Below are 72089 nucleotides of genomic sequence, written 5' to 3' on the forward strand. Positions count from 1 at the left end.
AACGTGTGACCATGAGGGTGGGTTCCTATAGCTAAAGGAATAGAATCTAGTGTGGCCTCTCAAACAGTAGCATAGAGGTCAGCAGCCATAAAGTACATTGTACATCTCCCCTAAGGATGGCTCTAACTAGAGCTAAAAAATTATAGTCCAGAGAGAGGAATGTCTGGATATATCATTCTGGGAAATCTGGATAAGCGTCTGCCTCCACAGACAAAAAGGTCACCAGGTCATTATCCAATATTCACTCCCAGCCTTCTGGGGAAGAAAAACATTTTATCTTCTCCATTGAGGAGAGGCCACTGGTGGTTTTTACTATTTCCCCAGTTCCCTAGTGCTCTAATGTGTGCAAGGATCTGTGCCTCCCAACATAAAAAACTGTTTCCCAGAGCATGGTCTACTGTCCTTGAATTTCCCCTTTCAGCTTTCATTACAAGCTATCCACTAATATTTGCAAAACAATCTTGATCATAGCATCATTTTTCTGACCAGTAATTTACTTTCACTGCACGTATTTTTTTAAAAAGTTTAGAGCTAAATACATACTTTGGGGGAGGGCAGGGGGACTTGTGGTAGCCTATACAGAGACTTCCATCATAGTGAGGCCTTATTCCATTTTGACCAGTCAGAGGAGTCTGAGGCTTGCTTTGCCTCACAAGGCTCATAATAGGGTATTTGGCCAAAGGCATGGTTACCAGGTGTTTCTATACTTCAAGGCTAATACAAATGCTTGCCATAAGTATAGTTACCAGGTGTTTGAAAATTAAGGAAGGGTCTACATTTGTTTGATTTATGCCTTGACCTTGAAAGGGGGAGATCTTTTGCCTCTCCCCTTGCTGATGTTATAAAAGGCCCATTACAAATAAACTCGAGGAGTCTGTGGTATTGCCTAGAGCCCTCCCAAAGCTACCTTTTTGTCTCTGTCTTTTTCTTCATCTGGCTGGTCTTTTTTTTTTCCTATGCTACCATTTCAATTCCTCACTCCCTGCGTCTTCAAGGACCCTTCAGCTAGGTTCAGGGCTGGACCCGCAAACAACAATACCCAAAAAGTCTTCTGCTAATAAAATTTTTCCATTATGTCTGTAAAAGGACAAACATTATTACAGAATGTGCAAGCTTCTTTTAATACGTTGTTTGGGACTGATTTGACTCTAGTTACTGTTTGACCTACTGATTCTCCACTAAATAAGAAAATAACTCCAAAGTCGATAAAGCTTCCTGATCATAGTTCCCTGGGAAACATGGATTACAACCTTGATCTCTTATTGATTCCAGCAACTTTACGATGAAATGTGCTTAAATACGGGGGGTTTTGGTGGGGCCTTTTTCCAGTGAGTGACATAGTAAGCTCGGTCTGAGAGCTCTCAGCATACTTAACAGCTGCTACCTTTTATTGCATCTCTACATAAACATGTCTGTCTATAACACGGTTAAGAGGAGAAATAAGAAACACAAATTATGAGTCTACTGTATGTCTTGTTTCCCAGGCTCAATATAAGATTTATCACGGTCGTTACCAATCATATCCTTTTCAAAATATTTAAATGTTTCCCCTGTCTTTTTCAGGTATGTTCACCTTTTGCTAACAGGCTCCCATGCAAAGCGAGGTGACGTGTATTGAATTCCGCACCTATTTTCTCAAGGCTTCAAAGACAAATGAGTTCTGGAAAATTTTAAGAAAAGTGTTCACCTTGTCTGGACAGCTCACTCTGAAATGATTGGATATTGGAAGTGCTAGAATTTGGAGGCCAAACAAACAAAGTTTTCCAATTTGGAAGATATGTCATGAATCACACAGCTTTCTCGTCTTGTCATACAGACACTCATTTTAGGTAGTCTGTGAAGCTTGGTTCTTCGGGTCTTTTCATGGACTATTCGTAACACACATGTAAAGAAAACAATGCTGAAAGCAATACAGTATAAAGCAGGATAAGATACTAATGCGTCCTTGTTCCATCAACCACTTGCTTAAGGACTCTGAGGTTAACATTTTCTGTGGAAAAAACTGTCTCATATTAAGGCCCTAATTTGTGAACTGACTTTTAATTCTCAAAGTTTTAGATGGTTCATGTTGGAAAAAAATACTTTTAAAATTAAAATCTGTACTTGACAAAAGTCCAAGTAGTGGAGAGTAGTAAAATGAAAGTACCTTATTAATAGATATGAACTGGATATCAGCATTTTAGTTTATTATTTTAATAATTTTCACATTTAGAGCCTTTTGAGAGGGCATTCGGACATCACTTTTAAGAAGTCTAAGATTTAATGATTTTGTTATATTTAGCAATCACTTTTGTTTAAGTTCTTCACAATTTCAAAAATTCACTGTCTTTTCCATAATGGAGTTGAAAGACAGAGGAACTGAAGAAAGGTCTTCTCACGCTGAAGTTGACATAGCACAGAAAGGAGAACACGTTACAAGAATCGTGAAGTTTCTTAGCCTGTGTCTGGTCTTCACAGTCTGCAGCAGGGCCTGAGGGTGCCCAAAGATTCTTAATCATTTCCTTTTGGGTTTTGTAACAGAGGCTTTTTCTCTGTCCACCTGTCCCACAGCCATGTCCAATTAATCATTCAGCGCTTATAAATATTTGGCCGATAGCTCAGGCTTATTACTAGCTAGCTCTTACAATTAATTAACCCATATTTCTTATCTATGCTTTGCCATGTGGTTCGTGGCTTGTTATCTCATTTTTTATACATCTTGCTTCCTCAGCAGCTGGCTGGCTGGCATCAGCCTCAACACCTCTTTCCCTGTACCTCTGTTTGGCTTTCCTGCCCATCCTTACTCCCCTGGCTATAGGCCAAAAACAACCTTATTATCAACCAATGAGAGAAACACATATTCACAAAGTACAGAAGGACATCCCACAGTGGGGTTTGTCCATCAATATCCAAATTAATTTTCAAAAAATGCTTCACTATGAAAATTGTTCATCTGTACCTAATACAGCACAGTTTGGGGCTTTTCCATGATATAATAGAGCAACCTAATTAAAATCAATTATCTGCTTCAGATAGGGTACAGTGCAATCATGACCCATTAAGAGAACTAACAAGAGTTAGAGAATCAACACCTGATCAATCTGTTTTTGTTTACAGAGTGCATTTTATTTCACTTATTTGGAAGTTTGTTCAAGGTATACATTGACTTGACCACCTACCATCACTCCCAAATGATTTATTTATTTTCCTCTTAAACTGGACTGTCAGTTCGGAGCTGCAGTTGAAGAGAAGAGCGCATATACTGATGCACCAAGTGCTGAAGTCTCCTCTAAGTGCTCTTCATGGGTTCCTGTAATCCTCACCCCAAACCTGGAGGTTACATTAGTCCTGTACCACACACACAGAAACACACAGTAACTTATTAACTCCTGTACACTGCTGCGTGGTAGAGCCTGTGAAGCCTGTTCAGTGAGATAACAGTAGTTGTTCCATTTCTTTTACCCTGAAGACTATTGAGAGACTTGATGCCAATGTCACATCTTTGCAAGTGGGTGTTCCCAAAGCCGATAACACAGTGTTCTTGTGTGCTGTGGATAAAATGTTTGCTCGTTTGGGTGAAATCCAAGGAGGAATAGATCATTTTAAATAAAACAATTTAAATTCTTCTCCATTTTTTTTTTCTACCATAGATAATTTTGCTCATCGAACTGCAGTTCGCAAAGCCTTGGCTAATGATAAAGAATGGCAAGAACGATTCCTCATTCCAAATTGGCTTTCATTGATAAACAAGAAGTTGAGATTACCTACCTGGTACCATGGTGCAAAATAGGAACACCTCCCAAGGAAGGTGAGTCTGTCTTAGCCACTGTGAGTTTTCATGACTGAAGTAGTACAAATGTTACATGATTAAAAAAAAAAATAATGTCATGGAAAAGAAAAAATGATTTATTTTATTTTATATAGGAATGACACTAACTATTGAGATAAAAACTGATCTTAGTTTATCCTTAAAAAATGAGAATTAATGAAGTATTTTTCCAAACTTAAGATATAAATATATATGTATGTGTGTGTATATGTGCATATATATGTATATGCATATGTGTGTTTGTCTATATGTCTATCTGTACATCACTGGCATACCTGGTACCTGTGGAGGCAAAAACAGGGTATCAGATCCTCACGGAACTGGAATTAAAGACAGTTGTGAACTGTCATATGGGTACTGGGAATTGAAGCCAGGTTTTCTGCTAGAGTAACAAGTGCTCTTGACTACTGAGCCATCTCTCAAGCCCTTCCAAACTAAGTTTTATGGGTTAAAACTTAGCTACAATATAGAAAAAGTCCATATAATACTAAAGTAATACAAACTTTTATTCACTTATTTATTTTTAGGGTTCAGACAAGGTCTCACGATATAGCCCAGGTTGACATACAATTCACAATTCTCAGCCCTTAGACTCACAAATGGAGAGGTTACAGATGTTTACTACCATACCTATTTAAATAATATAAACATTTAAATATAAAGTACTTTACACGGACTACAGTAGTTTAGATTAAGTATGTCTTTACTTATGAAATGGACTGTCTGGAGGGAGGGAGTTACCTGACATTGCCGAGGTATACACTGTAGCTAGCTTTTCTGTCTTCTTGCTTCTTTCTCAGTTTGGAAATAATTCCTTTGTCTTCTTGCTGATTTAAAGAACTGTTGTAAAATCCAGTTTTAAGCAAAGTCAGATTATAAAAGCATAACATTTTAATTTTTTCTTTATTTCCCATTGTTCCTGACTCTATAATGTATTTTAGAGTACAAGAAATTTGAAGTCTTGTTGAGACTTTTACCTGTAGGGATTTGAGGAAGCCCTGGGTGAATGAAGTCCTGAGTGAGTATGTTTAACATGGCAAGAGCCTGTCGAGGATGCACAAGGCCTCAGACCCATGGGACAGTTGGCAAAGCCATTACTCATACAAGCCAGGCTCAAGAGAAATGGCGAAGCTTTTCTCAGGAGTCAGCTATGAGTGTTTATGAATGATTGATCCTTGTGTGTAGACATTAGCTACAGCTTCCTCCTTCTGGGTATTTAGAGCCTGGGACTGCTCACCTACAGAGACCTCCTAGACTAGCTAACCCTGCCCTCATGATACTCCTAATAAAAAAGCCAAGGTTTCAGATGGTGATGGAAGTGATAATGTTACAGAGCCCCACATGATCCCAGCTTCATTGTTATGTGCATCTGTATGTCTGTGTGTCTGTCTTTTCTTCATTTCCTTGCCGTCTCTAGCCTGGGTTCTGGGACCCAAACCGCAAGGCATGTGCCCTTTGCTCTCAGCATTATCCAAACATATTTGCTATCTCTTGAAATGCCAAATCTTGATTTTTTTTTTACACTTTTTACATTTATTTATTTATGTAGTGTATATTTATGCGGTAGTGCATACATGGAGGTCAGAACAGCTTGAGGGAGCTGGTTCCTTCCTTACGTTTTGTGTGTTCCAAGGATTGAACTCTGTCAGGCTTGGCAACAAGCATTTTTTTTTTTTCTTACACACTGAGCCATCTCACTGGGCTTAAATCTTATTTTCCACTGTAGCATGAATCTTAGTTGGTCTTAATAAAAACGCAGAGCCAGATATCGGGATAAATGCTGAAAGATCAGAGAGACAAAAGAACAAGCCACAGACACCTCTCACTTTACCAACTCCTCAGCCTAAAGGAGAGTGAGTTCCTGTTTCTTCAGGCCTTATATTCCTGTCTCTGTCCAGCCATACTTCCTGTCTCCACCTGCCTAGTGCTGGGACTAAAGGTGTGTGCCACCACTACTTGGCTCTGTTTCTCTTTTATACTGGATCAATCTTGCACAGCCCAGGGTAGCCTTGTACTCACAGAGATCCATCTGCTTCTGCCTTCTGAGTACTGGGATTAAAGGTGTGTGCCACCACTGTCTGGCCTCTATGGCTAACTAGTGGCTTAGCACCATACTCTGATCTTCAGGCAAGATTTATTTGTTATATCACAAACAAAATACCACCACATTCCACTATATTTTTCTTAATTCCTTAGTGACCTTGTACATTTTTTTTTTCTTTTTCTATCAGACCTACTTATCCTCCAGTTTCTCACCTCTGATTTATATTTCTGATTAGAGGTAAAAAGCCTCTCAAGCAATACTTGGATATTTAAGAACAATAAACCCCTGCTGAAGTTATTTTTCTTTAGAAAGTCAGGACTTCAGGCCATGTTTTCTTGCTCTGCTTGTTAGGAACAGACTCTGAAAGGAGGAAATTACATTAAGAAAAATATCTCCCCTCTCAAAATTGGAAAAAAGAGGGAAAACTAGGACATCAAAAGATACTTATTTCTTTTCTCATAGACGTAAACAGCTTAAAATCTTATTTCACAATAAAGTATCAATATCCAGTATGTTGATTAAGTTCCCAGATTAAAAATATTTAATGTAATTGTTTATATATAGTTTTGATTTCCCCTCAGTTATTAAGGTTAACTTTAAATGTAGTCAAGAATATCTAAACATAAAAACAAGAAAAAATGAAGCAAAGAATTAACAATTGTGTCTGCATAAATCTGTATATGCAGGTGACCCTTCAAACACTTATACATAGGGTCGCCTCCCACTCTAGAGTCAAACAAAGCAAATTCCTTGAATGTCTACTAAATTATGTGTGGTAGACCAGCCCCCATCATTATTTACCCCAGGGACTCTTGAGGAATGAGGAGTAAGAGACTTAGTTAGAAATAGAGGGGAGAAAAACCGAAAACACAGGATAGACTCCAATGGGCCTGGAACCTTATCCACCAGCCCACAACTTTATTCCAAAGGTCTATTTATAACAGTGCCAAGGGGTGGAGCAAAAGACCTCCCTCTTGCTAGTTACAGTCAAGTGTAGATGCTTACAAACACCTGATACTCGGGCCCGTGGTCCAATCAACCTCTTATGCAGTCCTGCTGGGTACAGCCACTAGGAACCTAGTAGACTACAACAATAATGTCTGTTAAATTTAATTTTTTTGTCAATTCTAGGAGTCTATGAATTGGCTACTTTTCAGATGAAACCTGGGGGCCCAGCTCTGTGGGGTAACGCATTCAAAAGGGCAGTAAACGCCCACGTTGATCTCGGCTACTCTACACTAGTTGGTGTTTTCCACACTGAATATGGAGCCCTCAACAGAGGTACAGCTGTCTGTTTCTGTGAGACTGTGATGAATGTTGCTGATCACCTATGTTTCTTGCATTTTTTAAATTATGATTTTAATTTTGAGAGCTTTTTTCTAATTGTAAGGTATGAAAACACTTTTTTTTATTGCAATTGCTAATACCTTTTGCAGCTTTTTCACAGGCTAACTGTTACCTAGAAACTGGAAAAATCTTTAAGAAAATATTAATTCTTTTCATCTTTTTTTTCTAAACGTCTTGTTATGATTTTTTTTCAAAATAACATCATTGGAGTAAGGAGGTTGTTTCTGAATGAAAATATAAATATATATTTTATAAAGGCAAAATTTATGGACAAAGCCAAAAAAATTACCTATTTCTCATTATTGAAGTAACAGTGTTCCATAAATGACAAAGGGACGCCAAGACTAAAGACTTATTAGATATAAAAGGTCTAGAAACAATGTCTGTGCCTGGCTGGTGATAGCTCCCTAGTGCTCTCGAATGGGTAGATGACTGCAGTGGATGATGACCCAAGTTTATCCCTAGCACCCATATCAAAGCGGGCTCCAGTGGCACACACCATCTACTATGTCGGCCCTGGGAAGATGATGGAAATAGGAGCCTGGCCAGCTAGTCTAGTTAAGTTCCAAGTTCAGAGAGAACTGTATCAAAACAATAAGGAAGACATAAATTGAAGAGGACACCTGACATTGACCACTGACACCCACATGCATGCCCATACACACACACACACACACACACACACACACACACACACACACACGCAGACATACACGTACACAATCAAGGTCAAGGATATAGATCAGATGCAGAGTACTTACCCAGCATCCACTCTAAAGGCCCTTATGCCTAGTACCACACACATTTTTAAAAATATCTGCTATACGGTTATATTTAGAATATAGTGCATATACGCAGGTAACAACAATTAATGAAAATAGAGGGCACAAATTTGAGAGAGCAAAGGAGGTTGTATGGGAGGGTTTGAAGGGAGGAAAGGGAAGAAAGAAATTATGTAATTATGTTACAATCTCAAAATAAAAGAAAAAAATACCTGTTAACGAGAATTACAGCTAACTTCTGATTTACTTCTGCAGTCCATGTTCTGTGGTGGAACGAGAGCGCAGATACTCGCGAAGCTGGGAGACATTGGTCTCATGAGGATCCCAGAGTCGTGGCTGCTGGTGAGCTGATCATTAGGCGTGAGTTATTTTTAGAACAAATTTGATTCACCCGATAGCTTCATTGTCTTATAAAATGTCTTTGCAGTTCGGGAAAGTGTCAATTACCTCGAGTCTCAGCAGAATATGTTCCTGATCCCAGCGTCCTTTTCACCACTGAAGTAGTTTCCGACCTGACGTCAGACATCCCAGTCACTGATGTGAGAAGTGTCTGCAGCGGGTTCTCATTTCTCCCGAGAGAATCATTGTCTTTGTTGTCTGAAGGAGGTGGTGAGTTACCTCACTGTGCCCTCTGCATCTTAAGGCTGTGCCCATGACTACCAGTCAAAACTTCAGTTCATTTTCACCATGCCATTTCATGTCTACCACACATGAGAAGGAGTTCTGTTACTCCATGACCCTGGTACTTTATTGTTCCACAATATCTTGTCTTCTGTAATTTTATGACTCATTGCTATCTTATATTCAAATAATGATTTTGAAGTTTTTTGCCTGGAAATATTTTTAAATTAGTTAAATACAGTATCTATATTTTTGTCACATTCATTTTTCCTGAATTTTAAAAATATTTTTTACCCAGTAATGTTTGCTTTGTGATATCAAATGGGATTCATAGAAACATTAAATCTAGTATTTGTCTTTATTCTTTAGAAAAGTACAATATCATGTCTTCTATATTCATTATGATTTCACATTAATTTTTAAGTCAAAGTTGGAAAATAATATATCCTTGAGACTTATTGCTGGATAGTATGGTTTTAGCATGTTCGTTTTTAATTAACTTTTACTGCTTTTAACTTTACCTTGAATCACTCACAAAGATTGTAAGACACTTATTTATTTCAATGAAATCTTTATAATTATGGAAATATTTGACCTAATAAAAGCCTTCTCATCCATTCTGATTTTCTCAGCTGTGCCTTGTCTACTTATATCCTCTTCTCTGGAGCTCTTCCAATGCTGCATAGGGTAATGGCACTAATGTGGCAGCTTCATCGTGAGCGTTCAGTTACTAGACTATGCTGGTGACTCTGAAGGCGGACTTCTGTAGACTGCCGTCTTGACTGGGCTGTGAGGTGAGACTCAGGAAGGCAAGCTGTGCAGCTTTCACAAACGTGCATCTCAGTACTCTTCAGGCAGCGTTCACTGTATCGTGGCTCACGTTTATATAACATAACTGGAACTGGGTGTGTGCTTCACAGAAACATAAAGTAGCCACTAAAAGATGAAATTAAACCAGTCTCAGATAGTTCCAGGTCTCAAAAAGACAAATACCATGTTTTTTCTCATATGTGGTTCCTGGATCTTTTATATACATACAGTCATGTATGTCTGTATGAAATGAAAGTAAAAACAAAACTGCCCGTGGTTACAGAGGGACAGTGAGAGCAGAGGGGGTGGAAGGGGGAGGGAGGCTTGGTGGACGGGAGCACAACTCAATGTATAATGTGTGCTTGCGTGAAAATTTCCTTAGGTAGCACAAGTACCATGTGCAGTGAATATATACAATGAATTTTTTAATTGTTAAAAATCCAAATGATCAGAAACAAAAATTTTAAAATTTAATTAAAATTTTAAAGTTCATTATAAAATGTTAAAAGTAATGTAGCATTTTGCTTCGTTAACTCTTTGAGCATCAATCTTCTTTGACCATTTCTGTAGTAGAGTAAAAGGTAAGGAAAGAGCCCAGGGCCTATGTTGCGACACCTTGAGCAGCCTTGATGCAGGAGGGAGGGGCTTGGGTCTGCCTCAACTGAATGGTCCATGGGAGACCTTGCCTTGGAAGAGGTGGGAATGGGGGGGTAGGTTGTGGGGAAGGCTGGGGAGCAGGAGGAGGGAGGAGAGGGGATCTGTGGTTGGTATGTAAAATGAATAGAAAAATTCTTAATAAATTTTTTTAATTTAATAAAAAATAAAAAAAGAGCTGACAATTGGATCTTCTTGGTGGATACACTAAGCATCCTAAAGGTTCTCCTTAATTTAAATTATATGCTTTATTTACTTGGTTTAAATCATATATACCTTATTTGTATTTCTCACCAACTGCATTTTCAGTTTCTACAAAATTTAAGACGACAGAGATGTGCCTTCCAATCAGTTTGAAGAGGAAAGTGATTAATATGCACAGGTTCACATAGTAGCATTGATTTTCTGCAATTTGGTTTTCTTCTGTTCTCTTAGGTTGTTCCCAGTACCTGCTCCCCATATTCATTCCTTCACTGGAAAATTTAAAAAGTAATCGGAAGAGAATATGCAGACTGACACTCCCCGTTACTGTCTGCGGCAGGCTCCCCTGGGGACTTTTTCTCCTCCTCCTGTGTGTGCCTGGTGAAGACCAGTTCATTCACCTGTAAACTTAGGAGCCTAGCCGAAGGATATGGCCCCAGCACTTTCTGTCTCCTGACGCTAGTTTTTCTGAATCTCATTCCTTCTCAGGATACAAATATGCTGCTACTTATCCCATCTTTAAAAAAGGAAAGCAGCCAGGCAGTGGTGGCACACATCTCTAATCCCAGCACTGGGGAGCCAGAGGCAGGTGGATCTCTGAATTCAAGGCCAGTCTGGTCTACAGAGCGAGTTCCAGAGAGAGAGAGAGAGAGACAGAGAGGCAGAGAGAGGGAGAGGGAGGGAGGGAGGGAGGGGGGGGAGGGAGGGAGGGAGGGAGAGAAGAAAACAAGCAAACAAAACCCATCCTGCCTCAATTTCCCCCTATAGTAATACAAAAGAAGTGTCATGCTTCCAGCCTCTATTAATTCTCTCTTAAATGTCCCACTACCCCACTAACCAAATAGCTCTCATCAAACTCATTCTCCAGTCCTCATTTTAGCGGGCTCCTAGCAGTTGACCTCTTCTTTGTTCCAGAAATGTCTTCATTCCCATGAACCGTAGCTGCTTAGTCTTCTTTCCTCATTAATGCCTTCGAGTCTCCACCTGGTCTCCTTGACCTCCAGTGGTGTCACATTCCAGCTGATTCCTTAGCCTTCTTTCCTGTCCTGAGCTCACTTCCTGAATTATGTCTCAGTCTTAAGTCTCCAACTGCCACCTGTATTCAAACATTCAATGCAGTATATATGCATTCTCTAGACTCCAGCCTTATCCAACTGCCAGTCTTAACACCTCTGGCTGAATATATTAGAAACTTCACACCAACCTGCCTAAAGCTGAGCTCTTAGTCTTTACTGAGCACCCCTGTCTTACTGAATGACACTTCCCATCCTGTCCATTTGCTCAGGTCATTAACCCCATTATGTATCCAATAGCAAATCCCAAAAATCCAGAATTTGATTGTTTCATATCCCTGCAGTCACTATTCTGATGCAAGCCCATTGTTGGGGTGATATTGTGTTCCCCAATATATTTTGCACCCTAATAAACTTATCTGGGGTCAGAGAACAGAACAGCCACAAGACAGACATATAGGCCAGAAAATGGTGGCACACACACCTTTAATCCTAGCATTCTGGAGGCAGAGATCCATGCAGATCTCTGTGAGTTCAAAGCCACACTGAAAACAGCCAGGCATGGTGACACACGCCTTTAATCCCAGGAAGTGATGATAGGAAGCAGAAAGGTATATAAAGCATGAGAACCAGGAACTAGAGCCTTTGACATTTTTGGCTTTTAGCAGCAGTTCAGCTGAAATTCATTCAGATGAGGACACAGACAGAGGCTTCCAATTTGAGGAAACAAGATTAGCTGAGGAATTGGTGAGGTGAGGCTTGTTCTGTTTCTCTGATCTTTCAGCGTTCACCCCAACATCTGGCTCCTGAGATTTTTATTAATAAGACTGTTTAAGATTCATGTTACACATCGTTATTGGGATTTAAAGAGAAAGCTCTTAACTGATCTGCTCCCATCCTACTCCGTTTTCAACACAGCAGCCAGAATATAAAACGTAAACCACATTACCTCATTTCTCAACACCCCCATGCCTTCAATAGCTTCCTCTCTCAGAGTCAGTGTCCAAAGCCCTTCAGTGTGACCTACAAGCCCTTACATGACCTGTCCTATTATCTTTCTTAGTGTCATTCTGTTCCCTCAGTTCCAGGCTGACCTAACGGCTCTTTTCTTTGACTCACTAAGCATTATCTTGCCTTAGTCTATTCCCCCTACCTAGAATCTTCTTCCCTGGACAGGAATCTTCATGGATCATTTCCATACCTTCTTAGGATTTTTACCCCAGAGTCCCATGCAGCCCTCCCTGATAGCCCCATTTAAAATTGAAGTCCCTGTGTTGCTATGGAATGAATGTGTTTTTACCTTTCAGATTCACATACTGAAACCCTAAGATGATGTTTAGAGGTGGAGACCTTATGAGGTGTCTTAATCCGTGTTCTATTGCTGTGAAGAGTCACCTTGAGCACAGCAACTCTTGCAAGGGAAAGCAGTTAATTAAGTGGGCTGACTTACAGTGTCAGAGGTTTCGTCCATTGTCATCATGGTGGGAAGCATGGCAGCACACAAGCTACATGATGCTGGGGAAGTAACTGAATTCTACATCTGGATCTCCAGGCAGCAGGAAAAGACTTTGTACTTGGAATGGCCCTTGAAACCTCAAAGCCCACCCCTAGTGACACACTTCCTCCAACAAGACCACACCTCCTAAGCCTTTCAAATAGTGTCACTCCCTGGTGTCCAAGCATTCAAATCTATGAGCCCATGGGGCCACTCTTATCCAAACCACCACATGAGGTAATTGGGCTTAGGTGAGGGGATAGAGCTCCTTGATAGAGTTGGTGTCCTTCTAAGGGGATAAAGGATCCTCAACACAATTGCAGTGCTTCCTGGGCTCTAATCATGTTGGCATCCTCACCTCAGATTTCCCAACCTCCAGAATGGTGAGAAAGAAATGTTTGTTATTTAAGCCACACAGCAGTATGTCATTTACCAGTATAACTAACATTTCAGTACTTTAGTATGTATTTTTTTTATTATATTTCTCCTTCCACTGGAAACTAAATTCCATGATACCATGGGGTTTTGTTTTAATTACTGCAGTGTCACCAATCAGTGCCTGGCGCATGCTAACTCATCTGCAAGCACTTGTTGATTATATGAACATATGAAATGTGCTATATCTTAATTATAGTTTGCATGTGACTCCCCCCCTTCCAAAGATTTGTGTGCTTGGAGTTTGATCCTTAACAATGATGATGGAACCTGATGATGCTCAGTGGAAAATGGTTAGGCCATTGGTGGTACCAGTTCTGGAAAGGGTTAATGTAAAATTTCTTTTTCCATGTTGGTTCTCTTGAAGGTGTGTTATATTGGTTACTTTGTTCATTGCCATGTCAAGATACCTGTCAGCAATAAGGAAGGAAGGAAGGGTTTATTTTGGTACATGGTTTTAAGTGGGACATTCCACTGTGGCAGGGAAGACGTAACAGTTCATGGAGGTAGAAGTGTATGGCTAGAATTCCTTACATCTGGATAGATCATGAATCAGAGACCTGGACAGAAAGTGAAGCCAGACGATAACCCTCAAAGGTTTAATATTCTCCCAAAACAATATCACCAGTTGAGGACCATGTGTTCAAACTCATGAGCATGTGGGGAACAGTTCACTCCATTCAATTGTTAATAGGAAGTTGTTTATAATCCCCTGGATCTCTCTTGGTGTGTGGCCTCTCTATTTTGCACATGCTACTATTATGATGCCATCTTCCATGAGGCTCAAATGAGACCACCTACTCTTGGATTTTCAACCTCCAAAGTTGTAAAGTTTTGAACTAAATTAATCTCTCTCTTCCTTTCTCTCTCTCTCTCTCTCTCTCTCTCTCTCTCTCTCTCTCTCTCTCTCTCTCTCTCTTCACACACACACACTATCAAGGCTCAGATATTTTGTTATGGCAACAGAAAACAGATGAGTACAAGAGTTTTGCTTAAAAAAAAATAGTGCATCAGGGGTTGGGGATTTAGCTCAGTGGTAGAGCGCTTGCCTAGTAAGCGCAAGGCCCTGGGTTCGGTCCTCAACTCTGAAAAAAAAAAATAGGGCATCATTCCTCATACTTCATATTATCCACTATTATCAGTGAATTTTTGAAGGTTCCTCACCACCTTGTTTGGAAAGTAACCATGAAAGATACAGTGAATGACACAGTAGAAATTCTCAATATGAATGCAATCAAGAAATATAAAAGATACTATTGCATACTGGTTATGAGATGCCTTTCTAGATTACACAAGTACAGCAATTTTATTTATAGGAAGAGAAACAGATACATGACCAATTAAGTATTGTGGAATATTTGTTAAAGATGTGTTATATTCTCTTATGCTGTGGAATATTTGTTTAATGATGCCAAGATGTGTTGCATTCTTTTATGTTGCATTTGTTTAACTGTGAAACTGCATTACTTTGCCTATCTAAAACACTTGATTGGCCTAATAAAGAGCTGAATGGCCAATAGGTAGGCAGGAGAAAGGATAGGTGGGACTGGCAGGTAGAGAGAATAAGTAGAAGGAGAGAAAGAGAAGAGGGGGAGCAAGAAAAGGAGGAGAGGAGGATGCCAGGGGCCAGGCACACAGCCACATATGGAATAAGAAGGAAAGAAAAGATATACAGAAATAGAGAAAGGTAAAATCCCATAGGCAAAATTTAGATGGGGATAATTTAAGTTAAGAAAAGCTTGCTAGAAGAAATAAGCCAAGCTAAGGCCAGGCATTCATAAGAAAGAATATGTCTCTGTGTATTTATTTGGTAGCTGGGTGGTGAGCCCACAAAGAGCAAAGAATGAAAAACAACCAACTACATTGAGTCTAATTCCTCCTAAAAAACTAAAAATCTTACAAAGGATAAGAAATAGTGCATGTAGACTCACATTCTGAACTTCATTCCCAGCACCGACTCCTACTGAACAGAGTCCAGACACTTAAACACTGTAGAAACTGAAGTTGTAGTACTTTCAGTCAGTCATTAAAGGAATTAAACATTATGTTGAAAGAATCCTAACATTAATTAGAGAGACTTTCTTCATAAACTCTGTTACTTGCAATGAATGACCTCCCTCTACTCAGCATTGTAAAAAGAAGCATGTTCTTCCAGAACATGTTGTTGGTTGTTTTCTTACTCTTTGTCTCTTTGGGGGCCCACCACCCAGCTCCCAAATAAATCACACATAGAGGCTTTTTCTTAATTATGAATGAATGGCCTTAGCTTGGCTTGTTGCTAGCCAGCTTTCCTTAACTGTGAATTGCTCCTTCTACCTTTTGCCTCTGGGCTTTTTCCTTTTCTTCCTTCTGTAATCTTACTTTCACTCTTACTCCATGGCTGGCTATGTAGCTGGGTAGCTGGCCCCTGGAGTCCTCCTCCTTCTTTGACTAGTTCTTTCTGTCCTCCCAGATTTCTCCTTCCATATATTCTCTGTGCCTGCCAGCCCCACCTATCCTTTCCCCTGCCTTGCTATTGGCCATTCAGTTCTTTGTTAGACCATTAGGTATTTTAGGCAGACACAGTAACACAGCTTCACAGAGTTAAACAAATGCAACATAAACAAAAATAACACACCTTAAAACAATATTCTCCAACAAGAACAGGGTTTGATTTCTTTAGTTTCAGCTAATTGGCCCAAAGACCCTGAGGTAAGAGAAGTTAGTGGAGAAAGGCTCCTGACAGTATAAATAACTAAAGGATTTAAAACCACTCATAAAGGAAAAGAGGGGTGTCAGCTGTAGTCTACAGGTCAGAGAAATCTAAATGCAAGCTTTGTAATCTAGCTCTATTTGCCTGTTTCCTTTCAGAGCACAATGCCCTGTAGATTTGTGCATATTCTGCCTCTTTACCTCTCATTCTCCCTCGTCAATCCACTGACTTTGGAGGTTCCCCAGGAACCATCTTATGAAGTGCAATGGCCATTCACACAATTACCTTGCTCATCGTGGCAGTTTCAGACATCAGTCATTTCTGCCTTCCAGGAATACGCCGCCCTCTAAATTCCAGTGTTGTCACACCCCACATGTGTTTGCTCCCTCTTTTTCCTTCTTGCTGTCCATTGCCTCCCAGTTTTCTTTGCTGCCTTGGAAATCTCAGGCTCAAACTTCCATTCTCTTTAGATAAGGAAGCTCATCCAAGTCCCACAACTTACAAATTATGTGGAGTGTGGTGTGTGTGTGTGTGTGTGTGTGTGTGTGTGTGTGTGTGTTGCACTGTTAATATGCCCATTTTTATCTTCTGTCATTGCCTCTGAGCTCCAGACTGGAATACCAACGGCATGTTTCACCATAAGCATCTACCAAGTTCACATACTAGAAGCCATTTTTGAATTCTCTTTCCCTCAACCCCTTCCTATAGCCTGTGATCAAGTGCTGCTGGCTCTGAAGAGGACACTGAATGTTCCCCTTCTTCCCCGTCTGTTGCTGCCATCATATCTCTCCACTGCCCTCTCCACTGCCCTCTCCTCCCGTCAAAGTCCACACTGGCTTAAACAGGGATTAGATCACGCAGTGCCTGACACCCTGTTGAAAACCTCATGGCTCCTCACTCTCCTACCAATAAAAGACAAATACCCTGACGAGGCTGCAAGACCCTGATGCCATCCGCCACTTCTCTTCCCCAAGACCCTGGGTTCCTTTTCCTCCCTAGCAGTCAAGATTTTTCCCAGGTGTGTTTTGGTATTACATGGTTCCGATGTATTCTTACTGCCCACCTTCCAGTGCCGCTCCTGCTCACCTTGTTGAGCTCTGAACTTAAATGTCACCCCTTAGACAGGCCGTTTCTGACTCCTCCCCATGTTAACCTGTCACCATGTTTCCTATTCGTCAAAGCACCTGCTGTGCCAGGTGTGTTTGTCCACCATTACTTGTCTTTCACTGATGCATCAAGAAATTCCATTTCCCTCAACACTGTATCCCCAGTACCCAGAAGGATGCCCGGCACATAAAGCTCAGTACGTAGTTGTTAGATCAATAAATAACAATGCTTAGAGGATTTACCAAGGACAAGTTTAACTGACACCTAACTCCAAAGGAAAAACATTTGTCGTTTAATTAGCACTGTATCTTGGAGCAAATTTCTCTGAGGTATCATTTATTTAACATGTAAAATAGCCTGTCTTACCTCATTGGGAAGGTTACCAGTATCTGACAAGTCCAAAAAAAAAAAGCCAAAAAACCCAAAACACTTGAAAATAGTCACTAATTTTCTCCTGTGATTTTTCAAACTTAATACATGCAATACTAGCACTGTCCATAAGGTCCAGAGTGGGTCTCCAGAGAGGCTTTTCTCTAGAATGTTTTGGTCAAGTCTTATGGGTAACTTGTGTTTTCATCTAGGTTAACTTTCACTGCCTTTTCACAATACAATTACCATTAGTATTTTTTTTTTTACTTTCTCCATTGTGAATTTTCACAGAAAATTTTGTTATTTCATTCAAGTCCCTTCATGATAACTTTAGAAGATACAGTTGTGTGGCAGATACTGAGCAGGACTCTAGCCCTGCTCAAAAGCCAAGACCCTGCCCCCACAGTTCCCACCTGTGCCCTGGATAAAGGACCACTTACTGCACATTGTTCCAGCCATTCTGAGGTGGTCACTATAGAATCAAGACCCACTGGGGCTTTTCAAGTTGCAAGCTAAGTATATATCTTTTTTTCTGAGACTGACTTTTAAAAATTTACTTATTTTACATCTTGACCAGTTTCCCCTCCCTCCCCTCCTCCTGGTCCCTCTCCTCCACCTCCCCTCTGCCTCCTCCACAGTCCTCTCCTCCATTTCTAGTCAGAAAAGGAAAGGCCTCCTGTTGATGTCAACAAAATACAGCAAATCAGGTTGCATTAAGACTAAGCATCTCCCCTTGTATTAAGGCTGGGCATGGTAACCCAGTATGAGGCATAGGGTCCCAAAGCCAGCTAGAGTCAAAGATATCCCCTGCCCCCACTATTAGGAGTCCCACAAGAAGACCAAGTTACACAGCTGTCACATATATGCAGAGGGCCTAGGTCAGTCCCATGCAGGCTCCCTGGTTGTTGGTTCAGTCTCTGTGAGCCCTGATGCTCCCAGGTTAGTCAATTCTGTGGGTTTTCTTATGATTTCCTTGACCCTTCTAGCTCCTACAAATCTTCCTCCCTCTCTTTAGCAGGATTTCCTGAGTTCAGCCTAATGTTTGGCTGTGTGTCTCTGCATGTTTCCATCAGTTGCTGGATGAAGTGACAGTTGAGCTACGAACCAGTCTATGCATATAGCAGACAATCTTTGGGCATCATTACATTGACATTTTTTTCCTCCAGAGGTATTTGGTCCTATCCTAGGCTGAGACTGATTCTTTATGAGCCATGGAAAATACATCCACACTGTCTCACCAGAGCACCATGTGTGTATGTACTACTTAGCACTGATCTGGAAGCAGGGAGGGTGTGGAAACCAACCCCAGGACCTCCCAGTACCATTTCTCTTCCCACATTTCTACTCTTTGGGCATGGTGACGCTTGCCATCCCTCCCCACCCCGCATCTTCCAGTATGAATGATGTTGTGTCCTTGTAGTTTTGGTTGAGTAAGCACCAAAGGCTACCTTTCTGTAGCCTCCTCAAAATCAGTTGTTTTCATTAAGGAAGTCTATCTGGAGTGTTTTCTCTTCAGTCATAGTAATCATCAGTCCATCTAGAAAACCCCCTTAAACATTATTTTATAGCAGCTCTTCAGCCTTAACTGAATCTGAAAGCACGCAGTACTCTTTTATTCTGAAGCAGTATCCTGAGTTCTTTCAACAGAGTGTTGGAACTTTTCCTACAACTTACACAATTAACTAAAACAGCTTCCCCTCCAGGCTTTACAACACACTAACAGCAGATGGTGCTACGAACGCACACAAGTAAATTTGTGTAGACCAGCAGGACTGTCACAGCTTTATTTTGTGACTCATAACATAGAAACAGGCTTTTAAAAACACTTCATATAAAGTTATTGACAATACAATTTTTTTCAGTTTTTTTTCTTTTAATGAAAATGATTTAACTTAGAAATCTGCTCTGAAACTTTTGTCTAGTTTTGCAATTCTCAGATACTCCAGTGCAAAAATAGATCCATTACAGACAGCATAAAGTGCTTGGAATAAGGGCCAATGACAAAGAAAAAGCACAAAAACAGCTTCATCCTAGGGCCCAAGGGAAAAGACCATACCGAATCCATATGGAAATAGAAATGCTCTATAAAAAGGGATGCAACCATTTTGAATCAGAACAGTATTACCATGGTATTACACTACTACCAGTAAATAGTAACAAGAGTACAAATTAGTATTTCAGTATCAAAGTGGTTCCCCAGTACACAACACATGGCTCTTTGGAACAATTTTACCTGATCTATACAACCGTGAGAAGACAGCAGACAATCCCTTTAGGTCAATGACTACTATACAGAGAGCAAATGATGTGTAACATTTAGTAGGCATGAGGCTTATGCTTTCAGTACAGACGTCTCAATACAGTAGTTTGAGGTTTGTTGGTTTCATAATGAATTGCGCTGGGGATGTAGAGAGAGAGGACTCACTTTCTTTTGTCTTTCTCATATTCACAGTTAGTAAGTTTTCCAAGATTAAAAAGAAAAAAAAAAGTAAATCAGAAGTGTATGTGCTTGAGAATTTCTAAACTCATATGGTACATCACCATAGGGAATACAAGGAAATTTTATTTGAAGATAGGATTTTAAAAATCTCTAAAATAATTACATTTACACAAGGAAATTAAAGATTGCTGTTTAGATAGTGTAAAAGGTAAACAATACCTACAGATTGTTTCTAGCTTTAGAAAAGATTTTAAATCTACAATGAATTAGGTTTTTTTTCAAAATGGTTCACAGTGCTTTATGCTTTTTGTTGTTATTTGTTTTTACTATGGCCTCAAAAGCAGAGTTATTAAAACAATGATTTGCTCAGGGCTGTAGTGTAATGAAAAGTTAGCATATGATAATAGTGGACTGAGAAAGCCAATAAAAGGTTGATTTTGAAAAACAAAGATTTTTTTCTTTGAATTTTTTATCTTTGATACATAAATACAGGGGTATGCCAATAATTACTGGAAATATTTTCATTGTCATTTTAGAAAGCTATGTTGACATTAGTATCAAAATAGTCATTTTTCTTTTCAAGCAATGAGTTACATAACAATAGTCTATAAACTTATCAAATTTGAAATAGATCTGAACTCTTACACTTCCAAATGTATTGTTTAAATTTTAGAATAAGTTGAAGAAATGGGTGACCGTGAAAGCTCACTTGAACTCTGCCATGCAGGAATTCACTCAAATTTTTGTTTTGTATGGAGACACATGACATTGAGCATTAGGGAAATAATATGTTTTACATAGCTTGCCAATGAAAACATTAAAACTTGGGTTAGAAAAGTCTGAAAAATATTCCATGTGGAATAGTTCATTGATTTTTATGATTGGTTAGATTGAAGAGATGAAATATTTGAGATTGTCAGAGGTTTAAGTGGGTGTCTAGGATCCTGCAAAGCCAATTAGTTTGAAGGTCCCAAAGGTCACAAGCACAAGTGGTATCCAAGAAATTTCAAGCTAGGTGTTTTCTCCTTAAAAGAGTTTGTTGTTAACTCACCCTTCTTAGTTTTTGTATCAAGTGGGCAAGGGAGTGGCCATATTCTTTCAGTGGATTCAACAATACCACCTATATCTGTAAATCAGTCAGGTGAATACATGGCACAGAAAATCTGCTAGTCACATCCCTCACTCCTATCCACATATCTACACATTGACTACACTCCAAAAATACTTAATCAACAAACCAAAATGAATAGTATTCTCCAGGATCTTAAAATGTGGCATGAGATGTTGACTACCATGTTGGTTTCTGGTCACCAGGCACTAGTTATACATTCCATCTGCAAATTTACCAAGGAAAATAAGGTATGAGGCAGTGTGGCCATGTTCCTCTATGCCACCAACATCTATACATATGGTTCAAGGTTCCAGAAGCCACTGGTAAAACTTAAGAGTCCAAATAATATTAATAGTGCAAAGATTTTTGTCAAAATTCCACCTTTTCATTTTCTAGGTTAATTAAAACAGTTAGAAATTATACTAGCAATAATACTACATTTGTGTCAAATAATAAAGGATCTTGAGATGCAGCGTACCGTGTTGTGTTAACAGACAGTCAGGACGAACAGACCCAGACCTCCCACGTGTAAATGCACCAGCTCTTTCATGCTACACCCTGAACTTGGCAGCCTGCAGCCCCAGCAGTTGGGTGCTGATCTGTTTCTAATATCGCTGATCTAATATGTCTGAAACCTTCTCAGAAAGATGACCTGGTGCCCCATGACTCCAGGCACCGGCAAGACCGAACAACAGAACCAAGTCTCCTGTAGTTAGAGAGATCCACATTTTGCATGTAACAGCCACAACAGCAGCTCATCAAAGAAAGAACCAAAGCAGGGCTTTAGTCACACATGGCACCATTTTGTCACCTGATATTTAATGATGTTGACAGACAGCAAGGGGGAGCTTTCACAAAAGTGTGTGTGACACACCTCAGTGCTTCAGACCTAAGCAACTTGGCACTAGTAATTCTGGCACATTCATTGCCAGCAATGGATGTGTCACCAGGAAACCATTTTTTGTGGTTAAGCATGGCTTAATGGGTGCCTTTGACTTTGATTACAACTGACCATGACTATTTGATGGATTGTTGTTGCAATCCCAGTGAGAATACACAGGAACAAAAGAGTATGAATCCAAACCCATAGTTCGCTTGGTTCCATACCAGAGTTTCACATCTGTATAAGGTAATGAACTAACTTCAAGTCATTTTCTCTAGAGAGCCATACAAGACATAGGCTACAAAGGCACTGCCCCTGTAATGGAATTGTGAGTTCTCGTTGCATTGAATTGCATTGCATTGAATAGTGTCAGTACAGTATCCAGTTGGTTTTTCTCCACAGAAACGCAGGACTCTTTCTTCTGGAACACTCGACACAGTGCGGAGGAAGATCTAGCTCTCCCTTCCTTTCATTCACCCTGTATGAGCAGGACTCCTCATACATAACTTTCTTTCACTTTCTCATCTTGCAAAAAAGATGTTAGAACAGCCACATCCACAACTGTCTGATTTTTGTGTAATGACAGGTCCTTTAAGTGGTCATCATCACTTTGGTCCTTGGCAAAGTTCACAAATACCTGTCAAAAGGAAGATGGAAATTCATGAATACCTCTTGACTTGCTCTTTTGTTATTGTAGTATCATTTTTTATTTATGGTTGCATTTTTTCCCTTGTGTTGAAATTAGGTCAGGTAGAACATAGACTTGAGTAAGTAGTTGAACTAGAAAATGCTGTGTGAAGGGGAGAATACTTAAAAAACATCAAAAGCACTTAAAAATTATTTTCTACATTATCCCCATACCACCAACTGCTCAATCATCTACTTATCAACCATCACTTCGGCATATTTAGGCTTGTTTAAAAAGAAGAGAAAAAAATACTTCCTGGATACCTATTAACTACCAATTCTGGTATATTTTGTTATTTAGTAGAAATAAGGCACCTGGCAAAATGTCTGGCTCATGGTTGATAAGCAATAAATGGTAGTTATTATGACTGCTGCTACAACAGTCACGATAACTACATATACAAGAAAGCATCACCATTTTGCATGTGCTCATAGAGATTTATACAGAATAGGCAATAATAACAGAGAAGGAATCAAAGGAATCAAAGCACAGACAGGCTGAACTTCTCTCAGGCTCACGGTGGGAAGAAAGGACCAGGCATCCTAACCCTGCAGCTAAAGTACTTTTGACTGAAGGCTTACTTGGTCAAGTGTTGTCTGGGAGACAGAGTAGTCTTCTATGTGGAGTCGTTTTTTGCTCTGGGAGAGGATGCTGAATATCCTGGCCAGAGACGACAAGGAGGATGGAAGCTGGTACTGTAGCATGTTTCGGTGTTTCTCTTTTAGGACACTTCCTGGAAAGGCGAGTCCAAAGAACTCCTGGACAGGCTTCAGGTCAGGGTTGGACCCTGCTATTCGTACAACTATTGTGTAACCATCTCCAAACCTGAAGGCCGGAAAAAAAAATACATCCAAATGGAGTATTCCCAGACAACTTCTCAAGAGGATACTTAACCCCGGAAACCCAACTTGTACTGAGAAAGGGAGATCTCTGGCAGACCTACAGAGCAGTTTCTGAGAGAAGGAACCTATTTTATTGACCAAATACCAAATCATGCTTGGTGCCATGCTCAGAACCTTGAAGACAAGATTCCATTAAATCCTCAATGTGGACCCATGAAGTCTGACACACAGGCAAACAGAAGCCCAAGAAATTTAGGCACCTGCCCATGTCCCAAACTTAACTCCTGAGTTATGGTAGGGAAAGGATGTGAACCCATTTCTGTTAACTCCATAGTGTGTGCTTATTATCATAATATCACATATGAATTATTAAATTCAATTTATATAACAAAATTCAGAAGAGTCCCCCTCCTCTCAGAGAGGTTAAGGAACTTGCCTACAAATCACACAACCAGTACATGGTAAAGTCAGAATTGGACTACTGCCCATTTAGACTTCAAAGTCCATGTGCTTTTCACTATGCTCTTTTGTTTTTATTTTAAGCCACCATATATACACTCAACAAAGAATAAAAATCAATCATTTCACTGGATGCTATCCCAAAGAAAAATTATCTCTGTTACCTGTTTTTCAGATGTTGGACACTGCCAAGGCACCTGAACCTCCCATTGACCATAATGGCCATCCTTGTGCACAGAGCTTCACATTCTTCCATACTATGAGAAAACAGAATGAGGTTTTCCTTTCAGAGAGATGCTCCCTTAAGCATCGGAACATCACCATGACACCTGGTACTTTAAAGAAACAGATCCCCATTATCCTAGGGCATCTCTTGCCAAGATACAGAAATGATGTTCTCCTCTGTCATGTGCCTTACAATTGTGAAAAGGTAGAAATAATCCCAATGTTTGCGCAAAGAAAAGTTACATAAATTAAAGTAGATCTTCATGAAATCCAGCTATAAGAAATGATGGCACACCTAAATTTTATGACTTGAAATAATGTTCTCAGTACACACATTATAGTTACATTTTTTTGTTTGTAAAATACTTAAGTGTTTATAGCTTTGCAGAAGAAAACTCTGAAACATATACAGACAAATGATAATAATAGTTATCTTGAAGTGGAATAATTCCAGGTGATAACTCTTTCAGTCTTTGCCTTTATTTCCTGATTTTTATAAAATGACCAAATATAATCACACACTGCAAAAGCTGAGACTACATAGTACAGACCTATGAGATGTAAGGACCACGGATCTCCCCTCTTTAACAATGCTTAGGGCACAATTCCACAAGAATCTCCGAGCTTTGGGATCCATGCCTGTGGTTGGTTCATCCTATAATTAGAATAAAACAAGTTCAATTATTTGCTGGGAAAAAATTACCAAAGACATTTTTTTTTTAATGCTAAAGATCATGCCTGGTGTGGTGGCACACACCTTTAATCCCAGCATTGAGGAGACAAAAGCATGTGGATCTCTGTGAGTTCAAGGACAGCCTAGTCTACATATGAGTTCCAGGCCAGCCAGGGCTACATAAGTGAAACCCAATCTCAAAAAAAAAACAAAATAAAACAAAACAAACAAAAAAAAACCCTTTTTTGTCTAAAACTGTTTTTGAAGAGTAAGGTTTAGGTAAAACTGTTACTCGTAGTTTTTCCTAAATCATTCCCTGTTCTCTTATACTTGCTAATCTTATGGAAATCTCATATTCACATGGTCAAGTTAACATTAAAGCCTCAACTCAGGATTCTTCCCACACCTCCAGTGCTTTCTACAAAATGAGGGTCAAGGGCCATTGCTCAGTCTGACGTGTTTTTTATTTATCTGTATATACGGGACTATGGTTCAGTGGCTACTGTGGTCACCTTGAATCAGTGTCCTCACTCTCTACATTTGGAGGATGAGCATGCAGTCATGAGTCATGACGAATGTTCCAGAGAAAGATCAAATCACACATTCAGCTTCAGCCATACTTGTAGGGATTACCCAAGGCAAGGAAACAAAAGTGCCTGGAGCATATCTATTGGGAGCCTGTGAAGGTCCAGCAGGGTCATCCAGTGTGCTCTGTGGGAGAAGCTTCGCTCTGCTTCTCCAAGCAGTCAGTGGCAGACTGACGTGCCGTCACCATGCCAGGATATGCAAGGGCTCATATGTGACTTCAGATAAACCATGCTCATTCAAGACAGAAGAGTAGCTTCCACCTTCTACTCACACTCACCAGAAACACCACAGGAGGCCCACCGATCAAAGCCATGGCTGTGGAGAGCTTTCGTTTGTTACCTCCACTGTAGTTACTGGCATATTTTTCTCCATACTTTACAAGGCCCAGTTTGCGAATTGCCCATTCACCAACCTAGAGAGAGAAAAAGCACTTAGATTTTTGTCTGGTGCAGTACTGGCATCATGCTTGAGTGGGACTCAGGACTCAGCTCCCTCTGAGGACCCAGAGGAGGGAGAAGAGACTCCTGTGGTAGGACCTGCACCCGCTCCTTGCCCCCTAGCCTGTGTTTCGCCTACCCTCCCATCTCCCACCATGAGAGTGGGTGCAGAGACGAACTGAAGCACAAGCAAGGAAAAGGTCTCAGGTCGCCATCACCCGGGTGTCAAAAGAAGTCTGGCCTTCTGGTTCCCACAATACCTTGCCAACTTCTTTTTCTGGGACTCCCCTCAAGAGGGCAAAGAACTCCACGTGCTCTCTCCCGGTCAGCAGCTCTGTGATGGCATCGAACTGAGGGCAGTAGCCCATGTTCTGATGTACTTCATGGATATCTGATAAGATGCTGGAAAGGAAGAGAGAACCAGTCAGGTGTTCAGTCTCCGGAGATACTCTGATGGGACAATCTGGCCTGACATTCCTAAAAGAAATATGCTTGTACAGAACACAATCTACACATGCTTCTGAAGCCTTTCAGTCCCTGATGCCAATTCCTGTGAGCAGTAAGGTCTCTCTCTCTGCCCTGGCTAGGTCATGTTAGTTCATGAGTACTTCAACCGCAAGCTTGGTCCAGTTTCCAAACAAGTCTCTGTGGTGGACTAATCTTTTTGTACACTGTGAAGATTCGTCACTCAGACTAGTTTAATAAAAAGCTGCATGGCCAATAGGTAGGCAGGATCTTCAGGGCAGAAAGGATGCTGGGAAGAAAAAGGGCAGAGACGGAGAGAGTCTCTAGCCAGAAGAGGAAGCAGCATGGGCAGCACAGAGTAAAAGTAATAGAGCCACAAGACAAAAAGTAGACCCATTTATTCCTCTATTTGTTTATTTTATTATAGACCCTCTAACATATGGTAACAGGAAAAAATACACATATAGATAATTTTACTTATACCTATAGAACCTCTAGGTTCTATAAAGCCAGTCAAGCTAACAGTTGCTATTATGTGAAAATTTGGGCATTCATATCCCAGGCTGATGGTTGCCTTTCAGCCACTTCCAGCCAGCCATGAACTTGACACATAGGCACAGTCCTCTCTGCTTCTTTAGTACTCTTGGCTCAGCCACCTCAAGACTTATAACTTAGGTACCCATGGTCACTGTGCCTGGCTCTCACAGCTACGTTTCCCAAGGCAGTTGTATAATCAGTAGCTGAAATAAACATTAGGGTATTCTAGTTACTGTCATCTTTTTATGTTCCAGGAACTTGCTACTAGAACAAGACTGGGAAGTCATCACTAGTCCCAGAACTTCTATTCTTGGCCAGGCAGTGGTGGCGCACGCCTTTAATCCCAGCACTCAGAGCAGAGAGGGATCTCTGTGAGTTCGAGCAGCCTGGCTACAAGAGTCAGAAAAAAAGTACGCAGAGAAACCCTGTCTCCAAAAAACCAAAAAAAAAAAAGAACTTCTATTCTTTTAAGGGTCCTTTAGATGAAAAAAAAAAATCAGCAAGAGATGGGAGGAGATGGATAAGTTCATTATGTTCCTGACTCTACAATAATACTGACTGTACCTCTACCCAGTGTTTCTGAACTATGAGCAACCTCCCATTACTGGACTGTGAAATAAATTTAGTAGGTCACAGCCAGCAATTTTTAAATGGCATGACACAGACTAGAATACGAACGATTAGGGTACACAGTAGATGCCATTTTAATGAACTTTCCATTAGGTGTATGTATGCCCATGTGCCTATGTGTCTGTGTATATGTACTACATTAAAACATAAAATGTACTTTCTACATGGCCATGATCAGAAGAGTTCAGAAGGCACATAATATGCATTTATTCATATAGAGACCAGAGAAGCCCCACATCTTTAGAATACTCAACGAAAATACCACCTAACAGGTCTCTAATGTGTAGTTATATACACAAAAATTAGAAAATGGCTTAACAGTGGCTTTATCAATTGGCACACACTTTACAGAGGGCAATTACACAGGTATATATGCCCTTTATAAGGCCCAACAGTGCACAAATGTGGTGAAATGTTTAATTTTACAAACAGGTCTGTCTTAAAATTTAAAAAATCAATCAAGAGACAGCCTGAATTATCACACAGCAGCAATACACTGGAATGAGAAATTACGTAGTTTACATGGCTCAAGTGTCCTTGTCCTGGTGCAGTCCTCCGCAGCTTTATCCCATGACTCAAGTATCAGGAACATCTCTTCCATCACGTTGTATATTCCAGCACTCAGGAACTAGTCTTAGCATGTGGATTTGTGTTACTTACTATACAGCCATACACACTGACATCTACTGATGTAATGATATTACAGGTGGCTGACTGAATCACATCACAGTTCATTTCTGTTTCTCTGGGGGAACATCAGGTTTATTCTTTGTTTGTAATGTTTATATTCACTGTACTTCCGTATTTCAGTGCACAGATGATTGGCTTCAACAAATGAGTAGGTTTTATTCTGGAAACTTTACCATTTTAACTCTCAGAGAGCAGCCTTGATTTCAAGGTCTAAGGGATAATCTGACTGTGAACCACCTTTGGGAACTACCTCTCGGTACATTCATACAAGCTGACAGGAAATACACTTTCTTGTTAAATAGTCAATGACTCCTGAAGGGAGCATTATCTCTTCATGTGGGACACTCCATTAAAACCATGCACGTGTGTGTGTGTGCGCGTGCACGTGCGTGCGTGCGTGTGCGTGTGTGTGTGTGTGTGTGTGTGTGTGTGTATGTGTGTGTGTGTGTGCATGTGTATGTGTACATATATATGTGTTTTAAGTAACTTCATAAAATAATATGCTTTCTATGACTTTTAAAAATATACTCAGTGTTATTTACATACCTCCATCCCTCTCCCTCTGTATCATACTCTCTCCCTCCTTCCTCCCTACCTCAGTTAAGTCTTCCACTCCAATTTTCCCCTTTCTCCATCATGGGACCTATGTCTTGCTATTCTCTGTGTCTCTAAAGCTCCTTTTCCCCATCCCCCAATGGTCTTTTTCTACTTTACTGGCTTCTACGGCTATTCCAAGTTACACACTCAAAACAAAATATTCAGAGTTAAGATCCACAAATAAGAGAGAGCATATGGTGTTTGTCTTTCTAGTCTAGGTTACTTCTCTCAGTATAATATTTCCCAGTTCCATACTTTTATCTGTAATTTTCATTATTTCATTTTTCTTTACAACTAAACAGAATTCTGTGATGTGTGTGTGTGTGTGTGTGTGTGTGTGTGTGTGTGTGTGTGTGTAATATTTTCATTATTCCGTCATCAGATGATGGGCATTTAGTTGTTACCATTTGCTGGTGATTGTGAATCAAGCAGCAATTAATATTATTGTATCTGTGGAGTAGGATGTCCAGTCCTTTGAGTGTACAGGTGGGTTACCTATTAGATCTATCTTTATTGATTTATTTTTATTTTATGTGAGTATTTTGCCAGCATGTATCTATAGGCAGTATATGCATGAAGGTATGGGGCCAGAATAGGGCATTGGGTCCCTGAAACTGGAGTTAAGGCAGTTGTGAGCTTCTCAGTAGGTGCTAGGAATTGAGCCTGGGTCCTCTGAAAGAGCAGCCAGTGCTCCTAACTGCTGAGTCACGTCTCAAGCCCCAGTTTGTTAGTTTTATGTGTCTAATTTATAAATTGTTACTTTTAATTCCTGAGAAAATGGAGCCCAATTCAGAAAGTCCTTTCCTATACCTGTATCTTGTAGGGTTCTGCCTATGATTTCTTCTAGAACTTTGAGGTTTCAAATTGAGGTCATTGGTCCATTTGGAGTTGATTTTTATACAGGGTGATGAATATGGGTCTAATTTAATTCTCCACGTGGATATCCAGTTTTTCTGGTACCATTTGCTGATGATGCTGTCACTGTTCACTGACGAGCAAAAGTTGTGGATGGGTTGGCTCTGTGAGGAAGTAACATTTTAAGAATATTGTGTGCTTGAGTATAAATTATGTAGTAAATGTGATAACGATGCAGAGGAATGTGTAAGACTTATGTTTAGAGACGTTCACACCAGGGATATAAGCATGGAATACAATGAAAATGGTATCAGGAGACTGGAAAGATCGGCAAGGTAGGAGCTACAGAGAATAAAAGGAAGAGGTTGAGCAGTCATTATTGTAGGACCTTGTCTGCTCCAAGGTAGGGATGACATGATAATGTGGCCTCTTCACTATCTGCGTCCTAAGCACAGAACTGGACAACACAGTTGTCATTTTCTATGTAACTGTCTTATCCATTATGTGGAGATGAATCATTTAATCATATTTTCAATACAGAGTGAGGGAAAATTATTAGAGGAAACAAATGAAAACCCACATGCCAGCAAAGAAAGCACAACTTTTTTGGATCCAAAATTGTATGTCTGTGTGTCCTTGGATTAGCTAGCTCTACCACTCTAGGTAGAAGTAATTGTTGCTGTAAAATATACAGACAATTATCTGTTTTGTTTCATCGTTTCTCAATTTATTTTTGTATGGCCATCCTTAAATTCTGGGAATTTACAAGAAAAACATTTTTTAAATCTCTCTAACATTAACAAAAACAAGGTTTTTGGTTTCTGCCAAACATCATGTCTGACTTTGCCAATACATTGGGTTACAAACCATATACAACTGTTGAAAACCAGTTTCCAAGGAAACAGACTGAGATGCTGATTTGCCACTGAAGGATCATTGGAGAATATCCTTAGGAATATCAGCTGTCAGAGGATGAGAAGACTGTGAAGAGAGAGAAGTTAGCTGTGCTCACTTGTCTCCTGGAGCCTCTGGGACTCCCATAGGAATCCAGGAAGCTAGAGTAGGCCATTAGAGACAACCCAGATAAGAGGGCCAGAATGGAGGCTTCTACTCCTAGCTACAGTACTCCCAAAATGTAATCTTTGCACAGGAAAGTGGTAAAAAATCTTGGCCAGGCAACTCTGTGGCAATCCTCAAGGAGGAACCTAGCTTCACACTTTCATTCACCAGAACTCCACATGCCTGCAGAGTGGGTGCCTCACTCACTGAATGCTGTGTGCATGGACAGCTGCTGAACTACAGATAAACACTTTGTGGATGGGGGGAAAAGACAGAGAAGGGGAAGAAAAGAGCAGACTACCTAACACTGAAAATGAAGTACCCCAACTTTTAAGTACATTTAGGGCTTTTTACATATGATGGCATTAAAGTCCAATAAAATTAACCCAAATCCTTGGGCTTCTGTGGCTAGATGATCATATAGCAAAAATTGTATTCTTTATTCTTCTGTCAAGGTCCCTGTTTCTCCCAGTTTGCTTCTACTGCTTAGCAACAAGTGTTCCCTGGGCTTGGGCCTTTCTCACTGTTTTAACAGTACTTGGAAGAAACAGGAAAGCCAGCCTGGGCTAGACAGCAAAACCCCATTTCAAAAATATGAACAAATAAATATAATATTAATTGATTCTTTAAGAAGAAAATCCAAGAATGAGTCTTAGCAAACTAAGTAACTAGCACATAGTCTATAGTTAAGTATAGTTGTTATGGGTCTTAGTTGTTCAGAGATTCACCAGTCTGACAATGAACAAATTTTAATAAATAAGAGACTTTTTTTAAAAACATTTATTGATTTTCTGTGAATTTCACATCATGCATTCCGATCCCACTTATCTCCCTGTCCCGTCACATCTGCCCTCTGCCCTTGTAACTTCCCCCACAAAACAAAACCCAAAAAAAAAAAAAAACCACAAAGAAGCAAAACAAAACAAAAAGAGAAGAATCTTATGGAAGCCGTAGTGTGTGGCCTATTGAGGTTCACAGTTTATCCTTTAGTCTATTCATCTTTACTTACAAGTGTTCATTGCCAGGAGTCATTGGTCTGGCTTGAGGCCTCTGGTTTCTGCTACACCACCAGTAATGGACTCTCACTGGAGCTCCTCTTGGACATCCTGTTGATGTCCTGTGTCATGGAGATCATGGTGTTTTGGATCTGTAGGTTTGTCTCCTTCACATGTTCCAACAGTTCACAGAATTGATGGATGTTGGGGTGGGCCAACTCGTAACCCTGACTCCGGCCTGAGGGGTAGCTGGGCTGGTCAGCTCCCTAGGTTTTCTTCATCTCACTATCCAGTTGAGCTCTCCAGCATTGCCTTGGCTAGCTCACCCAATGCAGCCTACAGCAAAGTGTAGGGCCCTCTCTCCTGATTGCTGTAGTGGGCATTCGAGTGTAGTGAGCGTAGACTCCCCTTGCTCTTATATCCTTCCTCCCTCTCTTCAACTAAACTCCAGGATTTTGGCCAAGTGCTTGTTTCTGGGTCTCTGCTTCTGCTCCCATCAGTCACTGGATATAGGTTCTATGATGACAATTAGGGTAGATACAAATCTGAGTGCAGGGAGAGGCTAGTTCAAGCATCCTCTCCACCATTGCTATGAGTCTTAGCTGGAGACAATCTTGTGAGTTCCTGGGGTTTTCCCTAACTGCAGATTTTCCCCCATCCACTTAATGGTACACTCTGTCAACCTCTCTGAATTTTTAGAGAGTGTGATGATTGTGTGTTGTCTGTTTTCCTGTATAACTGGTGTATTCACAGGCAATGCCTGCTGGTGTTGGAGGCTGGGCAATTGGGATGAGTGGTGGGTAGGACAGTTGGAGGAGGTTCTTGTGATTCCTTGGAGATAAGATCAGAGAGAAAAGGGAGACCACAGCAGGTGTTCTGCTACAGAGCTGGGAATGAGAGTGGGGGGGATTGGATCTCAGGAGCAGGAGGAGAGGTGTGGGTCTGCCTTCAGCCTACTTGTTGCCCTGGTAGGGGCAGCCCTTGGGTTAGCAGGGGGTGCCTGCTGGAGTTGGGTGGGGGAGGAAGGGTGGGAGGGAATGGTCTGTGGGATCCACAAGAGAGGAGGGAAGGCTGCAGCTGGTATTCTGGTGCAGCATTAGGGACAGACTGTGAGGTGGAGTCTGGGGGGAACAGAGAAACAGGAAAAAGTTTGCCAAAAGTCACATATTTTTAATTGTGATGGTGGTTACAAGACTCTGTATATAGAAATAAACTTCATAGAGTTATAAAGGCAAGTGTGTGCCTACACATACATAAATGTATTTAAAAATCATACACTTGAAAGGTTTGTATTCTATTAATAATGTCAAATCAATGACAGCTTTGTGGTTTTGAAATTATGCTATCACAACATAAAGGTCAGAATTGTAGAACATAACACCATTTGAGTATATACTTATTTAGAGATAAGAGCATTTTAGAACATTGGCAAAACAAGTTTGAGATATATTATGAAATAGTAGTGGTACCGTTATTTTAATTTCTTAGTTTAAAACTGTAAGCAACATTCTTAATTGAGTTGACCACACAAAAATCCGTGGTAGGCCAGGTTTTGCCCATTGTTTGCTGATATCTAAATTATATGGCAGTGTGTATTATAGCCCCCACATTGTTAATTTCATCGTTGTTATATAAATAGTATCTTTAACTGGTTCCTGGAAAGATCAGGTAAAATGTTTAGGTAATTTTTTAAAAACTACCTTGTTATTTTCAGACCCAAACTATTCATGCCAGTTCTCCTCAAGATTAACCCCTATGCCTAGGTATGTAGTAGGAGACAGCCCAGCCTCTCTCTCCTCATTGGCCTTGAAGTAGCACAAACGTGTTCCAGTTTCCATGGGAACCCTTGTTGGTGCTTTCTTCCTCTGTAGAGATGTACTGGAGAAGGGACGACAAGGAGGAATGGTGAAACATATCACAAAGACTTAGGGAAAGATGCCAGCTTGACCTAGGCCCTCTACATATATGTGACAGCTGTGTAGCTTTATCTATTTGTGGGAATCCTAACAATGGGAGCAAGGGCTGCCCCTAACATTTTGGCTGGCTCTTGGGAACCTATTCCTCATACTGGGTTGCCTTGCTCAGCCTAAATACTAGGGGAGGTGATTAGTCTTACTGCTACTTGATACGCCATACTTTGTTGATACCCATGGGAGGCCTGTCCCTTTCTGAACAGAAACAGAGGAAGAGTGGATGGAGAGTGAAGAAGAGGAGGGGGGATTGGGAGGGGAGGAAGGAGGAGAAACTGCCCTTGGGATGTAAAATTAATTAATTAATTAAATATATTTGTTTGTTGACCTAAAGTTCAGAATCTCTTTTCAGTAAGTTTAAAGTGTATTTTCATAGGACAGCCATTTCCTCACATCAAATTAATGTACATACACTGCAATTAACATCTGTCCAAGGGTGAAGTTAATTATTGATTAAATAGTAATAGACTGCTCTTACTATTCCTATGGAGGACCATTTTCTAGAGCCACCATCCACATATTCAGTGGAGAATTCTTAGAGAATAATATGTAGAATGCATAGACTGTCTTCATTTATTTTATTCTATGACTTTGGAGTTGTTCTTCATGATGATTAATGATGCTGTTTTTGTCATATTGTCAAATGACTTTCTAAATATTTTCGCTTGTATATAGTGTGGTGCCCTCAATCTTGTTCAAAGAAGCTTCTTATTGTTGTGAGTAGTGGTTAATGTAAAGATTGTTAAATGTGCTGAGAATAAGGACTATGAGTGCTCAGTCATAGATTAGACAGCTATGTCAATCCCATCCAAGGCTTCAAGAACATCACAGGCAAGGGAATGGAAAGGATGTAAAAGCTGGAGGATGAGGAGACACACTTTGGAATGCTATTCCCTGGACATGACATGGTTCATAGCAGCTGTACAGGACCTATACAAGGTCAAGCCAGTTAAAAAGTACAGCATGGAGGAGCAGGAACTCCTGAGTATCCACCCCTAGCTGAGGAGTGGATAGTTTTAGCAGTTGATGGTTACCGGGGGAGAGAGAGTTAATTTTCTCTAGAAATGTAGCCCTGGGAAGGTTGCCCATGCCTCAGTGTATGACTCCATACCCATGTGCATAGAGCAGTAGTAGCTGAACTCACTGGGTTATAAGAAAGAGGACATGAAGTTGGGAGGGAGATGTGCTAGGAGAAGTCAGAAGGACAAAATGAGGAGGATGAGATCAAGACACATTGTGCACATGTATCAAAGTTTTAAATAATAAATTAAAATTAAATATATTTCACAAAGGAAATTTAATTCAAGTAATTATTAAAAGGTTATAATGAAAACAATGATCTAGATTTTATGAATGAAATAAAGCACATGTCCATTGTGAATTACATGTTTTTCATTGAGGTTTTTATCTTCTTTTCATTTTTTCTGATAGAATAAGTTCATGAAGGATGCCATGACCAACCATTTTTGCAATAAAAAAGACATATAAATAATAAAATAAATAAATCCACAGGATAAAAGCAAATCCCTTAAAGACATGAAAAAATTAACAGATTGAATAATCAAAGATAAATTTAGATAGATAGTATATTATTTAATTATGGTGCTTTAGGAAAGTCTGCTAAACTCTAATGTAGATGTTAATGCTTTTATCATGAATGTGCTTTTCCAATATATGGCTCAATTACTATGAAATATTTGAATTCTGAAAGACAATAACTTACTCAATAAAACAAAAGTAGTACATAAAAACATGTATGCCTCACAAACCCTGTTTCTGTTCATTAAAGATGAAGGAACTATATCAAAGTTATTTTTACATCAAAAGATTACAGAATAATAATTAAAGAAAAGCCTTCAGATGTGGGAGGGGGACACAGGTGTTCAACAGATAAGGGAGGGGTGGGAGTGATGTACATAAGATGTTCAGGTACAAAAGTCTCAAAATTTATTTAAAAATAGATCATAGATGTGCAGTACTGACAGCTAAATAACATTTAGTAAAATTTCTACAGATGGATACATGGAAGTGTAAGTGATGATATAATATTCTCAAGGAATTGCTAATGTTTGATTTAGGAGTGCATAATAACAATGTTCCTAACTCATCAGCAGCACTAAAAAGTGACAAGAGGCCACATGAACTTTGAACAACCTTCTCAGAGGATAGCCAGTTGAATAATACAGTACAGTCTATAAATCCAGGATTCATGTGGCTGTGTAGCCACATGAGATATAAATTGTGATACACCTTAATTATGGACCAGAATTCAAACTTAAGTGATATCTGCCCATGTCTGATAAAATCCCTTTTCTTCTGGATTCAGAGAAGACTCATGCAAATAGGAAGTATTATCCTCTCTTTGGAAGCGCCTTCATAGAGAACTAAGAGAAGATGAAATAAAGACATTCAACAAACTGGGGAAACTGTGAAGCTCTTCATCTCCCTTAAGACAAGAAGAAAACATAAAAGTTGTTCTTTTTTTGTCAGCATAAAAACTAGAAGCCAAAGCAGCTACCTGATGCCCACTGTGAGGATCCAGAAAATGCAAAAGCTGGCAAGTGGAAGACCCTGGCCGGTTGCCCGTGTTTACAGGTGGGTACCAGTGACCCTTGATTGAGAGACACATACCCGGCAAATGAAGTTAATTACTCCTAACACTACTGGTCCTCCAGCAGGAGTGTTATTTAATTGGAATGTTAATCATCTAATGAAGACATTCATGTGAAATTCAACAATGCACTGTAAAGTATCATAGACTCACTTGATACATTCTCACCAAAAAATGTTTAACACAGACTTATATGCTTGTTTGTGTCCAACATTATTTTATATAACTAAGTGTAAAGGGGAGACTATTGGCCATGCTTACATTTTTGCCAACTTTATGTATCAGTTATATGGCTGAACCTAACAGACCAACTCCAAGGAGGATAATCAAGACAAAAAAAATGTAAGATCGAATAGCAAAGTGATTACTGGCTTTATAAATGAGCCTATAGGAGATTCTTCAGTGTGCCCAAACAAAAGCTTTGGGATTACAACAGCATCCTGGGAAAACTGACATTTGAGGTCCCAAGTCTATGCTTAGCGAATGAACAGTTATTGTACAACATGACTGTTGGACAAGCTAACACTGGCAGAAACATTCTAAAACACAGTTGCTCAAAATTAGCCTGGGAGCAGTTTGAACTATTTCCTGTTTCTCCTTCTGGGTCCTGAAATGTCTTTATGCTGGACAATTATGGCCTATATCTTTGTTGAAGCTCCATGAGAGTACACATTACAGTGACTCATATGTTCTTTATAAGGCCCAACAGTGCACAAATGTGGTGAAATGTTTAATTTTACAAACAGGTCTGTCTTAAAATTTAAAAAATCAATCAAGAGACAGCCTGAATTATCACACAGCAGCAATACACTGGAATGAGAAATTACGTAGTTTACATGGCTCAAGTGTCCTTGTCCTGGTGCAGTCCTCCGCAGCTTTATCCCATGACTCAAGTATCAGGAACATCTCTTCCATCATGTTGTATATTCCAGCACTCAGGAACTAGTCTTAGCATGTGGATTTGTGTTACTTACTATACAGCCATACACACTGACATCTACTGATGTAATGATATTATGCATTGCTGTATAGTTATATACAGAACACATGAGTCATATGTAATATGATTATGAGCAGGACTTCTGCCTCAAGATAATCAGGAGGATGAAAATAACTGAGTATGGGTAGAGGAAGACTGACCGGGTTCTGATGATTAGATACGCTTTATAATCTGCAAATAGGACTTTATTTCTTACTTTGGGATGTGGGTCTTTGTGTGTGTGTGTGTGTGTGTGTGTGTGTGTGTGTGTGTGTGTGTGTGTTACATGTGATTTTGGTGTCTTTGCATACATATGTGTGATTGTACACTCCTATGCACATACTGAAGTCAAAGAACATTGAGTACCCTCTTCTACCATTCTCTGCCTGTTCCTTTAAGACAGGGTTTCTCACTGAACCTGGAGCTCTGCTGGTGGCCACAAATCCCAGTAGCCCTACTGTCTCCCCCTCCCCAAGCGTCTTTGTTACAGGTTTGTGTGGCCATGCCTTTCTCTTTTACGTAAGTGCTGGGGATTTGGATTCATTGCCTCATATATGAGGAACAAGAGCTCTTACCTATTAAGCCATCATCCCAGCCCCTATAATTTTTACTCTTTAGTTAAATGTTTCAAAATGAACACTTCCAAAAGATTGTTTAAAAAAATATAAAAATGTTTGTTCTCTCTATATATGTGCCTACACACATTTACAAACATGTACATGCATATAATCATATATATACATATATATGTATATACATACATACATATGGACAGAGATGGAGGGAGTCAGAAGCATGCATGTTTGTGTGTTTGTATATAATAAGAATTGCTTTGTTTGGATATTTTATGTTATAATGTTTTTGTTTGTTTTGAGTTTCTTTTTTGTCTCTTTGGGATTTCTCTTTTGAGAAAGAAAGAATATGAAGTTGGGTGGGAAGGAGGTGAGGAAGATCTTAGAGAAGTTAGGAAAGGGGAAAACAAAATCAAAATATATTGTATCAAACATTTTTAATTAAAAAGAATTGTATATGTATTTAGAGAATTCTTAATCATGTTGAAAATAGATAATATGACACTTAGGAGTGTAATTTAGGTTCATTTTGAGCCATTCTTGTCAGTTCTTAGAATTTATCCTATAAAACATGTGCTATACAATTTAATAAATTATTTCTAAGTCATCATCATACTCCTACTGATAAAGACATTAACACAGTAGATATATGACTCATAGCCAGTAACAGTAACTCTAAAGATGACATCATTGGGATACAGCTATAATTACAACCTTTTTATATTCTTGGAACCTCAAAAATATTGATAAGTGAATCAAAATTAAATATACTTTGCAATCTGTTGGAGATATTTGATTTTCTAGAAAGAGGGATTTATTGATGAACCTGTACATTCTCTAATCATTCAGTAGCACAAGCATTCTCAGCTAAATTAAGCCATATCGCACCCATTTATGTTCACCTGCATGATATTTTAACAGATGCTGTCTTCCAACACTTCTTCAATGTTTTCCACTCATGATACAGATATATAAATATATAAAATAAATATACAAGTAATCATTTATTGCTAAGTCATAAAGAAATCCATATTTCAATAATTCTTTGATGTAAATATAATTTTACCCTTTAATTGAGCTTAAAATTTGTATACTAGTGAGATGGAATGTTCTTGTTTATTTTTACAGAAAAATTTACATCTTGACTGAACATTTGATATAGAAGGATGTATATTCAACATTTTTCAGATTTGGTTGATATTGTGAATTTATAATCATCAATGTAATGGTGCTGATTTGGAAAAATGTACATTAAAAATAGTAGAAGTATTTTACAATATGTTTAAAAATTGTTGAAAATCTCTCTCAAATTCAAGCCAACACTCTTTTAATATTTTCTTGAAACTTAAGTCAGCAACCAAAGCACATTTTTTAAAATTAAATATTCTAACATGACTAAACCAAAAGATCTACTAATCTGACACTTTCATACTGAGCAGGGACAGGAGGGATTATTTATAGCCTTTGTTCACTATAATTAGGCCATCATGTTTCTAACACAGAGAGAGTAAAGGAAGCCTTAAGTGAGATAGTCCTGAGTAAATGAGCACTGTTTATATGGGAACAGCTATGTCAAGGACTCCAGGACTTCTGACCCAGGAGACAATTGGAAAGGCCATTACCTGTATGAGACAGGCTGAAGAGGGGTGGCAAAGGTCTCCTCCAGAGTCCAAGTACGAGTTTATGAAGGATAGATCACTGTATGGAAGAATAGCCACTGCAGCTTCCTACACCCCACCCACCCCCCCACCCCCAGGCTCTTTACAGCCTGACTGCTTGCATAAAGACCTCCCACAGAGACTACCTAGCCTGTGCTGTACCTAATAAACACTCTGGAGTTCCAGGTTGGACAGTAGTGGTAGAGGTACCACCTGACCCATGATCCCTGTGTGCAACTGTGTGTCTGTGTCGGGACTCTCTTCTCTTCATTCCAGCTTGGGTCTCTCCTCTCTTTAAGCAGCTTGGGACTTGCTCGGCACCAACAGGGCTGAAAAGAAAAAAAATCTGTGAAATAAAAACATTGCAATTGACAGTATATAATATTCTTGTTCTGTGGTGAGATGGCATGCTTTGTGTAAAGTATGCATGTTGTGTGTTTGGCACAAAGGCACAGTGAATTCATATAATGAGGAATGCAAAAGCTACCACAAACAATTCAGACTCATTTCATGTTTGGTTTTGATTAACTTTTGGTCACTGGGTACTTAGAAACCTTTTTTTTTTTTTTTTTTTTTTTACAACTGTCTCATTCAGTGATTCTCACATCTGGGCCTATAAAACACAGTTTAAGAGGAAGTGGAGTGAGGGCTGGAGAGATGGCTCAGTGGTTAAGAGCCCTTGACTATCTTCCAGAGGTCCTGAGTTCAACTCCCAGCAGCCACGTGGTGGCTCACAACCATCTGTAATGGGATCCCCTGTGATTGAAGACAGAGCACTCATACATAAAATACGAGAGTAAATAAATCTTTGAAAAATAAAAAGGTGAAGTAGGTGTGTTCTACCTAATAAAATAATAAATAAATAAATAAATAATAAAAATAAAAGCCTGTATATAAGTTGGTGGTGACATTCTTGATAATTGTGACAAAAACTTAAATCAGGTGGGAAGGGTTTGTCCAAATAATAGAAATAATATTTTCTCGTGCTTAGAATCCTGTAATAGTCAAAAAGTTATAGATGGGCCATCAAGAAATCTCAGTTAGAAAAGGAGCAGCTGCCAAGGCAGATGACCTGAGCTTGACCCCTCTGACCTGCGCACACTTTGCTCTACATGCACTCCCCCCACATAAATAAGTAAATAAATAAAATTAATTTTTATTAACAAAGCTAACAATAAAGGACTAGAAAGAATGGAACAGGAGTCTGTTCAGTGTAAGGGCTTTGGCAGAAATGTGTCACTGGGGTCCAACCAGAGGTACCTATAAGTTCTCTACAGTGACAAAATTCCATCTCCAGAGTGACAATAGAAGAAGACAGGATTTATGAGCAAACCATTTAGATACAAACCTGGACCACCTGGAGGTTAGCGTAGCACAGAGTAGAGTAATTGAGTGGAGATGTAGAGTAATGCCGCCAAACAGGAAAGAGAAAACCAAGCAGGAGAGTACGTTCAATGCCTAGCTCTCACAATGAGCAAGAGTTGCTGGTGAACCTGGACAGCATGGCCCAAGTTTACTCTGTGCCCAGATTGCTCTTCTAGATAAGTGTCTACAGGAAAGGACAAACTCATACTGGATTTATTTTGGAGTTTCAACTCATTTGAAAAATAACTGTAATTGATTTTTTTCTCCCTAATTACTCAGGAAGATTTGAAGCATTTCTGTTCATTTTTGGCTATGGATATCCACCCTAATCTCTCTTCTAGACTACTTCCTCTGTCAGTCTGCATCCTTGAGATCTCAGCAGGCCTCAACCCATCAAACCTGATGCTAGTGCTTCTTCCCCAGCACTCCAAACCTTAAGAGGCTCTCAATCAGAACCTCCTGCCTTGGTCTGAATTCTATGGTTGTGTTCTTTCACTGGGGGGCAGTACAAAAACTCCTCCCACCACTCATTCTCCGCATCCTCATTTCTTCTCCTGGCCTAATCTCGTCATATAGATGTGCACATGGAATGTGTGAATGATAATAATGGAGTGGATATTAGGGGCATATATCTGGCTCTAGTAACTAATAGCTCTGAATAAAAGATGTGTTAAGAAGCAGTAACTGCTCCCCCCACTTGGCCCTTGCCACCTGTGGCAGGCTGGAGAGCTGACACAGCCCCTCACCAACTGCAGCACTTGGGAAAGTGGGCCCTGCACCTAGCCCGAGCAGCATAGTGGAGTTTACCCCTCTTGGCAAGGGCAAAGATGAGCCTGGATGTGAACATGGGAGATCTGCCTGCCCCCATCTGCCACAGGGTGGTGTGAGCGAGGGAGAGATGTTCCACCACCCCTCACCACTTATAGCAGATGGACGAGCTGGCCCTGAGGTCATATAAATGGGAGAGCTGGCCCAGCACCTCACCAGCTGCAGCACTCAGGAGAACAGGCCCTGCACCTCACCTGGGCAGCACAGTAGAGCTAACCTTGCTGATTGGGGCTTGGATGAGCTGTTTTGAAGGGTGTGAGCTTAAGAGAGCTGGCCATATCACTTGTTTGTCATGTGGCAGTGGGTAAGGGAGAGATGCTGCCCCCTTGCAGCCCACAGCAGGCAGGAGCTGGCCCCTGGGTCATGACAGCAGGAGAGCTGGCCCTGCCTCTTACCAGCTGCAGCACTCAGGAGAGTGGTCCCTGCACCTTACCTGGGCAACACAGTAAAGCTGACCCTGGTGGTGTAGGTCCAGGTAAACCAGATGAGGGCATGAGAGCAAGAGAACCAGTCCCATCCTTTACTGCTTACTGCATAGGGTGAGCTGGCAAGGCGGTGCTTAAGAGCTTGCCCTGGTGGTGAGAATGAGGGAAAGCTGGTGGACTGACCAACCCAGCAACCAGCCAGGCTCAAAAGCAAGGCTATGAGTTGGCCCAGCCCAACATCCACTCCATCTATGATCTGCTTAGCACATGAAGGGGCCAGTCCTACAGATCCAAAGCTGCAGGATCTCCACAACACAGGATATCCAAGAGGAGCTCCAGTGAGGGCCCAGTATCAATGGTGTAACAGAAATCAGAGGCTAAAGATCAGACTAATGACTCATTGCAATGAACATTAGCAAGTAAAGATGTGTGGACTAAAGGGTATACTATGTGACTCACTGTGTCACACTATAGCTTTCATGATGAGATTTTTCTTTTTCTCTTTTTTTCTTTTCTTTTAAATTTTATTTTGTTTTATATTGGAGTGAAATTGCAAAGGGATGGCGAGATGAGAGGGAGCTAGATGTGTGATGTGAAATCTACAAAGAATCAATAAAAATTTAAAGAAAGGAAGGAAAGAAGAAAGGAAGAGGGAAGGAGGAAGGAAGGAAGGAAGAAAGGAAGGAAGGAAGGAAGGAAGGAAGGAAGGAAGGAAGGAAGGAAGGAAGGAAGGAAGGAAGGAAAAAAAGTAACTATGATTCCCCACTACAGCACCTGATTCACTTCTGAAATATAATGTACTTTGATACTGGTCATAATAGTTGTGTTTTTCAACTTACTGAAATGTCAAATGACACTAGGAACTTTACTTGTTTATCACTAGCAAGTTAACTATGGCTTTGAAAGAATTAATAATCTAACTAAAAGTTGATTGGAGTTTTGGGAATAAAAATATATGTACCCTGGTCTCTTTGCTTCCCAAGTTTGGATGTAGCCATCCCTCTGTGTTTCCACATAGCCCACTGGAATCATGTACTTCAAATATCATAAATAATACAATTATAATGGGAGTCATGGTATTTGTGAGATTAAGATTGGTTTGAAGCAAACTATAGTCCTCAGTAAATCTAGCTGAGCATGACTAATAAAGGAAAAAAATAACTAGATCTCTCCCTAGTCAAGAATTCTTTTTTATTTTATTTTTTTAGATTATAATTTAATTACAACATTTCTTCCTTCATTTCCTCCCTCCAACCCCCCCCATATATCCCTACTCACTCTTTTACAAATTCATGGCCTTTTAAAGTAATTGTTATTGTATGCATATATACATATTTATATACATGCATTGATAAATATAACCTGTTCAGTCTATATAATGCTACCTGTATTTATGTTTTCAGGGATGACCATTTGGACCTGGACAACCAAGTGGTGTATTCTTCCCAGGGAGGGCCACCTCTCCCACTCCCAGATTTACCGAGTTGCTTGTAGTTCTCTGTGAAGGGTAGAGGCCTGGTGAGCTTTTCCCTGTGCAGTTTGGCATGTTTGTTGGTGACCTCCTTATTTAGCTCACATCTGGGTAGTAATTGTATGAGATTTTATGGGTGTAGCTTCTGACATTACTAAGACATGCAATTTCACAGAAAAATCCCTGATCTTCTGGCTTTTACAATCTTTCAGCCACCTCTTTGGCAGTGTCCCTGAGCCTTAAGTGTGGGGGTGTTTGGTAGATACATCCAATGGGACTTGGCTCCACAACTCTGCATATTGATTGGTTGTGGTTTTCTGTACTGGTCTCCATCTATTGCAAAAGAAAGCTTTCCTTAATGAGGAGTGACAACTATATATATATATATATATATATATATATATGTATATATATATATATATATATATATATATATATATATATCTGTAGATACAAGGACAAATGTTATAGATTGTTGTTAGAGACTGCTGGTTTAGTAAATTAGTGGTTGTAGATTCTCCTCAATAACTAATTTCATTAGCACTGAGTAGTTAGCTTAGCTTCTAGAACCAGGCACGGTTTCCCTTTTGTTGAATGGGTCTTAAGTCCAATTGGAGAACTGTTGGTAACCACCAAGGTACATGTGCCACTGCTGCATCCCTATGGTTATGGTACACGCTGGTGGTTGTTGTGGTTCATAGGCACCACAGCAGAGTAGGACTGTTGGTTGTCCCCCTCCATTGGAAGCTTGTATAGCACTTTCTGGTACCATGAAAGCTAATCCTCAGAGAGGGGGCATTCAGGTCAGTTTCAGCTCGGGGGTTTCTGGGCCCTGTTTCTGAAGTGCATGATGTCTTCAGCAGTAGGGACTTACCTTCCATCAATAAGAATCAGAATGTTCTCATAGATTTACCCTGAGTCAGTCTCGTGCTTGCCACACAAAATCCTGTGTTTACTGGCCTCCTTATTGAATGTACTTTTGTTTCAGTATGTACTTTACAGCAGCTTTAACATCCTTATTCCTCAAGCTGTAGATAATTGGATTTAGCATGGGGGTAACTACTCCATAAAATAAAGAAATAATCTTATCTGAAGTTTGGAACTTGTCTTCCCCAGTCAGATCTTGAGATTTGGGTTTTGCATACATAGAGAAGAGGGTACCATAAAATATGACCACCACTGTCAGGTGGGCTGAGCAGGTGGAAAAGGCCTTGCGTCTCCCTGCAGCTGAGTTCATTCTCACGATGGTGTGGAGGATGAACATGTAGGAGAAAAAGATGACCAGTAGTGGAAGAACCATGAAAGCTATATTTGATATCATTATGGTAATGATATTGAGAGATATATCAGCACAAGCTAGCTTGAGGACAGCTAAGACCTCACATGTAAAATGGTTAATAACGTTATTCCCACAGAAAGGCAACCGCATGACAAGGGATGTCTGCACGAGTGAATTGATTCCACCAGAGAACCATGATACAGATGCCATTGACACATACACGCCTTTGCTCATGATAATGGAGTATCTCAAAGGGTTGCAGATGGCCACATATCGATCAAAAGCCATCATGCCAAGAAGCAAACATTCTGTTGATCCCATTGCAAATCCAAAGAACATCTGCACTGCACAACCAAAGAAAGTAATGTTTCTTTTCTTTGAGATTGGGCTCACCAGCGTTGAGGGAACAGAGGAAGTTGTGTAGCAGATATCCAGGAAAGAAAGATTGCCCAGGAAGAAGTACATAGGTGTGTGGAGACGGGAGTCAAAGATGCTTGCTATGATCAGAACACCATTTCCTGTTAAAATCACTAGGTACATAGCCAAAGCAAGAGCAAAGTAAATGATCTCAGTCTTTGGGTATCCAGAAAGACCCAAAAGGAGGAATTCGGAAACAAATGTCTGGTTATTTTCATCCATGCCATCCACTTTCAGCCATTATTGGAAGACCCAATATGAAACAAATCCAATGCCCCAAACAAGTGGTACAAAGTACCTGAAAAATCATTGTTAATGTATTAGAAAGAGTTCATTTTTTAATCTCTGACATTAATATCTTCAATAATGTGTTATTAGAATATAGTAGAATTGGGCATCTTGGAAGTACAGTTGACCATTGCCAACATATGACTATCAATATCAAACACACATTCAAAAGCAATGCTTTCTGTTGTTGAGAATACTTTATTCCTAAGTTTATGTTTCCAAAACCCCTGTTACCCATCATATACCTGATTTCTTCATTTCATCTGTCCTAATAAGTAAGCAATGGAGAAGACACACAAAGCAAAAAGCCTACTCAAAAACACTGGCATATGAGTCAGTGATTGACAATAGTAAAAATATTATAGCAACTTTGACTTTTAAAATAATATTTTTTATTCCTGATATAACAAACAGTATTAGCCCTCTAATAGTTTTTATCATTATTTATTCACAAGAAACATAGTGGTGTAAGCTAAAATTTAGCATCAGATCAAAAGCATAGCTCTTGTCTTCACATTTCAAGCCACTTTTAGCATCTTGTATGATTGTTCCTATGTCAAGACCATTACACAGACATGCTCCACAAAAATGTGATGGAGAGTCTTGGTAAAGCATAACACATTCCTTTCTTTCCTTCTGCAGCATGAGAGTCTATCTTGGTGATTTACTTGTTTAAGTCAATTTGACGATGGTAATAATGTGAGGCTTAAATGAACACAGAGTTGGTGGACTAAATATTTCTGATTTGCTTCTGATTCAAAACCATTTCCTTTTGACACATTATATAGACTGATAGCAACCTTCAGAAATTCAAGAACAATAATTCTCTTGCATTTTATAGACAACTCTAGATCTACATAATGTTAAATACTAAAAAAATATTTAAATATTTAAGTGTGAATCAATTTGTACCAAACTATGAAAATTATTTTAGAATGTTGTTAATAGACTACTTTGAAGCCAATCACATTCCAAACACAATAAGGGTAAATGAAGGAATAAAGGAAGGCATTGTCATTGTGGGGTTGACAATTCTACTTATAATACACAAAAAGTACATAAAAAGATATATTATGGATGTTTATATACTGTATCTTAAGTCCAAATTGTACATTTTCTGAGAAGGTTGATGTTTATGAGAAATAAATCATCAAAGGAAACTCAAAGAATCATTTTGGACATTCTGAATCTAGAGACATGGAAAGGAAGAAAAGAAAATGGGCAACTGTAATGTGGAAAGCTGAGCCACAGTTAGGAGGCAGATTGCCTGTTATTCATTTTATAGTCTATATTCATTCACACTCTCTGTGAGGGTGTGATGGCAAACAGATCTGGGAAAGAAGTAAATGGGGGCCATAGAAAGCCCCTGACAGCGGAGGAACTACTACCAGTTGAGGGCTTATCAATAGAAAGAAAAAAATAGGACAAGTTACCTTGTGACCTGACTTCAGCTACCCCCTAACCCTAACAGCACATTATATGATATTATGAGACTTAAAATGGAAAAGTAATTGGGAGACTTGAGCTATTGAGTCAGTGGAATTGTCACTGACTGCTGAATAGATTATAAAAATCACTCTTTCTGTAATCACCACTAGGTTTGACTACAGTAAAACAATCACAAGATGCAGCCCTGCGTGGGTGACTAGTTTAGAGAATTCCAGCACATGTGACATATGCTGCTCTGTGTTAGTAACTCAGAAAATTATTAAGCAAATATTTTTAGGAGTCAGACATCCCACTAAGGAGGACTGCCCTTTGCAATGAATTAATTTTTAATAGTATTCAACACATTTAAATGTTGAAGAGAAAGATATTCGATGGCAGTTTTAGAAGTAAAAAAAAAAGTAACCCCGAAGAGATTAGTAATTTATATTATTGATTCAGTTTAAGAACAGAGCAGCAGAATTGGAAGAGGGAGGAGAAAAAGAGAGAGATGGGGGAAAGGATGAGAAAGGGAGAGAGAGAGACAGATGGATACAGGGACAGAGACACAGACACAGAGACAGAGGCAGAGATGGAATGCTGGAAGTAGTTCTCTAGGCCACAGTCAAGTAGATAACAGCAAGAGGCAAGAATCCCCTCACAACACAGCCTCACCTGACTGGTCCCTAAAAATGTCTAAAGAAATCCTGTTGTCAACAACAGAGAGCGGTCAACAAGATGCACAGAGAAATTAGTCTCGATGGTGAATCAACTCTATTGATTAAGCAGTGCCCAGAGAACGGGGACAATGATTTTATACTTATCTAATAGTACCTGATAAAATGAAATTTCCCTGTGAGTCAATTTCGGAAATTGCCCAAGGACCACTGGACCACAGACATGAGCAGAAGGATCAGTCCAGAGAAATGAAAAAGGAAGAAGACAGGTTAACTCACCAAGACACATGGCCATGCTCCCAGTCAGATCATTTTGGAGGTCAGGCCTAGGGAGCGCACCTTCCTCACTCAGACAAATGTCATGATGATTTATCTTCTCCAGTCACTGTCTCAGCCTTCCCCTCTTGGTGGAAATTCTTCACTACTCAGATCCACCCGGGACCAAGCATGTCTTGCTGTATTTGTCTTCTGCTCCTGGCACTCTGAGTGGGTTCACTCCTGTGTGAGAGAGAAGTAGAGTCAGGAGGGAGGAGCTTGTCTCTTTTGCTCAGACCTTTACTCCTAAATCAAACACAGTGACTAGACACAGTGCAGGGTTTTAAGTGAACATATCAACTTTGACTTCCTATACCTGCAGCATTTATGGATTCAAGTCCAGGGCAACTTAATGTGCCCAAGTTGTTGGCTTGCAGCAGACTTTAATAATTTTTCAGCTTCTTTTAGTGAGTACTAACAAGTTACAGTTGTAACTAGGTAATCACCAGATTAAGCACTGGTGGTAACAGGGGTCACCCAACACTCACTGAAATACATATGAAGTAGGTTTAGCATCTAGGAAGAGTACTCAGACTGGAATCATAGCCTTGGTTTGAGGCTCCCTTTCATTTTATAATCTGTCTTCTCATTTTTGAAAATGGCATAAAAATACCTTAATCTTTTCCACAGATTACATATTATAACAAAAATAGAATACCATGTAGACGTTTCTTTAAAGATTAACATACATAAGGATTACAATATAAGGTGATAATTTACAGAAGTATTTGGGAAAATAAATTGCTTCCTATTTGGCTTCAGGACATTTGTATGATTACTACATGATGGCTAAAGCTTTTAATTACAAAAAGACTCTAATTGACTCACCCTTATAGTGATGGATTTCCACTGCCTTATAGGAACCAGTTACATTTTTCTTGTTTTTTTTAGAGTTAGCTTCAGTATTTAAAGGTTCAACAAATATTCCAGATTCCATAGATGTGTCAGAATAAATATTTATTATGCAACAGCTATTATAATTGTTCCCCAAATCCCAAAGCAATTTAAAGTTGGGAGTGAGAGGATCTGGGATAGAGAAACTTCTTGTGCAATAGGGACAGTGTCTCACGCACCCAATTACATGCAGTAGAAAATGTACTGTAGCTGAGCTAACACCTAAGGGGGAAATAATACTCTCCAGCCCTTGTGGCTTTGGAAAAGGGCAGCAGATACACAGCTAGCAAACTCTGAAGAGTGGGAACTTCAGTTTAAAACATATCTAGAAAAGCACAGTTAATATAAGAGATTAGTGATCCAAACAATGGTGGGTATTATTAAATATAATAACTGAACAAGTGCCTTTGGGGCTAGAAGGATTGCACAACAAATAAGAGTATGTACTGCTCTTGAAGAGAATCTGAGTTCAGTTCCCAGTATCCATGTCAAGCGGTCCACAACTGCCTGTAACTCTGATTCTAGAAAAATACGATGCCTTTCCACAGGCACTTGCACTCACAAGACACACACACACACACACACACACACACACACACTACACACAATACACACACCGTTTAAAAATAAAATATTTTTAAATTATTTTTTTAATTTTTAAAATGAAAAATAAAATATTGATCACAAATTGGTGCATTGTCAATTAGTATTTTCTTTACTATCTCTTGATTTATTTGTTACATTAATGTCGTGGATGATTCCATCACCAGCCATTTTTCTTTTTTTTTTCTTTTTTTTTTTTTTTTTTGGTTTTTTCAAGACAGGGTTTCTCTGTGTAGCTTTGCGCCTTTCCTGGAGCTCACTTGGTAGCCCAGGCTGGCCTCGAACTCACAGAGATCCTCCTGCCTCTGCCTCCCAAGTGCCTGGATTAAAGGCGTGCACCACCACGCCCGGCTGCCATTTTTCAAACAAAAAGAAAGCAATATAATAAATAAGCCTACAGGATATATTGAATTCATATGTTAAGATCACAAAATTTGGGTGTTGGTATTTAGGGGAGGAGTTTGTACCCATAGTAAATAGTTTGAGGCAGATCCAGTACATTATTAAACCAAAGCATTTGAGGAAAGTCTGTGAAGTGTGTATATACAGAGGTTCACTGTAAAGCATTTAAGTTCTGAACATCATCAGTTGCTTAGCAGAGCAGGCATAGTATTGATTCATCCAAAAACAAAAAAACATACAAATCTCACAAAAAAGAAACACACACAGAGAAATACAGAAAGAAAAATTTATACAAATGCTATGGTAGAATTCAGCCTTTCAAAGATGGGTAAGTTAGGATGTGAAGTGTTAAAGTGTTTTGAAGTCAAATAGTGGTATTTGAATAAGTAAAAACTATACAAGCCACATGGTCAAGATAACAAGTACTGAGACCCTAATATGCTTTCTTTACAGCTTTCCTATAAATTTTAAACTATTCTAAAATTGCAAGATAATTTAAATAAATATAAAATGAATCCATAAATTGTTTATATTTTTAATTTAGAATTTTAAGCTGAAAATCCATAAAAGCCTGATGGTTCTACTTTCGTAAGTAAACTGATCTAAAAAGTGGTGAAATGAAGTTCAAAGTCATAGTGTCTTCTAATATTTTAGTCAGTAGTAACTACAAAGTCTAATATTCAAGGGGATAAATAACTCTAAAATATGACAATCAACATTAATTCATATTTTTAATTAATCTTACATCCTACTTATTATATCAATTTGATGAAAACTATTTCCCACCATAAGCCAGTTCTCTGGACACTGCCAATATGCCTTTTGACGTAGCAATTTGCCAGGAACTAGGATCTAGTAAAACAAATGTATATTGAATGTACATGGCATATGAAGTTCACATTGCTGTATAAGGAAAAGCTTCTTACAAAATGCTTAAAGTGGCAATGTATTTTCCAATTCATACAGTTTAAATAAAATGCCAGAAAATCTTGTCACTTTAGTAGAATATATTTGTATCAAGATTTTAGAGTGGAAATTGAACTGTGAAATACGTACTTAAGTATGCATATAAATAAAATTATAAAAAAGAAATAAAAATGACTTGTTTAATATACATTTTCTTCTCTAAACAGAGAGTATGATTCATTCTTTGAAAAGCTAATATCTATAATATCATATTGATTTATTATATCCAGGTTTATACCAGCACCAAGAGATACTTTTAGTCAAACAATATTTTACCTTCATTTTCTATGCAACACTTTTTCAAATTAATACCCAACAGAATCTTAGAGTTCACAAACTATACTCATATTCATAACTGCATTTAGAAATATTTCTGAATGTCTATTATTGGCAAAACAATGAAGTCGTTATAATCTCTCTCCTTGGGTTTTTAACACAGTGGAATAAACAGACATATGAAGAACTGAATATAATACAACTTGATGAACAGTTGAAAATTATTTATGAGCAATCTTCTTGCATTTCGATAGTAATTTCCTCTCACTCACTTTAATGTACCCAGTAATTCTAAAAGAGCACGAAGCAGTTCATTAGACTTCCATGCCTTATGAAACTATCAGTGTACAACTTAATATCAAAACCCCACATTGATGTGTTCACTAGTTTCCCAGTACCATATGTTTATATGACTCTCCAATTTGCCTACAAATTGAGTCTCTATACCATTACTAGCTTCATTTTACCCAAAATTGACCAGTGTCTCTACTTTGATATTGAAATAATTTTGTTCTCATTTTAATCTGAATCATTTTTTCTATTAGTCAAAGATTGATTGATTAGAGTGGACATTTACAAAGCTAGCTTGCTGTTGCTTTAGGTTGAAGGAAATCATGTATGTTATGCCTTTCTCCAACAATATATTTTTAAAATGCAGTATTGCTAAAATGCTAAACTATTTCTTTCACATGTTGCTCACCAACTCCAATACTAGAAATATTAAGTTTTTAAAAAGAAAGGCAGACAAAATTTGACTTTAAAAATGTGCAGAATATAAAACATAGAAGGTGGGCCAGTCAGATTGCTCAGCATGTCAAAAAACCACTTGTCGCCAAACTTGATGACCTGTGGTCCATCTCAAGAACTCCCAGCAGAAGGAAACACGGGGTCTTAAAAGTTGTTCTCTGATCTTCAACAGGAACCATGGCATATGCATGCCTATAGAACCATGTGTACATGTGCGTACACACACACACACACACACACACACACACACACTAATTGATGTTTTTCTGTTGGCTTAGTGGCTACACATGAATCTATTGATATTTTAATTATCATCTGCTGCCTCAAGGCCCCACAGTCAGCACAGCACAGGTCATTCAGCCTGTGGCCTAGCAGGGCTTCAGGTCCTGTGGCCCAGCTCTGCCTCAGGTGCCATATATAGGTATAAACTAAGTTTCTATTGTTCTATTCATCAATAAGACTTGGAAGTCAAAGGCTGGTGTGAAAACCTGATAACTCAGAGAGATTGAGTAGCAACTAGCTGACTTTGCTTTTTGGCTGTTGACACAGCAAGAGACACTTCTCTTTCCTCATCCCAGAATCAAAGGATGCTCAAACTCTACTCTCTGTCCTTTCTTTCCTTGTGTGTCTTCTCTATCCAAATTGCTGGCTTCTCTATGGCTAATTATGGTCAGCTAGTCACTGATTCAAGGTAAACTTTATTGACAGCCCAGAGTGTTACAGTGTGAGCAAACCAGATAATGATTAATTAAAACCTAAAGAAAAACAAAGAAGTTAAAGAAGTACTCAAGAGAAATTTGAGTGGTTTCAAAGGCAGAGAAATACAATTAGCTAGGATGTATGAATCTGGCTAATCAAGCATAAAGAGTATTTTGAAGTTTCACCAGCATGCTGCAGAACTAACAGAAACAGATACTTGGTTTTTTTCTTTTTAAATTTATTTTATCACATACCTGTGAAGTACCTCTTGGAGCCTGGTGAAGAAAATCAACATTTCATGTAATGAAGAGACAAATGAGTGTAATAGCTGTGTATTTATAATTATGAACACCTAGAAATTGACACTTGGATGATACTAGGGTGTAGTGTCCAAATTTGTGATCAACTTATTACCAGAGTCTGAAATGCCACTGAAGACATTCTGTGCTTGCTTGTTTATAGTAATAACCTGTACAGGTCTCAATTTCTTTCATGCCACATTTTGTATATATGGCCAGTGAGTAGTAATGACTCTAACTTTGGCTTTTCTGAGGTCAAATACTTCAAAATCTATCTTGATGTTTAAAATAATTGATATTAACTTATCATGAACTGTTTCATAGAATTATCAGTCTTAGGGTTTTCTTTTGGGGTCAAAGTTGGTGACTACTGATTCATTATCCATATTTGTTAATGATCTATTCAGATTATCTGTTTCTTCATGATTTAGTTTGGGTACAGACTCACTTCTTCAAGACTATCCAATGTGGGGCATATTGTATGAGAATCCCTCAGGATCCCTCATACTTCAGTAGTATCAGATATACTGTCTTCTCCTTCAGTTATATTCCATTTACATGAATCTTCTCTGGCACTTTTAGTTCCATAGGAGGCCTATGACTTTTGTTTACCTTTTAAAAGACAAGTCATAGTTTCACCAGTTTGTGCTACTGTTTATATACTTTCCACTCCACCCATTTTTGCTCTGAGGTTTCACTATAAGGCCAGAAAGCCTATAGAATAGCATTCCTGATTAACAGTGATATAAAATTATCAGCAAAAATGCTACCAAATCCAATGTAGCAGCATATTCAAAGAAATATATACTATGACTGAGTGGGGTGTATACTTGGGGTGCAAAGATGGTTCAACCCATTATTAATACAATACCACACTGACAGTAAGAGTTATGAATCATAACATTAATTTCAAATTATGCAAAAATCATTGAATTAAATGCAATATCCTTTTATAATTAAAAACTTCTTAAATTTACATAGAAAAAGACTGTACCTCAACTAATGACAAACCTGAGGTAATATCATAGTTAATGGGGAAACAGTTTTTAACTGTGAATTGAAATGTTATGGATGCTCACTCTCATTAACATCTTCAACTGAAATAATACAGAACTGCTACACAGGCCACTTAGGCAGGAGACACAAATAAAAGGCATCAAAATCAGAAATAAGGAACTAAAATTATTGGTGTTAATAGGTAATGTATTGAATATATATGCTGTATAGATAAAAATATATATTCCATAAAATAATCAATATATTACTAGGATTAATAAACTTGGTATTATGGGAGGATATAAAATCAACATACAAAACTCATTTGTATTTTGTGTACTAATAACGGACTATGATAAAAAGAAAATTAGAAAAGAATTCTCTTTATAATACCAGGAAAGTACACTTGTAAATCATTATAAACAAGGATATAAAATATCTGTACACAAATCTATAAAATAGTGGTAAACATAAAATTGAAGAAGACACAAACAAATGAAAAGAAAATCTATGTTCATGGACAGTAAGAAGTATTTGTTATATTGCCCAAAGTAATCATATAATTCAATTAAAAGTCTATACAAATTTGTATAGCATTCTTTACAGAAAGAAAAAAACATCCTACAAAACATATGGAGCCACAAGTAACCTTACATAAGAAAGATACTTTCCCTCAGGGCCCCTCTTTATTATAATTTTTAGGGTATGTTCATGTACAAAATGTTTGGCTTCGTTAAATCTCTGTACATGAGTATCTTACAATTTGCTTATACTCAACACCAATCTCTCTCTCTCTCTCTCTCTCTCTCTCTCTCTCTCTCTCTCTCCCTCTCTCGTTCCTCTCTTCTACTATCACTGGTCCCCTTCTTCCTCTCAGATATTCCCCTATTCTACTCACATGTCATAGTCAAGTATATACACAAAGATATAGATAAAGACAGAGAGGAAAATTCCACAAGTAAAACAATATTAGTCTTTTTTAAAATTATAGAATTGATAGTATGTCAAGCTGAAAATAAGAATCAGGAAATTTCAAACAAGTGATATTAAGTAGTTTACATGTTTTTTCCTGTAGACATATTAAGGACAATTGTTTAAATGATCTCCATTACCTTGCAAAACTAAGTATAATTCTAAGGAAATGACATATAAGAATGAGGATGAAAATATTTAATAAATCTATGCAAGTGTTGTGGATCAGAATAACTGCCTTCACAAACAAGTAGAATGATCATAGTAGTATGTATTAGCTAAGCATTGCCTGTTTTATATCAAAGAGAAAAGTAAAAGCAAAAATCAAAAGTCATCTTAAACACTTGAAACTTCACAAAACAAGACCTGAGAGCATCGCCATTGCTATGGCTGTATTTACTGTCATAGTAAGTGACTGTTGAAATGGTTGGTATGCCATATATGCCATAGTCTTTGTAATATATTCTCACCATCACTTTTGTTAAGAAGTGATCTATGAGATAATAATGTACATTAAAATTAACTAGAGCCGGGCGGTGGTGGCGCACGCCTTTTATCCCAGCACTTGGGAGGCAGAGGCAGGCGGATCTCTGTGAGTTCAAGGCCAGCCTGGGCTACCAAGTGAGTTCCAGGAAAGGCGCAAAGCTACATAGCGAAACCCTGTCTCGAAAAACCAAAAAAAAAAAAAAAAAAAAAAAAAAATTAACTAGATATATAATTAGTGTGATGTTGTAGAATATTCCTTTACAATGTGTGATATGTCACTGTGATTGGGTCAATAACAAAACTGACTAGCCAATAGCTGGGTAGGATAAGGTTAGGTGGGAGAACCAGACTAAACACACTGGGAAGGAGGGCAGAGTTAGAGGAGTCACCAGTGAGACGCAGAGAGGAAACAGGAGGTGCAAGATGAAAGAGAGGTAAAACACCACATGGCAGAATGTAGATTAATGTAAATGGGTTAATTAAAGTTTTAAGAGTTAACTAACAACAAGCCTGAGCTATTGGCCAAGCATATTAATATAATATTAAGTATATTAATATAATTCTCCATGTCCATTACTTGGAAACTGGTGGGTAGGAAAGGAAAGTCCACCTACATGTATAGTAAAATGAACTAGATACGTAAATTAGTGTGATAGTTTGAATGAGAATGGCCCACATAAGCTAATATATTTTAACATTTGGTTCCAACTTGGTATAACTGTTTGGGAAGGACTAAGAGGTGTGTAACTGGGCATAGACTTTGGGGTTTCAAAAGTCCATGCCATTCCCATATTCATCTCTCTCCGCTTCCAACTTGTAGGTCAGAATGTAAGCTCTCAGCTACTGTTCCACCTTCATGCCCACCAGCTGCCAAGGTACCCATCATAATGATCATGTACTCACCCCGTGAAACTCTAAGCAACCCCAATAAATTATTTATTCTTTAAGATGCCTTTGTCACAGTATCTCCTCACAGCAATAGAAAAGTAACCAAGACAACTAGTTTTGGAGGAAGTAGTCATATATAAATTCTTAACAGAGGGAAAGGAAGAAACATAAAGAAAAATGGAAGATGATAAAAAAAATTCTAGATAATTTTAGTTTTAATTCAGAGCAAGTGTGCCAGACATTTTACTGTATTCACATCCTATTACTTCTTAGGAAACTTTCACAATAATATTAAAAGGCATATTTTAATTTCATAATTTATGGTTGAAGACACTAAGTGTTAGAGAGGTTAATTCAGGCTGTAAATTATACAGATAGGTTTCTTTCCTCTTGAAACCAGTAGTCAGTAAGAAAAGTACTCTAAACTCCAATTACATTTACATCAGGAAAACAATTTAATTTTATTCTGGCTTCCTTATATTTTTCAGAAGGGGAGCATGGGAGTAGCAGACAAACATGGTGATGGAGCAGTAGCTAAGAATTCTGGAGAATGCAAACCAGGGAGGCATAGGAGTTCACTCAAGAACAGGTTTGTTTGGGATGACAATGGATCACCAAGTTCATGGTATCTAATGTAGAGATGTGAAGTTACATGTTATGATAGGTATTCAGTTTGAGTCTGCACATAATATTATTGGTGATGTAAAAATAGCTCTTGCCAATGTATGATAAAAAGCATAGTAGTCAGTTGTTACTAGGCTCATGTGAACTTGTTGAAATATTTAAGAAGATGGAGCAGGAACATGAAAATGGACCCTAGAAGTCATCTGTCTGCCTCTACTTAAGTTGTCTCAGAAATCTCTTCAGTCACCACAACAGCTGACCAATCAGCTACAGACTTGGAAACGTCAGCTCACAGCTCATCTGCACATATCGCTGTTGGTGCTAAATCCAACTTAAAGTCAAGATTTGTGTTCTACATTTGGAACACACATTCAGTTTCACTCAAATATATATCTCCCAAGTTGCAATTCCTAAGACCCAAAATAAAGTTATTTGATTACTGATCAACAGTTACTGGAAGGCAAGAGAATTAAGAAATCCTAAGACTATTTTATTGAGACTTTTTTTCAAAGCTATTGATTGAACATGTAGGTACATTCAGGAAAGTATAATGAACAAGTCCTATGCCAATTATGACAGAAGCATGGATAATAACTTCCTTTTTCTTGATCTCATGATTCCATCATCCTCCTGAGCAACTCACATGATCTCTGTACTATATACTCAGGCAATGGACAATAAGCATTAGGACCATTGATTTAATAAACCAGCAAACCAAATAACTAAGCTACATCATGAGTTTTCAGTGTAATATATGATGTGGAAGAAGGGAGGTTGAAGAGGATTTTATTTACAGTGAAGAGGTTGAATGTATGGTCAAACTGCTTAGATTGGCATCTTACTAATCTACAGACTATCAAAGTTTTTTACCTCTGTGAACCTCATTATTCTCATTATTTGTGAAGATTCAACATCCTAGCTCATCAATCCTTATTTTTCCAGCACACCTTTCATTCTAAAGAAAGTGCACTTAGATGAGCAAACCAAGGAGGTAGAGAATTTCACTCATAAACAAGTTAGCACAGGGTGACAGTGAATCACCATGTTCATGGCATCCAGCTAAAAATAGACTTACAAATTCATATGCTGTTATGTGTATTCAGTTTGGGGCTATACATATGATTAGTGATGCAAATACAGTTCTTGCCAGTGTGTAAAATGAGAGAGCAATCATTACTAATCTAATCCGACTTTAAGAGAGGAAGGGAGTCAGACGGTGGTGGAACACGCCTTTTACCCCAGCACTTGGAAGGCAGAGCTAGGCAGATCTCTATGATTTCAAAGCCAGACTAGTCTACAGAGCGAGGTCCAGGACAGTCACGAATAGGAGAGGCAAAAAGTCTGTCAAGAGTAGGAAGGGAGCCATGACAGTGTAGACTCACAGAGATCACCAAGAAGAGTCTCATAAAGTCCAAGAGGGAATATGCTAACTCAGAGAAGTAAATTGGATGATGCTGAGATCAGATATTATTACAGAGAACACTATAAATGATTTTGGTAGTGGTTCCTCTGGACAGTGGCAGAGTCACAAGTAGTAAGTTCAGTGTTGTCATGTATCAGTGGGACTTTAAGGAAGATCAAACCAACCATCTCCCTGAGATCAGATGGGGACAGCTCTTTTAACTAACTCCACGCGATATCCTTGAAGTTTCCTATTGCAGAGTAATTAAAAGTGAAGCTATCCCCTCTCCATTGAATATTCCATTTTGCAGGGAAGGAACCCCTTGAAAATGTTATTCTACAGATAGATGTATTCCTCATAGAAACTAAAAATATTCAAATTTATACAGTAAGGTACAGAGTTTAAATAGTTCAGTGGGGATTGGAACAATGGGTTCCTAAATTCTTACTCCTATTACCCCCACCATATAGGCCACTTTGTGTTTTCATCTGATGAAGACCTATTAAGACCTCATTCTTTATTAACTAGGTAATAACAGTTTTCAGTTTTCTTATAGATAAGACTTTGACCATGTAAAACAAGGTGCTTTCAAGGGAGCAGTCAGCATAGGAAGTCCCCATTTTTTTTCTGCTTGTTATCTCATAGCCTGGTAATCCCCTCCCACAGGAGTACAGAACATAGTCAGTATTTATACCTGAGCACAGAACTACATCTCAGAGGATGTCATTATAAGTTTACTGACCTACTTCTGTCTGAATCAAAGGTACAAATAAGTTACATAAGGTGGGATCCCATGTGCCTGTTAAAAGCCTAAAGTTAAGCTTTTTAAAGTGAATGGGTAACTTTAACATCACTTTTTCCTCCACAGGTTTTTTAGAGGGAATCTAGATAAGGGGGTTCCTAAGAGTTTGAGTCAGTCCCTTAAGTACCACTAAATAGGAGTAAACTATATGAAGATATCATGTGAAAAAGCAAACCATTCTAGGCATATTTCCAGAAGGTCATTCAGATTGGACTTAGGAAATGAGACATATCCCAATAAGCACAGAACTGGAGTGTTCAATTACTAAGAAAAGAAGCATGGCAATGTGTATCTTTCTTAGAAACATAGAATTAAAGATTCATCCCAATCCCCACCCTCCATATCACTTTATATCCAGTCTGTTATACCCGAATACACTAGTTGCATAGCTGTGAAGATTATTTGAGGTTTTGGCCTCAGGCTGCAATAAAGTGTGCAATTGGTTCATATTCATCACAGAAAATAATTCACAGATTTATTTGGCTTTGAATGGACCCAATTTGGGGGAGGGGGCAAGGGGGTGTTTTTTCTTCTGCAATAGTCAGTCACATGAATTCAAGATAATCAGGAGACACAACCAGACAAAACTCAATACAAATTAAGAGATTTGCTTTCTAACTTAGACTTGTATAATCTAATGACATTTAAAGAAAAAACTCAGAGCCAAAATCATGAAAAATGGCAAATGGAGACTAATGAAGAAATGATCATGTTAATCAGTACATTTGTGTGATAAGAGTATGTTTCATATGGATTCAAAACCACTGTGGAATAATCAGTGTCACAACAGGAAAAGGCTGTGTGATTTTTTTCTTTTGTTTCATTTGAGACTCAAATGAAAAACAACATCAAGACTTCTTAAGGATGACTTAGCAATAAGGCATGAATGAGAAGATTCACTTAGAATATATTTATGTTGACTATAATGCAGGAATCTTTAGGCAATACAATGGCTCAGTGGACCTTGCCACATAGCTTGATGGCCTGAGCTTGATCCCTTGGATCAACATAGTGTAAGAAAAGAACTCTGGTTGGTTGTCCTCTAATGGCCAAATTTGCACTTACACATACATTGCATGCACACATATATAAATGTAGTACAAGCCTCTTTACCATTTGTTGCTCAAATTTGTGATGTAGTTTTACAGGACTCTAGAATGACTCAAACAAGCATACAATTTTAAATTAAAAATTTAAATTAAAACTCTGGCCGTAGTCACAACTAAAAATTGATCAGTATCTTTCTCCTTGACATCTGGTAGCACTTAACACAGAATACAGTGTGAGAGGGCAGTTGAGTCATGCTGATTTGCCAACTCCAGTGCTTTGTTTTGTTTTGGTTCTGTGCCACCCTACGCTCTTCACCCACCTATGCTCCACACCAAGCTCTAGGAGACACAAGATGTGAAAACAACCCTAGCCACAGATGAAACACTCAGTGTGTCACTAAGGAGAATAGATGTTACATAATCAGTGTATACCAAATTCTATGGTTGGAAGACAGTGCTCACAAACCACCAAGTCATGCTGTCACTCCCTACCTTAGCATGCATATGAAACCAGGCACTGAGATGGGGTGACATAAGACAACAACTTCTGTGAGTATGACATAGACAACAACTCAGAACAGAAGCCAGCTGGCATGACATATATGAAGCTGAATAGTAGTTTATATTATTTCATCTCCTAAGAAAATCCACCACAATATTATCTGTAGAATATGCTGAAGGAAGACAGAAACAGAGGCTGAGAGACTCAATAAGAAAATTTTAGAAAAATGCTAATTTAAAAAATTTATTTTTGAGCCAGGTGGTGGTGGTGCACACCTTTAATCCCAGCACTTAGGAGGCAGAGCCAGGTGGACCTCTGTGAGTTGGAGGCCAACTGACAGAGCAAGTTCCAGGATAGGCTCCAAAGCTACACAAAGAAACCCTGTCTCGAAAAAAACAAAATAACAAAAAAAAATTATCTTTGTTTTAAAATATTTAGTTGTCAAATAAATTTAGAGTATATTTGATATTATACTTTATTATGTCTAAACATGCAGCAAATATCACAATTAAATCAACTAACATTCAATGTCACTCAAGCTATACATTTGATATCCAGATCTGATTCACCATATAATAGAAAGTTTGTACACTTTGATCAAAATTTCCCCAATTCCCCTCCCACAGTCCAGACAATCACCATTCTATTATTTGTTTTACAGAAGAATACATATTAAGCAGAAATTCAATTCTCAAAGTTATGCATTACTCTTCCCTAGGTTTGAAGGATGCCTGCTGAACTAAATTGACTTAAACACACTTATCAAAACAAATGAGTCTTTTTTATTTTTTATTCAATTAATTTATTTATTTTACATCTCAACTGCAGCCTCCCCCTTCATTCTCTTCTCCCACTCCAACCCTAGCCCACTCTTCCTCTGCATTCACTCAGAAAGGGGCAGGCCTCCCATGGGCATCAGCAAAGCATGGCATATCAAGCTACTATAAGACCAAGCACCTCCCACTGTGTTCAGACAAGGCAATCCAGAGTGAGGAGGAGGTTCCCAAGAGCCAGCCAAAGCACCAAAGTCAGCCACTGCTCCTATTGCCAGGAGTCCCACAAATAGACCAAGCTACACAACTGTCACATATATGCAGAGGGCCTAGGTCTGCCTCTTACAGGCTCCCTAGTTGCTGGTTCAGAATCTGTTAGTTCCCATGAGCCAGACTAGCCATTTCTTTGGTTTTTCCTTCCATGTCCCTGAGCTCTCTGGCTCCTACAATCCCTCCTCCCTCTCCTCCTGAGCTCCACCCAATGATTGGTTGTGGGTCTCTGAATATGCCTCCATCAGTCACTAGATGAAGAACAAATGAGCCCTTCCTAATGCAGACAGCATTATCCTAAGCAACTTGTAAAAATTTATATAGTCAAATCCAATATGGCTCATAATTTTGTCATAGAAGCAATCTATATTTCCCCAAATCTTCAAGGAATGCATTCAATATTTTGGTGGCAGTGATTCATTTTGATTCCCTCTTCTCTATTGATTTTTTTCTGGGGGGTGGTGCTTCATGTTGAAGTAGAATAAATAACACATGTGTTTTATTGGCAATAACTAACTAAAAGTGATCATATGTGATGCCAACTTTAGGCAAACAATGCTTGGGCTCACTGGTTCATGTGCAAATATAATAATGCAGTCTGTCATGGGGTTGCTATCAAATGTCAACAAGCATGATAAACACTTTCAACCTTTATCATAAAACCAATAATTGTAATATTCATTTTATGAGCTCAGTGGCTTAGTAGAGTTTGCTAAGCTACAAGCAGGAAACTGGAACACACATTATGCAACTACAAGTTCATTCTCTTTTGAAAAGATGCATATTTGTAATCTCAATATAGTCAGAATAACAGCAAGCACTGTGCCTCCTATCCATCTCCTCATTAGTTCTCAGAGTGACAACATCAATCAGAAACTCCACCTTTCATTAATCAATATGGAGACTGAAATTCAGAAATGCACAGTGACTTCTGTGAAGCTATAGAGGTAGTGCTTGCCAAAGATAGCCCAACCAGTACCCAAGTCCATCTTCTAAATCAGTTCACTTTTCCTTCTGCCTCTCAAGTGAAGGAGATATTTTGCTTTTAGAGTCAGGCCAAACCAGTGGCCAGAAGTAGAATGATCAAAGGGGTCCTCTAGTACCTCTCCCTCCTAAGATATTTTCTTTATCAATATGTGCTCTTTGATATCTTTAAAAATATGGATAATGGCTAAAGGAACAGAAGAAATCTAGGCTAGAGCAAGAAAGACTATGACACCATAGTCTGTGTTGGAAAAACTGTTTTGAGGAGACAGTATACTTAAAGATGATATTCAGTTGGGATTCCATTGAGTTGACATGGTCAATTTTTTAGCATGAAAAAGAAAAACATTTTTTAAAGAAATTTTAACATGTCTGATATTGTTAGACATAGTTATTCCATCCCCAATGTGTCCTAAAACCAGTTAATTCATTTAGGCACTCAATTAATTCTCTGAGAAATGCAATGCTGGGAAGATTTTCTTTAAATCAAGATCATTGGATCTTTGGTCTGAGCAGAAGCCAAGCAGTTTGTCTCTAAAAAATCCCAAGTTTTTTACTTACATCTTCAAGGACTAAGTAATTTGTGAAAATATAAGTCAAGTTCACCTCCAAAGGAGCTGAGTCTCTCCTGAGTAAATGACATTGATATAATGAATCATGGGAAACTAGTGTTGCACCATGGATCTTCATGGTTACTATGCTTCACATCTCTGACATCCTCTTAAGAAAATTTAGTTGTCAAAAAGTCTCCTGGTTATGGTTATTTTTTCTCAAATATATATCTTTGTAGGAAAGAGGAGTCACCATCTTTCACATTGAAAATCTTCTGGTTTCATCTGAAAATGCAAATGAAGTTCAAGTTGTTGGAAAATTTCCCTCTTACTAAATAGCATAGAATGTGTAGATGATTTGGAACCCATCACAAGATAAGAAAAAGAACAAAAAGTTCACTATAGTTATTTCAAAAGAAATTCTATAAATAACTGAAAGATTTTTAGTTGAGGTGGTCATTGCTTTCTGGATTTTTTAAAGATATGAATACAAAGACCCAAGCATCACCTAGCCACCCTTGTTATTTTATTTTTTTAAGTTCCAAAACGTTATAATACTTTTTTGAAATCATGATACTTTATCATGGAGGAAGAGAAGATTGCTTATAATGCAACTGAGCCTCAATATGTGATGACAGCATGGTTGGATTCAAGAGCCTGCCACATGCTGTCAGTTGCACTTCCCTTTGCGAAGTAAGATAATATGCCTTGCTCTTGGTGTACTAAGAATTAGAGTTTCTAAAATCTCTACACTGTGAATGGACTTGTCCATTAACTTTACACAACAGCAATTGTGTTACTTGGTTCATTTAAAAGGCCAGATAATATTAAAGGACTGATTTAGGGTGCAGACATCACAAATTTTAATAGAAAAATCTTAGACCTTCAAATAGCTATGAACTTCAAAGAAGCTAAATACTAGAGCTTCAGGTTGTGGAGCAAAAGCACAATAAAGCAACCTGTAGAAAATTAAAAGTTATGAGAAATAGGGAGAGGGGAAATTTTAGTTTAAATTAAAAGTCCCATTTTATTTACATCTATTAAAACAGGAAATCAGTAATGAAGTCCCAGATCCCATGAAAGACCATGAGGTGGAGGAAGCAATGAGAAAACCACTAGGATTCAGGTTGGCTCAGAGTATTTTGCAGATAGGAACTTCATCCTCTGCTGATAATTCTTTATTAGCCAACCATGGTCTGTGATCTATTTCCAGAGTATGTAATTCAGTGAAGAAACTAAATTTCTTAAGGTTAGTGTAACTACTGAAAACAATAAAGACCAAAGATGTTAAGCGTCAGGATTATATATGCTCTAGTTTCAATACAAAACATAGTGAGCTCCTCTGGATAATGGGAAAGGATTAAGCTTCAATTGCACTCTCTCAACACATGAGATAGTCCTTGCTCTAGTTAAACTGTTTTGCATTTCTGCCTTTGTGTTAATTGTGAATATAATTACAAGCAAATGTTTCCATGTTTTCCTCCTTGATTACATTTTGCCTTTAAATATATTTATCTTCAAATTTTAGATAATTCAGAAAGGTAGAAAAGGCTCTCCAAACTAACCATTAACACTCTGTGTCTTTCTTCTAACATGTCTAGTCTGTTTAAGGTGTTTTGGTTGTAGTTTCCAAGCAACACTATATGATGACCTTTTATGTCAGCTTTCACTCAAACATATAAGCATAATTTACATCATCTTTGAGTTAACACAAATTAAAAACAAATATTAAAATAACTGCATAATAGTCATGAGTGTCTTGGTGTTACAAAAAAATATAAAACATTGTTTTGAAAGAAAAATATCAATAATAGGGAAGATCTGGCAAAAATAGAATAACACCTGGTACTACAAATCTCATGGAAACTGATTTATTAGAAAATACTCACTGTCTTAACAATTTTCACTCCTGTTCTAAAATGGATCCTGGGGATCCATGTTATAGAAATAAATTTAAATGTTAAAAACATCCTGAATAACGATATTCAACTAAGTGTGTCCTAATAGATTCTTAAAATTTATACCATCATTACAAGGAATGGTATACCACCATTATATGGCATGAAAATTCATTTCTCCATGCTGTTAATTATCCCCTTTCCCCTCCCTTTTGCAAGCATCAAAATAGATTGGTATTTTCTTTTATAAATATTTTCTAATGAGATTTTTGTTGCAGCAACCATCTGAGGACTGTTAAGATACCATATGTCTACCATTCTTATTCTCTGAAATTAAATTTCAAATTGGAATCAATGTTTACATGTTAATGGAAAGGAAAGGGCATACTACTCAATTTATACCTTTATGCAAAAGTCTCCAAACAGTGCCCAGATAAACTGTTACTTCTTCCAAACCTATATCAGAATTGCAGGGGCAGAGTGGGAGAGACCTATAACAGTACCACTGTCTTCTGATAATAAGATAATCCAATTGCAGTCTTCTTTCTGAAAGAAATGTGCTGATCTACCTCACATTTCCTACAATCTGTAAGGTGTGCCTTCAGGTTGCAGACTAAAAGGGATTAGTGCCCTCATCTCCACAGCCAACAAAAACACAAACATACCTTCATGCTGATTAAATTCCCTGGACACTGTAAACTAGATTTTTTTATAGAAAACAGCATAGCCTGATAGCAAACAACTATCTCAAGAAAGGTGACATTAATTCTTATAGTAGAAACACAGTGAACCTTTGAAAACACTGAGTAAAAATGTATCCACTGGGTCTGTCCACCCTCCTTTTTCAAATAGATATCTTAGAGCTAAGTATACTGTCATAAAAATGGTGGGGTTTTGTAGCTAGAGTTTTCCTGCCTTTTCCAAAGTCAGTACACATCTCTGTCACCAGCCAGTCCCACAGCCACTCAGACCCAACCAAGTAAACACAGAGACTTATATTGCTTACAAACTGTATGGCCATGGCAGGCTTCTTGCTAACTGTTCTTATAGCTTAAATTAATCCATTTCCATAAATCTATACCTTGCCACGTGGCCCGTGGCTTACCAGCATCTTCACATGCTGTTTGTCATGGCGGCAGCTGGTAGTGACTCTCCTTCTGTCTTCCTGTTCCAATTCTCTCTCTTAGTCCTGCCTATACTTCCTGCCTGGCCACTGGCCAATCAGTGTTTTATTTATTGACCAATCAGAGTAATTTGACATACAGACCATCCCACAGCACTTCCCCTTTTTTAAAAAAAAAGGGGGGGTGGTTAACTTTTACACATCTCCAAAGCCAGCTTGGTATATTTGTGAATTTGGGCAGAGCTTCTCTTGCTACTTCCTGCTGGAGGGGGGCACTGTATCTTATGGGGACACAAAGAAAATTTTAGGATTATGGAGTAGTCCATGAGGCTGTATTGTCTGAGCCAGTTGTCTTTAAACCATTATGGATGTTGGATCATCTGGGCCATGGTGTCATCAGAGACCTTTCAGTGGGTCTTGGCTGGTCAAACCTGATGTATCTTAATCTGGAACAAATCCATAGCCTCTGGCTTTCTGTGGAAACAAAAGCAGAGCCTTGTTTCCAAAGCAACATGTCCTTATATCCAAATTTTGAAGTCAAGGTACCTTTAAAATATACATTTTGGCATAACTCAATAGCTTTTGCAATCAAATGTTTTTCTTCATTTACAAATATCAAAGAGAATATAATCAAGATTCTCTGTGTGGTAGCCATCTTTACGTGGCTTATTTTTTATATTACCTTGAGCCTATTGCTTTAAACTGCAGTATTTTAAGACTGAAATGATGCTGGCGCTGTGGCTGCTGGCTCCACCCACTTCAGCTTCCCAGCATGGCGGTGGTACATTTTCCACCAGCTCTGGGAGCCATCAACTCTCAGAAATAGTGGGTCTATGCTTCTATCAAAGCAATGTGTAGCCCAGAAACCTCTTGTTTTGTACTAGCAAAGGCTAAATCCACCATGCAGCTTAATGTGCCACTTGCAGAGGCCTCATTCCCACCAAACTGCAGGTCCAGCACACATGCCAGGAACCAGCCATAGTAACTCAAACACACAGGCAGCCGCTAACGTGAAAGAGAAAACTAGGAACTGTTTTAGCTCTGTTTTAGAATATTTTTACTCAGATTTTAGGTGGAAACTCTTGCCAACACATTGGACACCATTGGTAGCTAGAGTTTTCCTGCCTTGTCCACAGTCAGTACACATCTCTGTCACCAGCCAGTCCCACAGCCGCTCAGACCCAACCAAGTAAACACAGAGACTTATATTGCTTACAAACTGTATGGCCATGGCAGGCTTCTTGCTAACTGTTCTTATAGCTTAAATTAATCCATTTCCATAAACCTATACCTTGCCACGTGGCTCGTGGCTTACTGGCATCTTCCCATGCTGTTTGTCATGGAGGCTGCTGACAGTGACTCTCCTTCTGCCTTCCTGTTCCAATTCTCTCTCTTAGTCCCACCTATACTTCCTGCCTGGCCACTGGCCAATCAGTGTTTTATTTATTGACCAATCAGAGTAATTTGACATACAGACCATCCCACGGCAGGGTTTTTAAAGTTTTGTCTTTATTTTTTAACTATGTTTAATGTGTGTGTGTGTGGGTGGGTGTGTGTGTGTGTGTGTGTGTGTGTGTGTGTGTACAAGTGATGTGCCTGCAGAGGTCAGAAGAGGGCATCATATACTCTGGAGCAGGAGTTCCCAGTTCAGTGCCCAGCACCTATAATGGGCAGCTTACAATTGCCTGCAGTTTCAGCTCCAGGCAATCTGAAGATGTCTTCTAACCTCTACAGGCACATATATTCACATGCACATACTAAAACACACACACATACACACACACACACACACACACACACACTTTAAAAGTCCAATAACACAAATAACATAAATCTTCTTTTTAAGTCTTATTTAAGTCCATGTTTCTCCATATTATTCAGTTCACTGTCTACTATCCAGTTATCTCACATACAACTGAAGCACCCATATCATTCTCTGATTGTATCATACAGAAATGTCTGGAAGGTCTTACTCCTTGTGAGTGCTCTGCATACAAGCAGAAGCAGCACCACCCAGAAACACTTAAACAAGTGGAGATATCAAATGCCACCTCAGACCCACTCAATCTGACACAAAGACTCCCCAAGTGATATTTCCAAATATGAAAGAATGGGAACACCACCCCCTAAGGGAAGGCCTCTTCAGATTCACAATAAGATATGAAGAGAATTACAGGGAAAAGTCCATACCCAAGTCCCTCTCCACCACTAAATTGCATAATTTTTGTTTGTTTTCTCTCTTAATTACTACTCTGGTGCAGTGAATAGGCATCATAACCAAGACAAGTCTTATAAAAGAAAACATTTAACTGGAGGTTTGCTTATATTTCTGAGGATTAGTACATTATCATCACAGCAGTATGGTGGCAGAAAGGGAGGGATGGTGCTGGCGAAGTAGCTAAGAGATTTATGTCCTGATCCACAGGCAGGCAGGAGGAGAAAGTCAGACTGGCCCTGGTGTGAGCCTTTGAAACTCCTAGCCCACCTCTTGTGATATACCTTCTTCCCAACAGTCCACCAACTTGGAACTAAGCTTTCAAATTCTCAGTCATTCAAATCACCACATCTGATTAAGGTGCTAGAGATAGAGAATTGTATGTGGTAGGCAAGTCCCTACAGCCAAACTATTCCTGCAGCCTGATTCGCATAACTTTGAGAGAGCAGTAGGTTGTAAGTTAAAAGCTAGGACTTCAAAATCAGAAAATGCAGGTTTTTGTAACAGTTCATTCACTTATTGTGATATTTATATAATTTTTTTTCATGTTTACTTCCCCAGAGAATTTTAATGATGAAAATATGTGTGAACATCTGTAAATTATAAAACCCTAAATGAGTGATGCTGTTAATGGCTGACATTGCCATCCAGTAACATCAAGTAAATAAATCTTTATTGAACAGATCAAAACAGTCTCCTTACAAACTGTCGGTTTGGGTGAAATAACCACATCAGAAATAACAGATGCTCATTAAAAATGCTAATGTTCTCCCCTGCCTTAGGCCTAGTATATTACCATATCAAGAAATAGAACACATATGCATACGTTGTTCACAAGCTATCAATGTCTTTTTCTGTGTCTTCAATCAACTGCCTTGTGAACAAGCAGAGGATTCACAAGAGCTGAACTCAACAGCTGCTGTGATGCTGTTATCCTAGCCAATGCTGATTGGTACACATACATAGTATTACCTTCCACCTCAACTAGCTCTCTCTTTGTGTAATAACACTATTAAGCTCTTCAAATTTCAGGTATGTACAAGGAATTGGAAAGGAACAAGTGGATTGAGACTGGGTTATTCTTAAGGGGCTCCCAGAATATCTAAGGGCTAAAGAATTGTTTTCTGTGAAATGTTTGGTGAATTTCTAGTAATCCTCCAAGAGAACTGCACATAATCACCCTAACTCTCCCATATTCCTGCCTGCGTACACCCATGTTCTACTTCCAAGGGAATATTTCTTCTTAGACATTTGGTATACAGCCTCCTTTGTCTCCATAATACTGAAACACTTTCTCCAGAAAAGAAAATCCTTCATGAGATGTGTCATGTACTATACATGTCTATCTCCTACAGTATGGGATCCATGGAGTGTGTGCTCTTGGCAGCAATGTTCTATGATGGTAGCCATCATAGAAATGCATCATGTCTGGAACCCCTGTAATATCCAGCCACCAAAAGCAAGACACTCTTCATTCAGGTGGCAGCTTTCTCAATTCATTGACAGGGACTATTTTTTTTTAACATGGTTCCTCTTCATGGAAATTATGTCATTAATCATTTTGTTTCTGAACATTAGCCTCTGTCAAGCTGGCTTACATAGGTATTTCTTTAGATTAGAGTATTATAATGGTGAGCAGTGTAGAGTTTTTTGTTTCTCCTTTACTACAGATGAGTGTCCCATACATCTTAATACTTTCTATTGTAAGAAACAGTTTAGCTAAAGGAAGAGAAAAGAGCTGATTCCTCCTGACCAGGATCCATGATGGGTCAATGTGCTTATGGGACCATCTTCTTTATACACATGAGCCAAAGACTCTGTTTTTAATAGGTGGATTGCTCTGATCTATGGTACAGCGACCCTGTGCTCAATCCTATGGTCCTCAGGCTGAGGAACACAGAGGTGATCGGGCTATGAAAAACTGATGTGTAGACCCTAGTTTTGTGGGACACCTACACCTTTGAGCTTAGGCATGAAATAAGCTCATCTATTTAAAGGAAGGATTCTAAATGTAAACAACAAAAGAAATAAGGTCATATGTTGTCATAGAATTTCAGCTAAAAATAAATGTTAAGGTTAAGGTTAATAATTACCCTATGAAAATGACTAGGAGCTCATAAAATACAGGAATAAATGGTGTAAGAAATGAGTTAAGGTTTAAAAATAGAAAAAAAGTATTTTAAATTGTACCTTTCCCTGGGAATCTAGCCATATACCCACTTTAATAATTAAAATGTGTATTTTGGACCTCTTTTTTAAAATTTATTTCATAGTACTTTTGTTTACTCTATTCTTGCTTTTTATTTAATTCAGGCATTTGATGTGGCTCCACTCCAGCTCTGTATTTGACTCTCTTTCCCTGCATATGTTCCCACAGTGCTCTGTGTACAAGCTGCTCTCTGTCTATCATGTAGCCACCCAGTTATATCAATTTCTTCCACATCTAGTGGCAGCCACATATGCTATTTCAGCTTCGTTTCCACATTTCTCCTTCTTGTTCACCTCTAACAACCATCTCGCCACCTTTCCTCCTTTCTGATAGCCTGACTTGCCTTCCATCACACCATTTTCATTGACACCATAGTCACTTGTTAGTTTCTGACTCTCCCAATGACAGAACTAGGGGTAACTGTTCTCTATATGAAGTCCAATGTCATGTTAATTAAAGACAGATGGTAGTAATTACTAACAAATTCATTAATTAAATTTGAAAGGATTTGAAAATGTGGTCTGAGTTGCAGAATTAATATGAGGAGCTAAGAGAACTGAAATTAATATGAGGAGCTAAGAGAACTTGGTCATCACCAAGCTACAAGTAAAAAAATGTTTGATACAGTATCAAATAAGCTTCAAATATAAAGAAAAATAGGAAGAACTGAAAGGATGGTCATGGTATATTAAAAGAGGTTGTTAGGACTGGATCAAACAAAGTTCACAGTGCCTGTTCTTAAATAAACAATTGCTGCAAAAATATTTTGAATTTATATAGATTCCTTTCAAAGAGCACCAGAAATATCACTTTTCCAAAAAGGCTTGCTGCCCCTTTGTTTTTTAACGGGTGTGAGTGCTTTGCTCTCATCTATGGCTGAGAAGAAGCCATCAGATCCTTCTGGAACTGGAGTTATGGATGGTTATATGCTGCCATGTGGGTTCTGGGAACAGAACACAGGTCTTCTTGAAAAGCAAGTGCTCTTAACTATTGAGCACTTATACTTTGTTTTCTTTTCTTTCTTTCTTATCTTTACAAAATATTCATCATATACAATTGAGTTGCCTAGCATAACATTCCAACCTGAACTGGCCTGAACTGGTTGATCAGGTTAACTGTGCTCAGGTCTGCTCAGCAAAGGTTTTAATTACACAATAGTATTGAGGGTATCTGACTTTCTTGCTGCAGCATTGTATTTTGTATGGTTGTCATAGGAAAGGAGATGCCACTTTGGAAGAGGTTCCCAGAGTCCACATATGATAGGAGGGACACATCATGCAAGATGGGCTGATTGAGGTGCAATGGAAGGCTGACTGGCAGAGGACATTAAAACACAAACATGGTAAATAAAATGTCTGCACAACATGGAGAAGAGTGTTGTGTTGTATCCACCAGAGAAGACTACTCAGACATTGGTTTAAGTCAACAGAAAGTCTTGATTAGCTGGCCAGAGACTACATTGGGTATTTGGCATCCCAGTTTATCCCCAAGCCTTTCTCAAGGTGAGATTTTAAGTCCAAAACTACATCCTGAGTTGGCACATCTCATTTAACAAGAACAGTTTACCAGAAGTGGAAATACAGAAGCCAAAAAGCAATGGTAGTACATTTAAAGACTTTCCCAAAAC

At 38.7% G+C, this 72089-nt stretch overlaps 3 protein-coding genes across 3 annotated transcripts; 1 reads left to right on the forward strand and 2 right to left on the reverse strand.

Moving 5' to 3' along the window:
• The first annotated feature begins 3254 nt into the window (after positions 1-3254).
• Positions 3255-9227, forward strand: LOC119087411 (protein NipSnap homolog 3B-like). The gene is made up of 4 exons (XM_037202650.1): positions 3255-3787; positions 6984-7133; positions 8237-8323; positions 8409-9227. Exons 1-4 carry the CDS (start codon positions 3682-3684, stop codon positions 8483-8485), a joined length of 420 nt encoding a protein of 139 aa, XP_037058545.1. The 5' UTR covers positions 3255-3681; the 3' UTR covers positions 8486-9227.
• Positions 9228-19131: 9904 nt separating this feature from the next.
• LOC114683452 (phospholipid-transporting ATPase ABCA1-like) lies at positions 19132-26397 on the reverse strand. The gene is made up of 6 exons (XM_028857764.2): positions 25985-26397; positions 25565-25699; positions 24578-24681; positions 23966-24058; positions 23082-23325; positions 19132-22449 (listed from the first exon to the last, which is right to left on the reverse strand). Exons 1-6 carry the CDS (start codon positions 26090-26092, stop codon positions 22309-22311), a joined length of 825 nt encoding a protein of 274 aa, XP_028713597.1. The 5' UTR covers positions 26093-26397; the 3' UTR covers positions 19132-22308.
• Positions 26398-44395: 17998 nt separating this feature from the next.
• Positions 44396-45437, reverse strand: LOC114683449 (olfactory receptor 13C4-like). Its single transcript, XM_028857761.1, is given in 3 exon segments — positions 44396-45369; positions 45372-45404; positions 45407-45437. Coding segments are annotated over 3 exon segments (1038 nt in total).
• Positions 45438-72089: the final 26652 nt, after the last annotated feature.

The sequence above is a fragment of the Peromyscus leucopus genome, chromosome 2 (genome assembly GCF_004664715.2).
Source record: "Peromyscus leucopus breed LL Stock chromosome 2, UCI_PerLeu_2.1, whole genome shotgun sequence".
NCBI classification, from domain to species: domain Eukaryota; kingdom Metazoa; phylum Chordata; class Mammalia; order Rodentia; family Cricetidae; genus Peromyscus; species Peromyscus leucopus.

Coding starts and splice junctions, on each gene's coding strand:
- LOC119087411 (XM_037202650.1), top strand. CDS start 3,682: ATGGCAAGAACGATTCCTCATTCCAAATTGGCTTTCATTGATAAACAA. Junction 3,788..6,983: donor AGGAACACCTCCCAAGGAAG/GTGAGTCTGTCT, acceptor TGTCAATTCTAG/GAGTCTATGAATTGGCTACT. Junction 7,134..8,236: donor ATATGGAGCCCTCAACAGAG/GTACAGCTGTCT, acceptor TTACTTCTGCAG/TCCATGTTCTGTGGTGGAAC.
- LOC114683452 (XM_028857764.2), bottom strand. CDS start 26,092: ATGGGCTACTGCCCTCAGTTCGATGCCATCACAGAGCTGCTGACCGGG. Junction 24,682..25,564: donor GGCCTCCTGTGGTGTTTCTG/GTGAGTGTGAGT, acceptor TTCTAATTATAG/GATGAACCAACCACAGGCAT. Junction 23,326..23,965: donor GTCCAACATCTGAAAAACAG/GTAACAGAGATA, acceptor TCCGGCCTTCAG/GTTTGGAGATGGTTACACAA.